General features: G+C 40.0%; 6 protein-coding genes and 1 non-coding gene across 9 annotated transcripts; 2 read left to right on the top strand and 5 right to left on the bottom strand.

The window, feature by feature from the left end:
- The first annotated feature begins 249 nt into the window (after positions 1–249).
- On the top strand, positions 250–2,259 carry LOC135652903 (brassinosteroid-responsive RING protein 1-like). Its single transcript, XM_065174225.1, has one exon. The coding sequence runs from the start codon at positions 1,247–1,249 to the stop codon at positions 1,772–1,774; it is 528 nt and encodes a 175-aa protein (XP_065030297.1). The 5' UTR covers positions 250–1,246; the 3' UTR covers positions 1,775–2,259.
- A 1,903-nt stretch (positions 2,260–4,162) lies between these two features.
- Positions 4,163–11,174, bottom strand: LOC103970661 (uncharacterized). 3 transcript variants are annotated; one of them, XR_001976343.2, is made up of 8 exons: positions 10,744–11,174; positions 10,368–10,657; positions 7,159–7,536; positions 6,174–7,070; positions 5,984–6,095; positions 5,761–5,905; positions 5,499–5,582; positions 4,877–5,016 (listed from the first exon to the last, which is right to left on the bottom strand). XR_001976343.2 is itself a non-coding variant. In XM_065174224.1 (7 exons), the coding sequence occupies exons 1-7, from the start codon at positions 10,904–10,906 to the stop codon at positions 4,506–4,508; spliced, it is 2,475 nt and encodes an 824-aa protein (XP_065030296.1). In that variant the 5' UTR covers positions 10,907–11,173; the 3' UTR covers positions 4,163–4,505. The 3 variants fall into 3 exon arrangements, 2 of the variants coding, with proteins under 2 accessions (XP_065030296.1, XP_065030295.1); XM_065174224.1 differs by lacking the exon at positions 5,499–5,582 and having other exon boundaries at positions 4,163–5,016; positions 5,984–6,074; positions 10,744–11,173; XM_065174223.1 differs by lacking the exon at positions 5,499–5,582 and having other exon boundaries at positions 4,163–5,016; positions 10,744–11,173.
- A 648-nt stretch (positions 11,175–11,822) lies between these two features.
- Positions 11,823–13,995, bottom strand: LOC135652194 (berberine bridge enzyme-like D-2). Its single transcript, XM_065172980.1, has one exon. It carries the CDS (start codon positions 13,759–13,761, stop codon positions 12,061–12,063), a length of 1,701 nt encoding a protein of 566 aa, XP_065029052.1. The 5' UTR covers positions 13,762–13,995; the 3' UTR covers positions 11,823–12,060.
- A 930-nt stretch (positions 13,996–14,925) lies between these two features.
- On the bottom strand, positions 14,926–21,971 carry LOC135653320 (ribose-phosphate pyrophosphokinase 1-like). The gene is made up of 9 exons (XM_065175175.1): positions 21,739–21,971; positions 21,155–21,331; positions 19,681–19,929; positions 19,418–19,561; positions 19,093–19,260; positions 17,700–17,769; positions 17,311–17,392; positions 15,679–15,838; positions 14,926–15,388 (listed from the first exon to the last, which is right to left on the bottom strand). The coding sequence occupies exons 1-9, from the start codon at positions 21,862–21,864 to the stop codon at positions 15,350–15,352; spliced, it is 1,215 nt and encodes a 404-aa protein (XP_065031247.1). The 5' UTR covers positions 21,865–21,971; the 3' UTR covers positions 14,926–15,349.
- A 3,401-nt stretch (positions 21,972–25,372) lies between these two features.
- Positions 25,373–33,545, top strand: LOC135652789 (serine/threonine-protein kinase BSK2-like). The gene is made up of 10 exons (XM_065174027.1): positions 25,373–25,587; positions 25,683–25,906; positions 26,005–26,140; positions 27,617–27,750; positions 28,419–28,524; positions 29,158–29,243; positions 30,252–30,440; positions 30,546–30,704; positions 31,204–31,317; positions 33,107–33,545. The coding sequence occupies exons 1-10, from the start codon at positions 25,509–25,511 to the stop codon at positions 33,356–33,358; spliced, it is 1,479 nt and encodes a 492-aa protein (XP_065030099.1). The 5' UTR covers positions 25,373–25,508; the 3' UTR covers positions 33,359–33,545.
- A 3,800-nt stretch (positions 33,546–37,345) lies between these two features.
- Positions 37,346–38,736, bottom strand: LOC135652705 (uncharacterized). Its single transcript, XM_065173877.1, has 2 exons — positions 38,431–38,736; positions 37,346–37,817 (listed from the first exon to the last, which is right to left on the bottom strand). Exons 1-2 carry the CDS (start codon positions 38,665–38,667, stop codon positions 37,581–37,583), a joined length of 474 nt encoding a protein of 157 aa, XP_065029949.1. The 5' UTR covers positions 38,668–38,736; the 3' UTR covers positions 37,346–37,580.
- A 335-nt stretch (positions 38,737–39,071) lies between these two features.
- On the bottom strand, positions 39,072–39,143 carry TRNAD-GUC (transfer RNA aspartic acid (anticodon GUC)). Its single transcript has one exon. It is a non-coding gene; the product is annotated as a tRNA-Asp (tRNA).
- Between the last annotated feature and the right edge of the window lie 32,169 nt (positions 39,144–71,312).

Here is a 71,312-nt window from a genome sequence, read left to right on the forward strand (position 1 = left end):
AATAATAATCTCAGCATTTGAGAGAGATTTGATGGTGTATTCTCATTCCTTCTTCCTCGTTGGGACCATTCCGCCTCGCTTGTACTCATTCCAAAAGACAAAGCTGCAGTGACCATGCATGGGGCATCAAAAGCGAGCCAATTCGTAAAGGAAACTTGTGGTGGGACAGGCGCTGCGTGTTGAGTTCATCGTCACCTTCACTCGCGGGGGACCGTGCTTTGGACTTTGGCAATGCATGGGACAGGCGGGAGGGGGAGACAGCTCGTCCGATTCCGGGCGCCGTGGCTGCTGCTTTATTGGCCGACGGTGGCAAAAGACAAAGGAGGAGCAAGTGGCGCGATGTCTCCACTCCCCAATCCAGAACAAAGACTAGTAACTCCTGTCTCCCCCATGTCCACCACCACCACCACCACCTGCCGACGCATGCAGCGCCCCTCATCCAGTGGTGGGATGCGTTACGGACTGATGTTGGATTGGTCTGGCCGGCACCCCGTCGTTTTCATGTAATGCATGCATCTCGCTGCACAGCTCTCTCGTTGCTGCTGCCATCAGTACTGCTAGTCTTCCTCCACCTTTGACTCCATCAACTGTACCTAAAGCAGAAGCACTGCTGATGGAGGAACGTGGTAGACAGATCATGGTCATCAGCTTTTGCTCATCACGACCGCGAAGGACAGATCGAGTGTGAGAACTCGTCCTGCTACCGGGGAGAGCACACGATGAACCGTGAGAGATGCAAGAGATGAGAGTCGATCGCATTTGATCCCCCATGGCAAAGATGAGAGTCAGTCAATCTCTGAACAGTTGCAGAAACAAGAAAAGAAGACATACAGAAATTGGGAGAAATGGAAGGACGAGCATAATTTACAGCTCCAAAAAAGCTCATCGCTCGCACCAATGCATTCCGAGAGATAAAAAATCACATGTCCACAAGGGGATGGGGGACAGCCTCAGCTCCCTCTCCTCCCTGTATAAAAAGACCAATCCACCAGCTTTTTCCCAGACACAGCCACAGGGAGGAGGAAAAGAAGGCAAGTGCAGCCCCTCTGCAACGCCCCGCCCCGCCCCCCCACCCCCCCAACCCCACCAAGCCCCTATTAGCTGTAGATTCTTTTGCAGCTTTGCTCCCACCTTTGCTTGAGGGCATTGACATCTCCCCGAGCTCTTCCAAGTTCCATCTCTATATACCTCAGCCTCTGTTCCCGACCTCTTCCACTGCATACACTTTGGCTTCCTCAGCTCTGAAATGGGGTTCCCCGTTGGCTACCCTGAGCTCCCTAAGCTCTTCCTCCCCCTGTTCTTCCTCTTGGCCCACCTCAGAAGGCTCATCAACTTGGTCTTCTACTCCCTCGGCCTCGGCAGCCTGCTAGAGTCTGAAACCCAGTGGCATGACGCAGACATGCACCGCCACCGCCACCACCAAACCAGTCTTCACTTGCTTGCAGCTGAGGTGATCCAGGAGAGCTTGCCGGTGGTCCAGTTCGAGGACCTACTCGCCGAGCAGGACGGCGGACAGTGCTTGCCCGAGGGCTGCGCCGTCTGCCTCTATGAGTTCGAGGGCGCCGACGAGGTCCGGCGGATGGTCAATTGCCGCCACGTCTTCCACCGGCAGTGCGTCGACCGGTGGTTGGCGCACGGGCAGTGCACCTGCCCCTTGTGCCGCGCCCCGCTCGCCAATTCCGACGCCCCTTTCCATCACGATGAAGACGACTGTTACTCCCTCTCGCTGCCGCCGGTGTACGCACTGAGCCCACTTCAGCTGCCTTCCTCGTAGCTGCAGAAGCGATCGGTGAAAGAGCTGCAAGTGTACAGAGGTGATGCTAAATCTGCAAACACGGAGTTGAATGCAATAAGACAGACGTGCCTTCTTCTTTCCCTCGCACGGTCTTGATTGGTAATGAGGCTTGAGAGAGCAGTGATGGATGTGGATTGGCTTTGGATTGATTGGAGTTTGCCGAGCAGATTTCTTGGGGACAACAAGAGTGTATCCAACATGTTTGGAGAAGAAGTGTGGATTTCGGACTGCCGCTTGAAGAATCTGAAACCTGTTCTGAAGTAGTTCTCGGTTGGATTGGAGGATTGAGAGATAAAGAAGGAAGAATCGAACCCTACATACTGTTATGAATTGACTTTTGTATGTGATCTCTGCTGTCTTTCTTCTGACTTGCCAGCAAAATTTTTGCTTGCTGACTACTGCTTGTAAGATTCTAACTTTGGTTTAATGAGACTGAGAGAGAATGATGCCCCTTTCCAATTCAATCAGCTTCTGCACCCAAATTCTCTTTATGTGGTTATCTTCGATTGATCATAAAGTATGCAAGTTTTCATTTGATACGGCTGATCAAAATTACGATGAAATATCAAAATTATTATTAGCTAAATTAGTTAGCATCTTTTTTTTAAGAGGTTATCTCTTCCAATTGAGTTGTAAAGCAAGTAAAGAAGGACAGTTTACAGTAAATATAAATTGTAAAAAGTAAATACAAATCGAGTTATAATGGTTCGATCGTCGTGATATACATCTACTCCACCGATTCCTCTTTCATCAAGGCTATCGACATCCACTAACAATCTTCCTTTAATAGGCGATTATCAGCCTCCTTCTTACAACTCTATTCTCCTTTTACAGGCTTAGGAGAGAATATTTACACCCCCACTTACTCTTCTTTCAAACTATACTAACGCTTAGATCTTTGAGAGGAGTTCACACAAGATTACAATAATGTTTTCTTTCTTTTTCACTCTCAATTCTTGTGTATGTTAACCTAGGATGAGAGGGGTATTTTAAAAATGTCTCATCCCGGGTTTCCTAGGTACGGGTGGTACCATCGTCTGTGCTGGGCGGTACCATTGCCTGACAGTCTCTCGAAGATTGTGTCATGACGGTTTCACCTGTTTGGTCACTATTTGGGCCTTTCTCTTGGCCCAACACATCCCAAACTTGGGTCACTGAATGGGCCTTTCTCTTGGCCCAAAATAGTACTATTTTGGGCCCAGTTAACCCCTAATCAAGTTGGTCTAATTACATGCTAAACTGACTCAATTAGACTCTAAATTAACTTAATCTACACATAATTGATTTCAAGCGAATCCTATGTTGTCTGGCATGTCATTGGTTCTTCCAACGCTTCGTCTGATCCTTCGACACATCGTCCTCTCCTTTGGTGTATTGCTCAATCGGTATATTGTCTTCTCGTAACATCTGATCTTCTTAGCGCAATGTTCGATCTTCTTGGCCCGATTCCCGAATTTATGGCCTGAAGCCTTATGCTGATACGTCGACCGTTCCTCCGGCCCGACGTTCAATCTTCTGACATGTTTGCTCCGGCCCAATGCCTGATTCCCCCTGCTTTAATCAATTTACCTTTTTTTATTGACGTTAGCCCTACGTTACTTAAACGCATATTAGATCACAAACACTATCAATTGGTTTCCTCGTCAAAATCCGAGATTCGACATATGTTTGATATACCTAAAAAGGCTCAAGAACATGTTCTACACCACAACCAATGTCCATGTTGGCACTCAACGTCCTCATCGTCTATCATATTAGCAGATCATCTTATAGCTTTTAAATAGAGGTTTAGCATCGAAGACACTTTGATGAATCAATTGTCAAACCTTCAAGTTAACATCCTTCCTCCATATTAACACATGGTTGTCGAATAAAATAGATGACTAATTCGGATGAATCAACGGTCACATCAAGCAAACTATGGCTTTACTATAATCATGCCACTATGCATGTGTATATCATTTTCAAGCTTTAATTGTAAATCGCGATGAGTGGACGATCTAAAATCATGCTACTATACATGTATATATCATTTTCAAGCTTTAATTGTAAGTCGTGATGAGTGGATGATCCATGACGATCTACGGATCCGATGGAAACATGCATTGGGTACAGTGGATGTGGAAGCATTTGCCTACATCTTTTTCGATAGCAACACAACATCTAAGTCCTCCATTGATGAGATCCACCAACTAATCCAACCTCCTCGAGGTCTTCTTGTGGTAGTAGCTAGACATTAATGGAGATTGTCTATATGATGGACCAGCCTTTTGGCTTGTCGGGTAGGTGATCACATGCAAGTTCTTGCTGTGCTTGTCCACCGCTAGCCGTGGTGAAGGAGGAGATCATTTCCAACAAATCCAGTACTGAAAAGAACAAATAGCCCTTTCCTTCTTTTTATTCACTTCTTCCCCTCCTGAATGAAACTGGAAAGTAATATAGTTTGAGACCCAAACCATGACTACAACATGGTGAAGAAGACGAGAGCTAGAAGAACAGTTTGGAGTGAGGCCAAAGTTAACCACCAACATCTCTTTGTTACTTACTGCCTTTCGCCAATCCGACTATTATCAACCTTTTTTTTTTTCCTTTTTTCTTTCCATGTACAATTAATTACACCATTATTTGAACAGCCAAGTAGAGAGCAAATGATAGCTTCACCGGTGAGTCGAATTACCACGTCCGGAAGGTGCTTCATGATGCTGAGGGATCAGCAGCCAATCCATCGATCCTCCTCGTCCCTTCCCATGGGCAGCAGCTGAGCTCGGCACAGTGGGCAGGTGACCTGCCCGATGTCCACCCACTTATCGATGCACCTCTTGTGGAAGACGTGAGGGCAGTTGCCGAGCTCCCTGACCTCGTGCCTCGCTTCCAGGCGCCCCAGGCACACCGCGCAGATGGCGTCGTCTCCTCCTTGGAGCGAGCTCGTCCCGAGGCTGGAGAACCTCACGACGGGGAGGCTGGCCTTGATGACGGAAGGCGGGGTTAATAGAAGAGGCAGGGAGGAGGGCAGGTCGGCGAGCTGCAGCGGGAAGATGAAGTAGTCCTCGTAGGAGGAGCTGAGGCCGAGGTAGAAGAGGGCCATGGAGACGGCGAGCTGCAGCGGGTAGACGAAGTAGTCCTCGCAAGAGGAGCTGAGGCCAAGGTAGAAGAGCGCCATGGAGACGGCAAGCTTGATGTGGTCGACGAAGTGGCCGACGTAGACGGGCCACGGGAGTGAGCTGCGAAATTGAGGTAGGAGAGGTATTAGTGCTGATACTGCAAGGGAAGGTTTGGATGAGGAAAATGGACTGGTGGGAGACGACTCTCTCTCTCTCTCTCTCTCTATATATATATATATATATATATATATATATATATATATAAATAACACGCCTACAGAGAGTAATGAGGGATACGTACGTAGAGACGAGTCCTTATCATTTATACAGTGCCAAAAACAATCAAACAACATATGCACGATCTAATCTAAATAGTGGCTATTAATCGCCGTTACGATGTTGTCTATGAACTTGTTTTCACAAAATATGCCCCTAAACAGTAAGTCCATAACGAAAGCCGACAAAATAAGAGTAAAACATACTAAAAAGAAAGTCTTGATGTACTAACTAATAGCAGCAGACAAACCAGTCAGTTAGGCACTACTGTTACAGCTTAATCATGAGAATAGTCATGGAAAGAAAAAAAGGAAGAAGAGACTTACATGTACAAGAGAGAGAAGGGAGTGACGGCACAAGTACAAAGCATCTGAAACCCCTACTTCTGAGTACATGCATACCCACTTAACCTATCAAGAAGAAAGAAGCCTTGTGGAAGTGATAATACACAGGACCATAATATATCAAATACTTAGACGGATCATGCTCCATTGTATCCCGAGACATAAAGGTAAAAGGACCACCAAAAGAATTATCCCGAGACACAAAGGCAAAAGGACCACCGAAAGAATCAACCAAGTCACATACCGATCAACGGGGTGGCCTCTTGGTGGCTTTGGCCAAGCAGGGAAGCCTTTAGACGTATTCTCATGGCCAATCGTCGGTTTTGTTCTCTTCCTCAACACAGGTTTAGAAAGTTCATAGGCATCTGAAGAGTCCGGTGGTGTTCTATCTGCATGTGAAAAAGCAAACATGTTCACAGAATCACCAAAATGAGAACAGACGAGATTAGGTGTTCCCTCTTCCTTACCATGAACTAATAACTTGTCAAGTTTGTCCAGAAGAGTGGACCCGAGAATCTTCCTAACTTCAGCCGTGACGTTAATTGCATGCACAACTGCCTGCAGAAAATGGTCTGTGGTCTGTAAGTGATTCCAGAAAAGAAAAACATCAGCATACTTTTATTTGTTTATGAGTAATGATTAAAGATAATTCATCACCTTCATAATTGCCACCATGTGTTTGTGGCTTTCACAACTGCTTGATTTATGTTTCGTACTGAAAAGTAACTTAACTTTGCATCCGCGTCGCAAACGGATTCCTCTTGCTGCTGTACCCATTTTTGCAGATTTGTTTGCAATTGGAGGGTGGTGTACTTGCCGAGTGCCAATATTGGTACCTCTCCCCATGTTGTGCATTTTATATTTCACCAAAGCCGATTCTTTTCTGCTATCAGAACATAATACCTGCAATTCCTTTAATGTTGCCTCCCTGTTTTTGTGATCGCATTTACTGATGTTAAATTCACCATCAAAACTAGGCAAAGGCATGTTTGCGACTGGACTTTGCAAATGAATCCTTCTTGCTGCAGTTCCCTGAGTTGTAGATACATCATCTGGATTTGGAAGTAGCTGGAGCCCACGAGATCTGATCTCGATTCCAATCTCCTCAAAGTTATTACCATCTCCAGCAACAGTCTCCCGGTTGCTTGTGTTCTCCGTGCTATTAAACAAACCTTGCAAGGATTGTGAAGTAGGCACAACTGAATAGACTCCTGCAGGGCCATGATAAGGAGGCAGACTTGCATTTTCGGTGTTCAACTGAGGCGCTGGATTAGTAGACTGATTAGACGTTCCACATAACCAATCCGAAGATTGCATAGTTGCCGCACTCTGTATTAATGAACACCGTTCTCTGTTGAGCTCTGCTTTCAAGTAATCATTCAGAGAATCTTGTTCAGCATTATCAACAGGAAATAATTCATTATTGATATCACCAAAAAAAGGATAGTCTGTGTAAGGCAACATCGGAGAACTGATGTTTGGAAAATTATCATAGTCTATTGGCTGGCACCCTGGGTCGCATAACTGGTCCAGAACATCTTGCAGATTGTCAAACTGCGATTTTATGTAACATGCTTTGTCTCATAACAAGGGTAAAAATCAAACATAACATATGCACGACTAAAGCTTCAATAGAACTCACCTTCTGTCCGTCTTCAGCCTCTTGATCATGTAGAGCCAAATAGCAGCAACGCTCATCAGGATGTGCAGAGTAATTTGTTGAATGATCAGGCATATCAGCAAGACGTTTATTGCTAGCATCTGGTTGCTTTTCAACAGGATCAGCTAACGATTCAGATTCTTCTGGTACATCTGATTTTGGAGATCCATGGTTCCGTGGAGTTCCAATTTCTTCCGTAGCATATGTTTCCCGTTGGGTATCATCTGGAAAGTATTTGGTATCATCCGGGGAGTATTTATTTGTAGTCGGAGAGAAACCACCTGGCTCCATTTCATCAATATTGGAGCTTGAACAGTTTTCTTCCGGTTTCTTAAATAAGCGATAAAGAACATAACCACCCTGAACAATTGACAAATTATAAAATAAATATCCATGAAACACAGCCATGATACATATTGCAGCCTCGATTACCACATGATATAACTATAATCTGAAATAACTAAATCCAACAGGTCCGCAAAGTTCAGACCACAGTAAAAAGAAAGATAGACCAGCATAATGAATACAATTTCCAACATATTAATGTGATGTTTAAATTTAACTATCTCAGGAAACTCTATCTCTAGAGTCCAAAAAAGGGAAAGGTCATAGAATTTTAAACAAAATGAATAAAATGCAATTCACAAGGTCATAATTTTTTTTTGCTCCTGACAAATTTGATATGTGTCAGTTACAGATATACAATCTCAATGAACTACTTAAGATCCTCATAGCTGCACAATAAAATATCAATCCTATCAGACGAAAAAGGCACACTTGTGGCTTCTCTCATGAATTACTGGGAAATGATGGCCTAAGCGTCAGCACTGCAATGACAAATTTTCACATATAGAACCTCCACCGACCTAAACATCAACCAATACATGGACTGTTAAAGATTTCCACATAGCAATGTTTGTTTGGATTGACAATGACCTACAAGAAACGCTTTATTGGCCCATCTGCGCACTTAAAATTCTATCAAGAAAAAACATGTTATAGCGTGTGACTTGCTAAAACAAAAACATGAATTTCCCATTTACCAGTTGAAAACGAGCAGCAGTTTATATAGATTATCATTTGTGTATGCAGGTTCCACCGCTTAACATTGTCAAGATTCACAAGATTCCTTATTATGTGATGAAGTGCTCTAAATCTAGGTAGCTTGGCGATTAAGAGGTAATCATAAAAACTCTTCTTTCTGAGCATATCAAGAAATCCAGTTCCTACATGCTCGAGCAAATTACACAAGTGAAACCAGATGTGTCAAGGTGAAAAATGGGGAGTCACTAGTGATATATTGAACTCAAATAATGAAAAAAAAACAGAACCTGAATATGCATGTCAACAAAATGTAAACTCAATTAAAAACAAAATACTAGATTTCACAAAAGAAAAAGAAAAGAAAAGTAACAGCTTCCATGCCCAACTAGTGTGTATCTTAAATCATCTCCAATTAGCCTACAATCAGCAAATGCTACATGATGGCCTAAGCGTCAGCACCGCAATGACAAATTTTCACATATAGAACCTCCTCCGACCTAAACATCAACCAATACATGGATATTGTTAAAGATTTCCACATAGCAATGTTTGTTTGGATTGACAATGACATACAAGAAAAGCTTTATTGGCCCATCTGCCCACTTCAAATTCTATCAAGAAAAAACATGTTATAGCGTGTGACTCGCTAAAACAAAAACATGAATTTCCCATTTACCAGTTGAAAACGAGCAGCAGTTTATATATATTATCATTTGTTTATGCAGGCTCCACCGCTTAACATTGTCAAGATTCACAAGATTCCTTATTATGTGCTGAAGTGCTCTAAATCTAGGTAGCTTGGCGATTAAGAGGTAATCATAAATACTCTGCTTTCTGAGCATATCAAGAAATCCAGTTCCTACATGCTCGAGCAAATTACACAAGTGAAACCAGATGTGTCAAGGTGAAAAATGGGGAGTCACTAGTGATATATTGAACTCAAATAATGACAAAAAACAGAACCTGAATATGCAAGTCAAACAAAATGTAAACTCAATTAAAAACAAAATACTAGATTTCACAAAAGAAAAAGAAAAGAAAAGTAACAACTTCCATGCCCAACTAGTGTGTATCTTAAATTGTCTCCAATTAGCCTACAATCAGCAAATGCTACATGATGGCCTAAGCGTCAGCACCGCAATGACAAATTTTCACATATAGAACCTCCTCCGACCTAAACATCAACCAATACATGGATATTGTTAAAGATTTCCACATAGCAATGTTTGTTTGGATTGACAATGACATACAAGAAAAGCTTTATTGGCCCATCTGCCCACTTCAAATTCTATCAAGAAAAAACATGTTATAGCGTGTGACTCGCTAAAACAAAAACATGAATTTCCCATTTACCAGTTGAAAACGAGCAGCAGTTTATATAGATTATCATTTGTTTATGCAGGCTCCACCGCTTAACATTGTCAAGATTCACAAGATTCCTTATTATGTGCTGAAGTGCTCTAAATCTAGGTAGCTTGGCGATTAAGAGGTAATCATAAATACTCTGCTTTCTGAGCATATCAAGAAATCCAGTTCCTACATGCTCGAGCAAATTACACAAGTGAAACCAGATGTGTCAAGGTGAAAAATGGGGAGTCACTAGTGATATATTGAACTCAAATAATGACAAAAAACAGAACCTGAATATGCACGTCAACAAAATGTAAACTCAATTAAAAACAAAATACTAGATTTCACAAAAGAAAAAGAAAAGAAAAGTAACAACTTCCATGCCCAACTAGTGTGTATCTTAAATCGTATCCAATTAGCCTACAATCAGCAAATGCTACATGACATTACACCGCTACTAACAAGGAACACCGCCTCCCAAACAACATTTAATGACGAGCAAAAAGAATAACATGTGGTGCATTAAATAATCCACATTCTTCGTGCATGACATTGTCCATAGGCTTCTTCTTGGAATGATTTCTCTATGTCAGAGGACAAGCATCCTCTTGATTCCATGCACAAGTCAGAATCATTTAAATCTGACATCCATTGTCAGGAATCAACGCTTTATTCAAGGGATACTCGAATAAATCAGGAAAAGCAGCACCTTTCCAGCACGTTTCTTTTCCCAGACAAATCATATAAAATAAGCAGCGGCCATATGCCAAGGGAGAACTGAGGGCAGAGCTCCGGACCTGATCACCGGCCTCGAATTCCGGCTCGGTGGTGCGGTACTCGTGCATGATCCAGTTGGTGCGCACGCCGTTGGGAGCGCGGCCGCGATGGAAGACGAGGGTCTTCTTCATGCCGATGGGGGCGGCGGCGGCGGCTGCGGTGGCCTTGGACCGGATGACGCGGTCCTTCCCCGTCGCCTTCCAGTACCCAGCCTCGGTGGCCCGCTTGGACCGGAGCCCATTCGGGTACTTCCTGTCCCTGGGCGCAAAGAAGAACCACTCGGGATCGTCCGACTCGATCAAGGACTTACCTGCACACCACGAAACGCATCAAGTTCGAATCTTCAGAACAAATTCCAGTACCCGCGACCGAGTTGGAGCCAAAATCCGGCAGTACCTGGGAGATCCCAGGGTTCGCACTTGCAGACGTCGATCTCGGGGATGACATCGTCGTGGGGCTTGATCCGGCCAGTGTTCTTACCCCTGAGGTAGTGGCTGACGAGCTCCGCATCCGTGGGGTGGAAACGGAACCCCACCGGCAGCTTCCCCGGGCGAATCATCGGCTACCACCACCACAAGTCGAAGCTACGGAACCCTACCTCGAGCCGTCCAAATCCCCACCTGCTCTCTACCACAACTAAATCCACCCAGAAGTGACGTCAATCGGAAATATCAAGAACCCTATAAGGATTCCGAAGCATTCGATCGCTATAAGAACATCTCCACAACAAGCTTTGTGGCTTTGGGGCTTAATGAAGAAGAAGGATAAGAAAACACAAGAGGGGGAAGCTTCTCGCGGAAGACAAAGAGAAGACCGTACGGAGCGAGGAGAGAGAGGGAGAGAAAGAGGAGCGCGCGCATGACGTGTAAAAAGCCGCGTACCTCCGACGACAAAATTACGATGTGACACCGTATTTTGTCCTGTAACGGGATCGACGTGGGATGGGCCATTACGTAATTCCACCGACCATGTAAAACAGGTCCGCTTATTGAGCCCTATCGACCGTCCGACCCGGATCCAACGGTAGATGGGCCACTATAAGGTTCTTCCGACCACATTGACTTTGTTTGTGATCACGAGTCGGATCCTGTAAACGCCTTGGTGGGCTTTCGGTTCAGCCCAACAGTGGGCAAGACTGACGTATGGGGACTGCGGTCCCATGGCACGCACCGAAGGTTCCACCCTGTCTCCGATCCAATCAGCCTCAAAGAAAATATAAATCAATAAATAAAATAATAACTTGTGAGGTGGCAAAAGTGGTGATTAAAAAAGGGTTTTAATAAAATAATAAAAGGCGACTTTTCTTCTAATTAGACATTCCGCCAACTTTTGATATTATATTCATGTGCGCATGTAGGAGTGACGTGGAGAAGACGGCTCAATCGAGCGCTCGCGGAAAGCCAAGCGTGCGTCAGATTGCAGAGATACGCATGAGAAAGAACAGCACGATTGGCACTGACTTGATGTCATTATTTGACCCAAAATATCGCAGATTTTGACATATTTAATTTTACAGTAACAACATTGTCATAATTGACCATCGAACTGACTACTACTTATCCCCGACGCTTGAATCTTTCTTTCTTTTAGCTATCTCAATCGACTCCTGCCATGTGCCTCCTTGTTTGGGTCCATCATGCCTATCTTGCTGCAGCTCTCACTGTGTCCTGTTGTCCTCTCATTCACGACGTCGTCTCTTTCCATCACGACACGTTATGAGATATGCACCTCAGTTGCGATGTGTCGGGATATCATATCCTTCTGCTCGGACGAGTTGGGCGGAATACTCTGGGCGTTGTTGAACACGTCATACGGATCGACGGCCGTCTTGGCGCGCACCAACCTGTCGTAGTTTGCCAGGAAGTACTTCTCGCCCCACGACCTCGCATCAGCCGTCCGATCGTTGAGATCGCCCATCCCGACCGTCCATCTGTTGGTCCCCAGATCCAGGTCCAAGTAGTTCACGTACGCCGCCCTCGGGCCCTTGGACACGTAATCCCCCATGTGGTTGTAGTACCCGCGGATCCACTCCAGGTGCTGCTCGCTGCTCGCCTCCTCCTCTGATGTCCACTCGATCATGTATTGGATCAAGTAATGATTCCCGCTCCGGTGTGGGAACGGTATATGATCGCTCCGGATCCTGGCCATGGCCCCGCCGTACGGGTCCATGATAAGGTACGCTTTCGGCTCCTGCGACAGCAAGTCGAAGGCTCGGGTGAGATTCGATTTGCTTATCGGGATCCGCACGAAGTCGGATTTGGCCTTGAAGGATTTCTTCCCGCGGAGGATCCGATCCTTGAGATCCGAAACCGTGCTCCCGTTGGGGAGTCCGGAGAAGAACAATACCGACTCGATCCAACTCGTCTCGTGGCAGTCCGCGTCGACGAGTCCTAACTCGGGGAAGGACCGTGCCATGATTGAGACCGCTTCCGATTTCGGGCCGAGGTAGAAGCCCTTGAAGGTGGCCGACATCTCGACGCGGTCCAGCTCGGGGAGCCCTGCGCCGACGAAGGCGGAAAGGTAGAACTCGTCGGGGAGGCTCGGCGCGACGAGCTGCCATTTGTGGACTAGCTCGGCGACCAGGCGGGTCGACCCGGGGCGGTTCACGATGAAGCCGGTGACCCGGGCGGGGATGGGCAGGAGCTGGATCCGCCAGGCGTAGACCGCCCCCCACCCGCCGCCGCCGCCGCCGCGGATCGCCCAGAAGATGTCCTCCCCCATCGACTCGCGGTCCATGACCCGGCCGTCCGCGTCGATCAGGACTGCGTCGACCACGTTGTCGGCCGCCAGTCCGTACTTCCTCGACAGCAACCCGAACCCACCGCCGGCTATGTGGCCACCACTGCCGACGGTGGGGCACGACCCAGCGGAGAAGGCCAGCGAGTCGCTCGACGCCGCGATGGCGTGGTACGTCTCGCCCAGTGTCGCTCCCGACTCGACCCACGCGGTCCGCGATTCTGGGTCGACACGGACCCGGTTCAGCCTCATGAGGTCGACGACCACAAACGGCGCTGCGACTCCGGAATCCTCGGAGTAGGACAACCCCTCGTAGCTGTGCCCGCCGCTGCGGATACGCACGCCGAATCCGGCGGCGCGGCAGCACAGGACGGTGCTCCGCAGGTGCGTGCGATTCCCGGGGAGGACGATAGCGGCCGGGCGCGCGAGACCGGGCCGCGGGGCGAAGCGGAGGTTTTGGATGGAGAAGTTGAGAAAGAGGTAGTACAAGGAGGTATCCGAGATCAACGGGTCGGCAGTCGGGACCGTGTAGTTGTCGACCCCGGCGGAGGCGAGACACAAGACGAGCTTCCGCACTCCGTCGAAGCCACTCGGAGCAACAGGGTACGAAGCGAAGGAGACAAAGAAGCAGCAGCAGGAGAGGAGGAGGAGGATGACATGGCGATAGCTCTCGGCCATGGCCGCTGTGCGTCAAGAGGGAGGAGGAGGTTTGGGATTTATATCGAAGGAGTCGATTAGCACGACGGGATGTTAACCGGCCTGTTTATTCCACTGATCACAGTAGTGCAAGCAGCGACAACATCAAGATCTGCATCGGACGGTTGATATCGGATGTACGGAGAAGATATACGTCGGGGTTCAGGTTAAGTATAACACCTGGCGGATCACCGAGGCTGAGCGAGGCCGGCAAGAAACCGGATAACGGGGGCGGGGGCCACGGAAAGGGCGGGGACTGCGTGGATGAGAGGGAGCATCGCAGCCGTCCGATCGAATAATCCAACGGTCGCATCCTACCTTTGGTGAAACCGACGAAGGCTGTACTGCTGGTGATGGTTGAATGAAAGAAAGGATTTGCGTTAAAGGTGGGGTGTATGGAATTTCTCTTACAATGATCTTTGATACATTAAGGAGGGGAGGGGGGCGTATCTGGAATTTCTCTGACATGATATTGATACATTGACAACGTTGGAAATGTATTAGGTACATTTGTAAGAAAGTATATATATATACATATATATATATATGTATATATATGTACATATATATACATATATATATACATATATATACATATATGTATATATATATACATATATATACATATATGTATATATATATACATATATATACATATATGTATATATATATACATATATATACATACATATATATACATATATATACATATATATATATATATATATATATATATATATATATATATATGTATATATATATACAGAGGACGGGAGCCGGCCAAGCATTGCCAGCTTTTTCCTTGGAGGGAGTGCGGTGTGGTAGAGTTGGACTACATTGTGGGGTTTTATTAGTGTAGATAGAGACACCATCTTACATGCCATCTCTAGTGGATTTTTTTAAGGAGCGGTCAGGTTGTCTTTTTATGAGGAATTTGAAAGGCTTGGGGCCGGATTTTGATTCACATGACAAGACCAAAGATAGTAAGTATATGTAATTTGATATGGTGAAGTAAAGCTATTTATAAGTCAAGTAAACTTCCATTCGTACCCCTCTAATAATTATCTAAAGATACTCTCTCGTTAACCCCTTCTAACCATTCACATATGCGCAGAATATAACTATAGATGGAAGAAGCAGATGAAATATCCGAACACCATCTCTCTGAGGTGACAAAATTTTCTTTCAATCATAAAGCACTTCGATTAGTTCCAATCATATCAAAACCAGGTCAGGTCAATCACTGAACATTTACAACTTGGATGGAGCTCCTGCATGTTCTTGCATTGCATAACATGAAAACAAGTCATAGCAGACAAGTCTCGAACCATTTCCAGAATCATATACCTGGAAAATCTCGCAAGAAAACTTATTTCCAGCTATTCAGCTAGAGGTTAGCAGCAGCCCTGGCCATCACATAGATAAAGGAAGCCTGATCATATGCATAGATTGTGTTTTGACTCCAACAGATACCAAGCAATGATAACGGGAACAGATTATGATTGAGCAGAAGTATCAGAATCAAGAAAACCATGACTACTGCTCAAAATCCTCTTACCTTCCAATGAAATCAGTCAATGTCCAGACTAGAATAGGGTTCATAGCCAACCTGCCAGTAAAGTGCAACATGAAGCTACTATCAGAATTAAAACAGTGGATTTGAACATGTTATAGTCTCTAGACAAGAATTGTTATGAAGCTAGAGAAAACAAGTGGACGTAATGGGATAAATTGGAAGCAGTAAATGACATACAACCTTGTCTAATAATTAATTGAAGCCAAATGCAAGGGGAAGATTAGAGTAGCAGAAGGCAAGGGAAACAAAATTTAAACGCCATCAAATTGCCTGCTAAGTTGATTAGTAGACAATCTATCAGATCATGTAAAGTTGCTACTTACAGAGCAGTCATCATGAACACGCCAAATTGTCTCGCCTAAAAGGTTTGCCACTGAAAGAACAGTCAACTGAGGAAAATTTCTTTGTTCCAACACAGGGATAGTGTTGGTGACAATAACTTCCTGAAATAGACCACTAGATAGCCTTTCAATTGCAGGAGGGCTGCATGAATATTAAAATAATATAAAAATTCAACCAGAATAAACAAACTAAATGCTGAATAATAATGAAAGGATGAAGACTAAAAAATACTGATTAAAAGAGAGCCTACCACAAGAAATTACAAGAGAAGAGAAAAACAACTTTGTCACAGACAATGTGACAGTAAATGCCAACAAACTGTGAAGTTCCATGACTCCACATCATATACTACCAATCTGTAGAATATAGACCACCGTAGGACCAATCAACTGGCTTCGGTTCCAATATATATCCAACATCTTATGAGGACTTTTTAATAACATAGCAAGGACCATATTCAAGGCCTGCCAATGCAGAATCAGGATAGGATCATTTCATGCAGTTTTACCCCAGTTTGCATCACTCAAAACATTAACACCCAGGTTGTAAAGAAGCAACCTCAGGATGGCACTGAGGCTCATGTACTTTACGTAGAAGGATTATTTCTGGCCCTGATCAGCAGGAGCATAAGAGTCGAACCAAAATTGCCACTAGCAAATACTTAAAATTTAATCTGCTCTTACCATGATTGTAAATACTATGTTTTCCTATAAAGAAATGACATTATTAGTTTTTATAATTAATCTGAAAATGATGGAACCTCTGTGACAAGCACAACAACACACAACAAGAGCTTCACATCAGCAATTTGAGATAAGTTTCATGGCCCATGTTGCTTAGCTCTATAGGTTGTAGCATATTTGTTTTAAGTCATAGCATCTTGTCTCTGCCCTCATCATTTCTGACCAAGTTTTTATTGGCCTTAGAAACAAACATTACACCATATACCTCTCAAATGTCTGGAACTTTTGTATACCAGAAATAACCTTCCATGGGTTTGTTATACTGTGGGAACACTACCAGTGGACTAGGCGTGCTTATCAACTGTTTTCTTCTTTTACAGGAAGTCAACCACTTCTCCTTTTCCCTTTTCTAGTATTTTCACCAGATATACCCTTCCTTGGATTTGTTATATTGTGGGAACACTATCAGTGGACTAGGTGTGCTTATCAACCTTTCATTTCTAATTAAACCTCTTCTCCTTTTCCCTTCTCTATTTCAATTTGTTTGAATGGACCACGTGATATTTATCATCCAGATGTCATTCTCAAATGAATAGGCATAAAATTCTGACAAAATTTCCATGGTCTACAATGTGCTTCCATTCAAACCAAATGTTAATACAGAAGTTGGATGACATGTGATACTTCTCCAAATTCTTTGGAATGTTCCTTCAACTCTGCAACTCTTATCTCTTGTATTTACAAACCTGGCTGAACTACCATTATTGTCAAGGTAAGTGGTGCATAACTAATTTAAGAGGGAGACATCTAAGAATAATTGTCTTACAAATATCAACATTATTCTTCAAGTACTGCTCTCGGCAGTATTCTTCAAGAACAATTTCTGAATCTAAAAAATAGTGTTGCTCAAAGATAAGGATAGGAAGATACCTAAAAACAGCATGTGTGCTGCAAGCATAGACTTCTCTTGCTCCTTCTTGATGCAATAAAGCTGCACCCTTTGCTATGGTACCTAAATTCATTGAAGTACTAATTTGAACATCAACATATATTATAACAATCTGAATAAAATTAAAACTCAAAGAGCATCAAAGTGCAAGTACTGATAGTCATTAATGAGAGTGGCACAAACAAAAAATTAGCAGATAAAACTTGCAACAAACAACTGAAGTGGATATGTGAGACCCGCCATGTCAACTTGTTCCAAAAAGTCCATGATGCAATTTGCAGACCCAACAATAGACTTTCCAAGAACTAGATATCATATCAATGACAGCAGCAGCAGCAATGATGTTTCAAAACAATAAGAAATGGCTTACCGGCAGTATCTATCATATCATCCATCATCACAGCTACCTTTCCTTTAACATCACCAATCAAATTCATTACCTTCACAATAGCAACAACATATTTAATTAGCCAAATAAATACAATCATGAGGACAAGGTTCTGGAGTATCGATGCATGTGACAATTTAGGCATACAGCATATAAAGCCTCACCCTGAACCTCACAAACATATTCTTAACCGTATGATCCATCAAAATGTTTTGAGATAAAGTACAGCTGGGTCCGAACCTGATGCTAAACCATATGAATTGATCAGGCCCTAACTTGACTCCACTCCTATAAGCCCAAACATATACACTTGGGCAACTTCAAATCAAATATGATCTACTGTGTGGTTTGGGCTGAGTTGGCCAGGTCTGGTTTGAGGTCTGCAGGTTAGGTACTAGTTTGCAGCCTGATCTGTGGTATGGATTGGGCTAATCACCTCGCAATTCATTCTAATATCTGGACTGGGCTCTGGCCCGGATCAGACTTCCTGCAGTCTGGCTGCAAGCAGGTGCAGGCCAACCCCTGGTGAGCTGGCTTACAAGAGTCTGAACCTGATGCTAAAAACCATATGAATTGGTCAGGCTCCTAACTTGAGTCCACACCTACAAGCCCAGACATATACACTTGGGCAGCTTAAAATCAAATATGATCTACTGTATGGTTTGGACTGGGCCGGCCAGTTCTGGTTTGAGGTCTGCAGGATAGGTTCTAGTTTGTGTCCCAATCTCTGCTATGGATTGGGCTAATCGACCTCCTGATTTAATATAATATCTGGACTGGGGTCTGACCGGGTCAGACTTCCTGCAGTCCAGCTGCAAGCAGGTGCACACAAGGGCTGGAAGACTACTGCAGTTTATCCACAGCTACCGCTCCCTTTCTCCTTGGGGCCTTAGACCACTCCTCCGATCATATACCTCACACATCTCCAACAAATAACAATCATTAATTAAAAGAAAATCAATTTTAATCCCAAATTTCCCCTTACATGTTTACTCTTTGCGGAGATTACCCGAAGTTACTGCTAACAGAATATTTACACATGAAACTCAGCCACACCAGATGTGATATGGTGTCAGCTACTAAAGAATACCAAAAGTCTGATAGAAATGTGAATCAATACGTCAAGAACTTTCTGAATAATTTAGTACTTGCAATTCTCAAAAAGAAAAAGTTGTCAAGAATACTTGTCTTGAAGCGAGTAATAATCTGCTATCTGATATTCGTATGTAGAACTATTCAACACAGACTACAAAGTTTCACACAATAGAGAGAAGCCCGAACAACAAATATTAATATGAAAGCTGCTCTAAAATTGATGCGAAACAATATTGAATTTGTTGATAGTAAATCAATTGAAAAAACCATGTTAATTTACCTCAGCAACATTATGCCCATGACGCCTTTTATCAACAATGGCTAAAGGTGCATCAGATAACTTTTTTGCAAAGGCACGTGCTCTGGCAACACCTCCAACGTCTGGTGAGACCACTACCAGGTCATTTGAACAAATGGTCTTGCTGGCCAGGTAATCAAGTATCACAGGCTAGACATGTTAAAACAAACAAAACATACACAATCAGCTAGGAGAAACATGCTAACCAAGCCAATGCATAAGGAAAAAAAATAGCATATGAACTAAGTTTAAATAAAAAACCAAGATAAATATTATTTTGAAATTGAACATGGTAAAGATGAACTACCTGACCATATACATGATCAACTGGAATATCGAAGTATCCCATGGACTGTCCTGAATGCAGATCACATGCGATCACACGGTTCGCACCTGCTTCTGTGATTAAGTTAGCAACAAGCTTGGCGGCAATAGATTCACGTCCTTGAGTCTGAGAAAACAATTAAATCAAAAGGATAAAAGGATTTCTACAGAAATCAACTAAGCATATGCTGAAATAAAATAATTACATGGGACAATGATATTTCTCTTATTGAAAACTGGTCTTACCTTTCTGTCTGCCCTAGCATAACCAAAATAAGGTATAACTGCAGTAATGTTTTTGGCAGAAGCTCTGCGACAGGCATCAATCATTACCAAAAGTTCCATAAGATTTTCATTTGCTGGAGGACAGGTTGGTTGCACTAGATAAACATCACACCCTCTAACACTCTCTTGTAACTGAACATAAATTTCACCATCTGCAAATCGCTTTATCTTTATCTTCCCAAGTTCCAGGCCCAAGTAGCTAGCAATTTCCTAAAAAGAAAAGAAAGCATTATCATCAACTTCTAGAAATAAAACAGAAATGGATAGAAATGAGTCAAGAAACAAGTTCCAAAATAACCAAATCCATACATAAGAAACCCATGGAATATCTTCGACACAAATTGCAGCAATATTTTAAGAGAACAAGAATAGAAATTTAAAAGATCATCTTTACCACCTAATGTTCTGATTAAGCTAAACTTTCTGTTAACTAAGCAAAAAGAAGAAAAAAAAATTAAGGAGGCCACAACAGCAGCTGCTGTAATGTTAAGATATATCACATGCAATTCATGATATCTGATAACGAACAACTTAATACTTCCATTGACTCTCATTTAGAATAGCAGTCAGCCAACTAATTATCACCCAAGATTAATCAATTCCGGTTTAAAGGGCTATGAGAAGACTAATCTTGTTCCTAGTCAGACCTTAATCATACTCTGGCCAACAACCATAGAGGTCATGACTTGACATAACACATATAGACTCAAGTGATTAGGTGAGGTCTAAACACATTCAAATGCTAAGAGTAACATTGAGAAAACTCAAAGCTATGAACACCTTTGACACCAAGAGTAGCCTAACCATCAACAAACCTCAAATTTTGAGTTTTAGCAGAATCACAAGCATCATTTTCACTTACATCTGAACATGGTAAAGTATCAAAAGCAAAGCAAAGTCTTCAAAATAAAAGTAATCTCTCTCTAGATTTTTCAGTGGGCATTGTAGCAACATGATTTCTTATATAACTTCAGAGAGTGTCTAATAATGCAATAAGGTTTGGATAACCAAATCCAATATTGTGGGAACTGCATCACCAAATGCAACTTCAGTTTATATCAATGGACGACTAAAAGTTTATTCCATATTTCATGGCATTGTTAAATTCCGGTATGATCTAACCTACAAATAACAGTACATATAACACCAGTCCAATTTTTGCAGACAGTTTGAATTAACTAAACTCGATCAGAAAGCAGAATTGACTGATTTTTGGTCAATTGTATGTGATCCGGGATGCAATAGAAAATGTTAGAATAATGATACATGACAGCATACCAGCATTAAAACCATAATAAAGAGTCGAAATAATCTGAAACTTTCAGAAGGGCCTGGAAAAGACCTTTTTTTAGTGGCTCCAGTCCTGTCAGACAATTTAGAGCTCCTCCAAACTTGATTAACTCAATTAAATCAAACAAATTAGTACTCAATTCACCTGAGCAAGTGAGGGATTGGCCGTGCCTGAAAAAATACGCAGTCTTGTATCATACTTTGAGCTAATGCCTTGCATGATCGGCATCGTTACAGCACTTGGCATCGTCCGATCATAGAGGAATTGCAAGCCTGGAGGATTGCCATTGTTGGACCTCAATGGCTCAACCAATTTGCACTTCTGCTTACAAAACCCAAGTTCAATGATATAGACTCAAGTTTAATATTATAGACAGAATCTTCTATACATCATCAAACCTATTCAATATCCATGAAGAAAAACTAAAATCAAATAAATATAAACAAATCCTCATTGAAGCAGGTAAAGAGGATTACATTATTTGATTTTACACTAGTAATCAAAGTGGCATCGACCTAATAGAAGTGCATCTGATGTCATATTTGCCGGCACGACGAAAACATTAAACAATTCTATACTTGTTAGATGTGATTTAGTGTCGGATCGCAGGTATCCCAACATCAAAACTACTTTTGACTATAAAACTAAGCGATAAGTCGTAAGATCCCAGCTATTCAGGGTGGCCAGACAAAGAAAAAAACCCCCGAGTGAGATCTTGAAGCACTAACCACAGACGGAACAGAGAGAGAAAGGCCATTCTGGGAGCGGCGGGGGTGCGTCCAAGTCGCAACCCCATAGGAACGGCCAGATGATAGATCGGCGGCGGCGGCGGCAGATAACGCCATGGAAGCCATCACCAACACGGGGCTCGGGGATCGGAGCGAGCTTTTTCTAGGGTTTTACCTTCGCGAGGGAGCCGATGAAAACCTCGCACTTGACGGCAGGCGGCGCGGCCTCGAGCAGTCCGTGCGGTTGGTGGGGATATTTTGTGACGCCATCCAAGCGAATCGGGCGAAACAGATAACGGGTTTGAGAACCGGACCAGATCACGGATCCGAAAAGATGGACCCATTAGATCGCTGATCGGTCATTGTATCGAATATGCCGTGAGCCCATCACCCGAAGCCACGCATGTGAGTCGTTACCTGCTTCAGAACCGTGGCGGACCCCACTTTAACCCCGCATCTGGCGTTGTCTATATTTTTTTTTTGGCAAAATTATTTATACCTTAAACAATAAATTATTTATTTATTTTTATAAAATTCAACCACTTAAATATAAATAATTATGATGGTGTCTAATCATCATGTGACCTGTTGGTGAAATGATGCATCGTGGTCGAGGAGTTAGCATGGCTTGGTTGACTAGTCAATGTCCAGAGTTCTCGATCGGTCGGAAGAAGTGTTGGAGCTGGCTGGGTCGATGGTCGGGCTGTCGACTTCGTCGTTTGCAAAAGCGTCTCTAGTTGGTCGGCAGAAGTGTTGAGGCCGACTGTATTAGGAGGTCGAGACAATGACATCATCTTCTGGCGAGGTGTCTCTCAGTCGGAATGATCGTGCCTCCGAGTGTGTCTCTCATCGGGGGGTTCCTAACTGTGGCCCCTCGTATATTAAGTTAGTAGCCGTATTTTCTCTTCTCCCCCCCCCCCTCTAGTCAGATGTTGATTAGGGGCTTTTATACTGTTGTACGAGGGTCGGTTGTACGCGAATTTGATGTGACGCCCAATCCCCCGAGTGGCGAGATGGTATCGTTGTGCGATCGCCGCCCAGTATGCATAGAATGATGTCGTAAGGTGCCATCCCAAGCTTTACTATACGAGACTCGCTGACGGGGTGCCTCCCTATACGGGTCTCGGCTCGACGCGGGGTAGTACCCCTTGTGCTAACTTTGCAGGGGTATAATGCGGAACAAGTCGTGACGTGGTTGGAATCCAAAATATGTCTTAGACCGTCCGTTGACACCATAAATGATATCGACATCTTTAAAACTCATTATGATTTCGAGAATATAACGGATGCTTTAAATAATCAAATATCTAATGGTTTAATTTTTTTTTTATTTTGATATTTGAAGCAATGTATATATTGTATCAACATGTATAAGCGGAAATATGATTATTTATAAACTTTGAGACAATGCACACATTATTTATTTATCAGAAGCGAGTATGAGCGAGAATATAGTACCAAATGGATTATTTCTAAACATGCAGCCTCAAGAGACGTCAAACAAACTGTATTTTGCTCAGCTCATCTCAAATATTTTTTCCATATAAATTAAGAAATATATTAGATAAAAATAATTAAAAATAATTTATTATTATAAATATTGATCATTAGATATGTCAATGATGATAGTAAAATTATATCGAGGGATTTATCATAAATAAAAATATTTTTTTATTATATTATAGAATGAAGATAAGTGGATTCATCATCATCCGATCAGTATATAAACCTAATATTAAATGGATCGATTCAAATCATATTAAATTGAGTCGACTTATCAAATAAAATAATATCAGTAATTTGAATATTCTTATGATGCATAATTTTTATAAATGCTATTATTTTTATTTTATTTAATATTTTTAATTAACTTTTGATAAGTTTATTTTTAAATAATAATCAAAAGAATATAAATAATTCATGAGCTCCTACTAGAGGTTTCTCATCTAAATAGAAAATAGACACGTATATTGACCATTATTGTCGAAGAGAGCAACTATTATAAATTTGGATGATTTTATACTGTTAAGAGTATTTATCATAAATTAAATCCATCATAATGATGACTCAATGATTCATACGATGAATATGCTCAATCATTCATATGCATTAAATTTAGCAAAATCTTTAGTGTATGCGTTATTTTTTTTTATAGTTTTACAATGCGTCGTACATGCTGATTGATCAACTCGATTAAGTTCAATTCAATAGGCTCTGACCACATTGGAATAAATACTATTCACTTAACCACTCTAAATCAGAGTTCTAATTTGGTCGAACCAAATAATTGGTCGAGTCAGATAAATCAAAAGTAGATGATAGTTTAGATCTAATTTTAAGACTCGAGTCGCCGCCGAGCGCAACTCGATCAAATCGAACCAGATTCCTGTATTCGGAATTGGCTTCAGATTTCGACGAATAATTGCTTCGTAAACTTCCCCGTTACTTAACTCGTGTTTTCGGTCTGCGTCAGGGCTGGCTCTCTAGTTCGACCCATTCATTCTCGAGACGACCGAAGGGTCGATGTGGTCTCTGGCAGGCCTATTGCGTGAGGCACTGCGGCGGGCCACGTCAACCTCGCGCGGTTTCGCGGGTGGTTCAGTCTTAACCGCGTAGGACTTCCCCGTTGCTGGCGAAACAAGCCACCGCAGTCCCCGAGCCGACTCCCTGACACGTCACGTTCGGCCTCGTCAAGTCGAGACACAAACGACACTTCCAACTCGACCTCTTCCATTCGGACAAGACGCGAGTGGGACGAGACATCGATCACATCGGCATTAAATGCTTGCATAATAGAAAATGCAATTTGTAGTCAAATCCTCAAATTATTAGGACAAAATGTTGGCATCAAATCATTTCCTCACTGAATTTGTCTTGCAGACAGATGCATCTGCGAGCAAAATTATTATGCCTTCTTACAGCTAATATTAAGTCATTAGAAATACTAACAATATTATTATTATTTAGTTCGGTCTCTGACTTACTGGAACCCGAGTGACGCGACCCACTTATTCCTCCATCTCTTGTTAGCTGTCAGACTAACGTGGAATGCTGGACCCCAGATTGCTTCCAATGAGCTCGCTGGTATGGCACGTTAGGCTGCGTAGTTCAGTTATTTACAAAGATGAAGCTACCAGAGCATGCTTTGGAGACGAACGAGTACTTTTATTGTTCCTCCACTTCCAGGCGTGGCCCGAAAAGTATGCGTCCAATCGAATGACTGGTAGAAAAGAGGGGACGATCGAAGTGTTGCTTCTGTAGTTTTTGGCCTGCGCCACCTGGACTCCAGGCACGTCGCAAGTTTGAATCGGAGTTCGGACGCGTCTTGCACAAGCAATTCTTATGGACAAACAAATCTACTAGTGATTCGCACGCGCTGTCTAGACGGAGCGCTTCATCCCTGGCGAAGCCTTTTCTACTTATTTTTCGACCTACTCGGGTTTCTTACTGCCCGCTGAATGGCATCTTACCTCACTTGGGACCCAAATTCGGTCGTGGTGTGTGTGGTCGGGTAGACAAAGGTGGTAGGAAAAACTTTTCTACTTTAAAATTTTTTCCTCCACTTCGTGCCACATCATCACGTAGAAAGAACAGGTATTATATTGATACGGAAAAACCCATACACGCACACCCAAACGGCATCAGCTTCATCCCACTCCCCACTGCTCTGTTCTTCCCTCCCTCTTCTTCCACGACTCTCTCTTTCTCTGCTCTTCGCCTTCCGCCGGACCCAAGTCGAATGGGATTCTAGGGTTTCGCCCTTCCGCGAGATGGGCTGCTTCCACTCCAAGACAACTAACCTCCACTCCCCCGAAGACGATCCCGACCACGCCGACAAGCCAGATCACGGTACCATCGATGGCCATTCGTTTCCATCTCTCCCCCTTTCTTCCGTTTTCGCTCCATATTTGGTGGATATGTTTTGTTCTTATTTCGGGTGATAGAAACGAATGGGGAGGCGGGGGACCAGGATCAGGTGCCGGCCTTCAAGGAATACGGGCTGGCGGAGCTGAGGGCGGCGACGAAGGGCTTCAGCCCGGACCTGATTGTTTCCGAGAGCGGCGAGAAGGCGCCCAATGTCGTGTACCGGGGAAAGCTTGATGGAGGACGGCTGGTGGCTGTCAAGAGGTTCTCTAAGCAGTCGTGGCCCGACGCCCAGCAGTTTGTGGTCGGATCTTGGTCCCTTTGTTTTAGCTGTAATGTTAGATTTATGGCTATTGCAGAAAGATTGTTTTGAATGAGTATTTCTTTGAGATCTTCTTGCAGGCGGAAGCTGCGGGGGTGGGAAAGGTGCGGCATAAGAGGCTGGTGAACCTCATCGGATGCTGTGCGGAGGATGACGAGAGACTTCTCGTCGCAGAGTTCATGCCCAATGACACATTGTCTAAGCATCTTTTCCATTGTACGCTTCTGTACAAGACTTGATGAGTTGCATGGCCTTTCCGTTTACAAATTATACTTTGGAATCCTTAAATTTTCCTTCGCTTTTCCTTCCCTTATTCAATCTTCATTTATTTAAAGTCAGTAGATGTTGATATAGCTCTAGCCAATTAAAGAAGAGGTAGGACGACAAGATGTCAACAATCCTGTGAAATTGGAAAAGTGTTTTTTAAGTTATTTTTGTTTTATTTGGGAAAGATCTATTGACAATCAATGGAAAAGTTTAGTATGAACAAGAGAGGGGGATCTAGCCATAAATTCTACAAAAGAAAAGAAAGTTAACATTTATTGAAAGGACCTAGCAGAATATATAAAGCTTTAATGAATGTAGTATGCACCAAAGTGGTGACAGACTCCTGCCAAACTTACACAACTTGGATAATATCAGCTAAGGTGCTTTCGACTTTGAATAATTGGACAAAAGAGAAGTGGATTCTCTTGTTTGGATGCAGCAAATAGGAGACAACCGGAGAGAAGTAGAGAGAAATAGGGAGAATCTGATTCTCTTTGAGGTTCCTTTTACTTCTCTTCTGAATTGGAGAGGATGGGAGAGTAAGGGCCCTAAATATAGTTAGCTCTTTACCCTAATGTGATAGGAAAGAAAGAAATATGAAAGACTAAAATAATCGAGACCAAAATTGGCTAGTACTTATTGCAACTTCTCTTGGTTTTCAGAAATAAGAAAAAAAAAAAAGTGTTTCCCTTCTTTTCTCTCCTTGCATCCAGACATAGGAAGAGAGGCTTACTTTCTCTACTCTTTTTTGGTCCGTTTTTCATGCCTTCCTCTTCTCTTCTCTCCAGAAGCTATTATCCAAACAGATCTGAGTCTTTACATTTTAGCACTTTCTTCTGGTGCATTAGCACTACCCAAACTTAGGCTCTCTGGTCCCCATAACTTATTCTGAAGCATGGAGTACCAAAGTATTTTTTTCATGCTTGTCATATAAAAAAATGGATAGACACGTTAGCACTTACCTAATTTGACTAACATGATATCTGAAATGGAGATCAGCAGTCGAAGTTCAAGATAATCCGCCAATATAATTTTGCTAATTGAAAATTTTCAACCAATTGCAGCATTCATTTATGCTTTTAGCCTGCAGAAGCTTCATGATACACTTTGATGAGAAACTTTTTATCTGATATGTGGATCCATGTTTTATTATGTTTGAAATTTCATTGCATTCTATGCTTGAGACTTCTATTATAGTGGCTGTGCCAGCTGTTTCCTTGATAGCTATAGTGATATGTGCAATTTAGTATGTTAATTTCTTGTAAGAGCAACCTTTTGAATTGTAACAGGAACCACATTCCCTAACTGGTTCTCATTGTGGTTGTACTATTTGAGATCTCAACTGGAAACATATGTGAATGCTGAAGTGACTCATTTGCTAAAGTATGAATGTTTGGTTTACTATGTGATTTTCCATTTTGTTAGGGGATAAGCAGCCTCTACCATGGGCAATGCGAGTTAGGGTGGCATACTACATTGCACAAGCACTTGATCATTGTAATACTGAAAACCGGAGAATATATCATGATCTGAATTCTTATAGAGTTCTTTTTGATGAGGTATGAAATTTAAATGTGATTTGGGACAATTTTCTTTGCTTTTTAAATGTGTAATTTGGTGCCGTGAGCTGCATTATAATGAAATTATTACCTTTGAAAATTTAATCCTGCTATAGTTAAGGTGTTGTCATTATAAAGGTCCTTTGACATACCCAAAACTTTGTGAGCATATCATATATTATATTTTGCATTATGCTGGTCACTAACAAAGAGTAAAAAGATGATTTTACATTTTTATACTTTTCCACTTGTCAAATAAAGGCTTTTCCTATTGAGTAATTCTTCAATGAGTTATAAGGTACTCTTCCATGTATCATGCGGGTTGTTGTGATAATATCTAAAGATTTTATAGATTGCTATCCACTGGACTATAATTCATAAAATTTCATGCATTGTGGACTGAAAAATACTGATATTGAATTTGATATATTCTGGATATATATGTATAATGGATTTCTAACTTAAATGCTCTATGAGATATTTAATGTATAACATCTTGTGGAATTTAATTTTTAAAGTTTTTCTAAAGCCATATTGCCTAGGATTTCGGAAAATGATTTTCACAATGTAAAACTATGTCTCGGGTGTTTCTGGAAAACATTATTTAGTTATTCTTTACACTTATTAACTTCTTCAAATTTTGTATATTTTGTCTTTGTTTTTGCCAGGATGGAGATCCTCGTTTGTCTAGTTTTGGTCTCATGAAAAATAGCCGAGATGGAAAAAGTTATAGCACTAACCTAGCTTACACTCCACCAGAATTCTTGCGAACTGGTAACTCAATTATCTTCAATACTCTTGATTCTTGCAATTTGCTAAATTATCATTACTGATGCACTTGTTAAATTTCTCCACAACTGGGTCCCACTTATACAGGTAGAAAATTTAGGTATATTATTATGCTGTACTAGTGAAATCACTGAATTAGTATTGAATCAAATGTATTCCCCTTAGTCCTATTTGACCCTTTTTGGCAAATGATTTGTTTTGTAACAATGTCTTTGTCACTGGCGCATAGGCAAAAGGAAGCAGATCCTGTCTCTGCCTTATAATGGTGCTTGATCCTTCCATTCACATCCTTCTCTGCCCTTTTGTTTCAATTCAACGTTGCTGCAAGTAAACTGTAGTGTGGCCTATATTGAAAGAAACTTGATTTAAAGGCTTATCTAACTAATTTTTCCTAGACATTCATTAATGTTGCTGTTATTATTACTGAATTTGGCATTTCTGGAACAAGATAAAGTATCCGGATAATATAAGTCCTTCAGGATTCTTACTTTGGTGATGTTCATCAGCTAATGTTTGGCTTCTAAGTGTACTTCATATCCATACTTCCAAGTTTATGATATTGTTACTCTTATTAATTTGTTGTAGCATAACTTAACCTGGATTTATGTAATTGTGCAGGAAGGGTAATTCCAGAGAGTGTAATCTACAGTTATGGAACTGTACTTTTAGATCTTTTGAGTGGGAAGCATATCCCCCCAAGTCATGTATGTCCAGGTTATCAAAGTAGGCAATTCTCGTCATGTTAGGAATGTTTATCATATTATGTTCATAATCTCAACCCTTTTATTTTGTCATTTAAATAATTAAGAAATGAACTTAGGACAAACTAAAGTGCTTCATTTTTCTAGCTGGAGCATGGAATATATGTATGTATATTTGAGATAGCCTTATGTTCATGTTGAGCTTGCCTTTGCTCGTTTTTCTCTCTCTTTCATTTTAACTCAACCTTTTTAAATATGGATTGAATCACCATCTTGAAATCATTACTTATCTGGAGATTGAAAATAACTGCTACTATATTTTGATTGCCTTATCTTAGTAGTCGTCAATTGTTGGCTCCAACGTCATTTGATCCTTTCTTGTATACATTTATGGTTGACATGTGGTGTAGTGTGGCAGGTGGTTTAGAAGCTGATATGATTTTACCACTCTGTGACTTTTCACATTTTGGCTGAGGAAGAGTTCTCATTAAGTTTGAACTTTGTTTATTTTTTAGAAATTTGTGTACTTCTTTATATTCAACAGCTGAAGAACAATCAGAACATCACTAAATGTTCAGGTCCAGCTATATGGCTCTTTTCTTGCCATTGAGCTCCATGTAAGGCGATATCCCTAATTAAATGAGCAATAAAATCTTTTATAGTTTTTAATAAAGTTCTCTAAGGTCTCCGGCTACCTTTCATTGCACCAAATGATTCACTTTATTTAACCATGGTATCTACATCTCCGTCAAACATATCCATGCCATCTTAAATAAATTTTCATTATTTATTCTCTCTATCATGGTTGCACCTTATCATTAGCTAATGAAAACATTTTTCATTCTACCTTTTCTAAATTACTGCATGCACATGAACATTCTTACCTCAGTGCTACAGTTAACATTTTGAACATGTTGTCTCATGAATTTTATATATATAGTTGCTTTGTCTGATCTGCTCACTTGTCTATAAGTTCACTATTTATTGAGTGTTTTTATTCTCTCTTGTCAGGCACTAGACCTAATAAGAGGAAAGAACATGTTAATGATTATGGATTCTTCCCTGGAGGGGCAATATGCTAATGATGATGCTACTAATTTCGTTGAACTAGCTTCAAAATGTCTACAGTTTGAGGCTAGAGATCGACCCAACTCTAAATTTCTTCTTTCTGCCCTAGCACCACTTCAAACTCAGAAAGAGGTGAACTTACAATAACTTTTATCTACTAGTTATGCCTCAGCATTCTAATTTTATGTTTTTTCGAATTCTTGCGCAGCTTTAACTTCATAATCATTGATGATGCAGATTCCATCACATGCTCTCATGGGTATAACAAAGACAGAACAGGTGCTGCCGGTGATGCTCTCACCACTTGGAAAGGCTTGTGCAAGGATGGATCTAACAGCTGTGCATGATATATTGCTTAAGACAGGTTATAAAGATGAAGAAGGTGCAGAAAATGAGGTAAGGTTTCAGAAACAATTTAAAAAGATTCTATATCTTGACATTTGACATTGATGGAAGTTGGAACAAGGATTGTGGTGGATCTGGTGATCATATCATGTGCTGGTTGTGCAAAACCAAGATATTTTTTGGGAAAAATCTTTACGTTTAATGAGAATTAAGATCTTAACTTATCCTGAAAGAATTATCAATTGGTTGGAATTCTCTTTCTATGTGCACACTTCACATGATTAAACAATATGAGTATATTATGTTATGTTTTTTAGAATCCCTCGGTAAAACACTTGTCACTCTCATTTGTTCAGTAAGTTGCATGCTTCATGTTTGTTGCCATAGTGAAGCCTTCTTCAACTATGAGTTTTTTGTGCATAAAGCTGCAAATTTCTCTTCTGCATTTTTTTTTCCTGTGTTACTTCAAGAAATTCGGTTTGAAAATGGCAATTGTGATAGCCTTGTCAATCTTTAATTATGCATGTTTGTTTTCTTTGTTTGGATGAAGCTTTCCTTTCAAGAATGGACACAACAAGTGCAAGAGATGTTGAATACAAAGAAATTTGGTGACATTGCATTCAGAGATAAAGATTTCAAGAGTGCTATTGACTATTATTCCAAGGTGTGTTTGTTTATTATCGTATTTCTTAGTTTCTTCTTGAACCATTCCTTTTGTTGAAAAAAAGATGGTTTAGACTTCTAGCCTGTCCTTATAACTCTTTGTTTTACCTTCACATTTAAACTTGGTAGCCTTACACCAAGTAACTGAAGCCTGAAAAATTAATCCTTCATTTTGCTCCATTGCTTATACATTTGACACTGCTGGTATGTACTGATGCTTACTACGATCTTCTATATTTTTTAATTTTCAACTTATCCTCTGGACCACAAGCACTTGTTATGCATGATAACTGTGTTTTTGCTTCTGTATGATTTGGTCAAATTATTGCAGCTTCTTTGCTTACATACAATCTAAATTTTCTGTGAATATTTATGTTTGATTTTCGTATGCTCTGTTTTGCCAAGTTGCACTGTTCATATTTTCTTTACGTGGACTTCTAGTTTAACAAATGTTTGAAGGATTGGATTAATTTCAGAGAGCCATTTCAGCAAAAAGTTAATATAATAATCGTAAACAAGATTAGAAATATAAAGTAGAAAAAAGAAGTAAATATTTGAGAAAATCAAGGAGCCATGAGCTATATATAACATGGTCGCATGATTTTCCTTCACTAATAGCTATTTGATGTGAAAAACAAAAACAGATCTAAATGAACAATATGAATAAATTAATTGAGAGACTGTGATAAAGTTACTGGTAGATTATAAAAAATAGACAACTGTAATTCATTGTAATAAACCAGGATCAAAATACTGAACACATATTCCTTTTGAACATAGATTATAATGGGTTCTATAGAAGAAAGTTTCAATATCAAGCTTGATGAGGTATGTGACATTACTATCACCTCAGGCACAAATTGGCCTTTCGTATGTGGAGTTTACTGCCTTTGATGGATCCCAAGGCCAATTCACTGAGTCTCTCCTGATCTCAACACCACTTGTATCTTGATGGTAGATTATCTCTCCATTGTCCTCCAATGGGGCTGATGCAACCAACTTCTGTCCCAAGAATGATAGACTGAGAAAGAGGAAAAAAATGAAAAGAAAAAACAGATATGAGCTTTCTATTTAGAAATGCATGGGTTGTTCCTTTATTTTTTAATATAAACCTGGTTAACGCAAATCATGGACTAACAACTGGAGATGTTCTGTGACCGACTCTCAAAATAATGGAACTTACAGTGCTAGCTGGACCGAAGTTCAAGCTCAGTTCGATGGAGCATACACCACCGGCATCTTTATGCTGTCCGTATGACCTGGTGGTCTATGTGGTCCACAAATGATACTTCCATCCCTGCTCCTCTGTGGTAGTAAAAACAAGTAATTTCACATTTTCTCCTAACTTCTGGACCTTCTAAAGGTCAGAAAATAGCTGGAAAAGAATTGGCTAATATGAGAATAACAAAGGCATTGCCACCAGAAGCTTGGAGAAGAGGCTGTGATTGATAAAAATGCTTGGCCTTGCCACCTGGGTTTTTATTTGGAATTCCATTTCTTCAAGTGGAAAGTACCCTTGGGTTTGTTAATTGTGAAGATAGCGACGGATACAAAACTAAGGATTTTGATGATACGAGAGCTCGACTTAACCTTGTGCTTATCGTTTTGGCATTATATATTCCTACAATGTTTTTATTATACTGTTTACAGATAACTTATAGTGCCCATCAAAATTTGTGTCTGGTTCTCTAGTCTAGGATAACTACTTAGATCACGCCATTACAAATTGTTGTATGATTCTTGCTTGTGCAAACGGAGCGAGAGCTTTAATTCATTTCGTTTTGATCCAGTTGGTGATGATGATGTCAGTTCCTTCAGCCACGGTCTTTGCCAGGCGGAGCCTTTCCTACTTGATGAATGGACAACCGGAGCTGGCCCTACGCGACGCCATGCAAGCTCAGGTGTGCATGCCGGAGTGGCCGACGGCCTTCTACTTGCAAGCCCTTGCCCTCTCAAAGCTCGGGATGGAAAAAGATGCCCAGGATATGCTCAACGATGGAGCTGCCTTCGAGGTGAAGAAGCAGAGCAGCTGGCGTGGCTAGTACGCAGTCGCTATGGATTTCACGTCTGCAACTCCGATATCTGTCATTCCTGTACGCAAGTTTCGTCTTGGGTTCTAAATGCAGCAGGAACGTTGTGACAGCACACATGCTGAGAAGGTAAGCAGACACAATAATGTATAGAAATTTCACGAGATTAATTAGGCCATGACGAGTATTAGCATCTTTACACTTGAGGGTTTCGTAATTGCACAATATTTGATTTATATGAGTAAGCCTAATTGCACCCACAATCTGTGTTATTAATTTTGAGTTGGATAATAATTAATATGACTGTTCTTGGAAACTTACAACAACGAGATCATCAAGCCGTCCTGTTTCCTAGAAGAATTTTGCCCGAGACATGACATGATTAGGTAGTCAGTTAATTCACGAATGAATTTTTGAAAGGTTTCTTACAGCATTTAAAATATTTTTTATTCCATTGAATTGTATACAAGACACTGACTGACTGCAGAATCATGAGGGACCCACAACTTACTGACCGTCAACGGAGGAGTAACGGCCGCTCGCTCGATGGCAGGAAAAAGGATGTCAACTTACTCTGAAGCACGCGGCCCACGTGCCGTTAACGGGAGAGTATCGACTTGATGGGAAAGAAGGAAGCGACGCCCAAAACGGAAAAGACATTGACCTACCTACCTCACCTACTCGGAGGCACGCGGCCCACGTTTTCTTACCAACAGATTCACCGGTCGGCAAGAGACAGCACAGCACGCGAAGTATTTCTAACAAAGCATATATAAAAAAAAAGCGGAAGTTTGTGCTAATTTCCTAAAAAGATCTTTAAAATTTAGGATTTCTTAAGGCGTCTCAAGTTTAAAAAATTTTCATAAAACAACTTTAATTGCATGCAAAAGATAATTTTATCCTCATCATTGTGAAAAAATCATACTCCAACCTTTTAGTCTCCTCTCCGCCTTTTGTTATTTTGAAAAAAAAAAAGCGAAAATTTTTGAAACTTGGAATCATATTTGGATAATTCTGAAAATTAGGGTTTTTTCCTAAAATTCTCACCGTAAGTTTAGAGTAATACTTTAGATAAGGACGTATCCTCCAAGAAACAGCATCGTTTGTCCCTTTCATCCTCTCCCAACCTTCTCCTCCTATTCGCGTTCGCGATAGTCCGGAGGCAAAGAGAAACCCACCTCGAATCCGCTTAAGTCTCTCGAGAGGTACGGCGAATCCCTCTCTCTCTCTCTCTCTCTGGCGAATCCCTCTCTCTTTCTCTCTCTCTCTCTCTCTGGACCGAAATCTGCGACTTGGCGGAAGATCGGAGCCTCCGTTTCAAATGGATTGGTGTTGGCTTCGACTTACTTCCACTAGTAGATTCACTATAGTTGGCGCCTTGGCCTGTTTCCTCTCTTTATTGTTGCTAACATCGCTTCGTTTGAACACAATCGATTATTTGATGTGTATGTATATGTTTGAAAATTTCGGTGGAACTCTAGATTTGGATGATTTTGTGCTGAAAGAGATTGGATGTTGACAAGGATGTAGGAGGCAGTGGGTGTTGCTGTGGAATTGCTGATAGATTTAGGATCTTAGCTCTGTTAATTAGATATTGTTTGCCGAGCTGTGAATTGTTTATGGACTAGTATTATCCTGGTGGTTAAGGCACTATGTGCACTACGGAAATAAATACATACGGAGTGAATTTATAGACATGAAAGAAAGCAACGATTAGTGCAACGGAAACGATGACATTGGGACTAGTGTTTAGCATGTTGATTTGGAAATCTGAAGCTAGAATTGCATAACATGGTTTTTCAATTAATAATGCTTGGCCTTCATTTCTAATCTTAGAAAGAGGTTTACAAATTCCTGGATTTGTTATATGGCCTTTGTGAACTTCTTGAACTTTTAGTTGGATGACCAAAAATTTGTGCCGCATAGCTAATTTTATCTCAACTAGTAAGGAGAAATTCTTGAATCCTTTCTTTGAATGTGTTGAGATATTCCTTGTGAAGTCTTTATGTAAAAATGCTTGGAGATTTTTGAGGAACACATCTTTTACGGATGGCTTTCATTGAAATTTTGTCACTTCCTGTCTCTTAACCAAGCAGACTAATTTGTAGTAGCTTAATTAACTCTCCTTTGCTTTTTCTCTAGTTAAGAGCTAAAAAAGTTCTTAAATTGTATGATTTGCTTCCATGGAAAATCTTGACATTAGCAAAAAAAAAGCTTATCAAGGTTAACATTTGAAGACTCTATAAAAAGATTACTTTAAATGAATGAACAATAATAGTTTCTATCGTTTCGAAATAGTGAAGGATGCATGACCACTTATTGCCACTTACACAAGTTGGAGCTGTAAAAGTTATTGTATCCTCTTGGAATTAAATAACTAGACTAGAATCATTCATTGCTTACCTGCTATATTCTCTCCCTTTGTTTCTGTCTTTGCTCTTCATAAAGATTTCAATGCTCTTATCTTAACCAAAGTATTGTTTTGTACATAGCTCAATGAAGGTAAAAGTTTCAAGTAGCTGGCCCCAAATAGTTGGGATATCATGGCTTGCTGTTGTTATTTGTTGGCATAATATCTTTTCTTGCAGTGTCGACCCCAAATCTTGATTACTGAAGTTTCCTGCTGTTGGTTGTTGCATTCATCATAAGTTGTTATACGTGACACAAAATTAAGAAGATACCACTGTAAAGACTAGTTTCGAATCCATTTCAACTTCAGAGCAAACGCAGAAGGTCCTATCTATGCTCTTTTGCTGGTCATATGGGGACATATGTCCTCTATAGAACTCTTTGCATATTTTGGGATCATGCTGATGCGTTGCTCGAACATGAGTATTTAAATCTTTGACAGGAATAGTGTTCATAATCACTTTGGTATTCTCGGAGTAATCTTGTAGACATCCTTTAATGATTCGTGTTTTATGGTGATGGTACTTTCTGCATGTATAAGTTGATATATGTTACTACGCAGTTCTCTCATATCATAAGGCTTTGGCATGTTCCCAGTGGTAGTTTGTTTTTTCCCTTTTTGGAAAGGAAAGAAAATTCACTCTGGTTTTAGCATTTCTATGGACATGACAAAACTAGGGAACATTGACCACCCCTCTGGCCAGTAGCAAGATTTCCTTGTGCAAGGACTTAAGGTGACAAGGAATGAGACACATTGATCTACACCCTCACCGGGCTAGAATATGTTCCTTGTGTTAATTTAGCACCGCACCCTTACAACTTCAGCTTCTTAAAGTTTCAGAATCAATAGTAGACATGAAAGGTTCGTTCTCTGCAGGCTGAAGATACTTGTTGCACATGGATGCTATATTATCCGAGAAAGAGGTTTCTCCAGAGCTCATACGGGAGTCACTGATGGCAATCTCTCAATGTGTTCCAGATGTGATCACTACAGAAGGGTCGTCTGTTAACACAGCTGACACTCCTGTTGCTGATCAAGATAGCGGTGGTACTGCAGAAGAGTATCGATCCAAGCTCATCTCAATCTCCAACTTACAATCACCAAATGCCCAACCGTCGCCGACCTCAGTGGACAATCTTGGTGCATAGAAAGGTTGGATTCCTGCTTGCAGCTTTCGACGATTTAATATGTGGAATAGTTTAATTGCTGAACGATGTTGCCGCTGCTAACTAAATCGGCAAAATACTCTTTAACTGTGCAGTTATCATTTGATAAGGATCTAAAAACAACTTGTGTAACTCAAAACTTGGCTTCTTGTTTGGTTTCTCTCTACTGCATCGCTCTCCTTAAACAAGTCAAGAATATTTTATCGAACTTTATATAAAAGCATGACATGTTTGCCACTGATTTATGGTTTGCACTTCAACAATCTCCTAAAGGAATATGCAGTTTTCATCTTTGGTTGTCTTTACATTTTCGTTGATAAGAATGTACTATAATAGTTCCTGAATTGTTGTAATTATCATGAGGAATAAAATCATGCTTGGAGGAAGACCTATTCATGTTTGTGTCCGTGCAATCGACTAGACTTGTCCAAATTACATGAAATGTTTAGTTAGAGCTGCTGCTGGAATAAATTAGTTCATTTTGAGTTTTCACAACCAAATCGGAAGCATACATTTTTGTACAGGTGAAGAGGATTCATAGTGGATCACTTTGGAGTCAAAACAAAACCATCAGATAGGCTAGTTTTGTACGGGCAGCAGTCCCATTTGGAGGACTCAAACGCTCGGTTGGGGATCGATCGATGGACGACGAGTATGCTTACACCCATTGCAGCCTCCCTTGGTATTCTAAGCTCTGATGTACGTTGCCGTCGGCCACGATGACCTGTTTTCTCATGGCCATGGCGGTCGGTCGGGTGTTGTACTTCACCTGGAACTTAGGTGGTGCGATCTGGTTGTGGGTGGGGGGAATCTGCGCTATGACTTCGCTCAAGAACTCATCAGCTACATCTCCATCTTCGTCCATGCGTAGTCTCCGAGTGTACCACCTAAAACCCTGATTGATATAGAAAAGGAGGAAACAAATAAAAGCATAGAATAACCCAACTAGTAAAATGAATCGGAAATACAATGCCAGAAGAGGAGGAGGAGGAGTCCCTAAAATATGAAAGGAAAAGAAATGGAACATTAGCACTAATTTGTAGAAACATTAGTTTGTCCAACATTAGTACTAACCAGCAAGAGGATTCATGGAATCGAATCAAACTAACAAGCCGAAATCAAAGAAAAAGACATCTTTTAAAGGTTACTCTTTTCCCCTTTCAGAGATCGACGCTGTAATTTCTAATTAACATTCATCATTTTTGCTGTTCCGGAACGAAAAAGCCAGCCCAGATCGACTTTTCTGATCCGTCAATCTATTCCGATATTTGATGAACTACTCAATTGGCCAGTTCTGATGCACAAATAGAGCGAGCGATCTTACCTAAGAGGCTTAAATCGACACTGTTATCGGTGCATTATAGTTCATAATCCAAGAAAAAAAAAACCCTAGAAGAAGAGACGATATGCGTCAAACTCAGAATACGAAGAAAGGAAGAGAAGCGAGAAGAGAGGCAAACAAAGGTCCAAGTTTTAGTCGAGCCGCGAACGAGATTTGAAGAGAGCACCTGAACACCGCCTTCACCGGGATCGCAAGGGACGAGGACGGGCCCAACGCTAGGCCGCTCGACGGCGACGGGGACATGCACGCTGAACCCTCTGGTTGCGGCGCGGGGAGGGCCGGCGCCCGTCCGGCCGCCTTCCTCTCCGCCGCCGTTCTGGTGGCGGGCGTCCGCATCCTCCTCCGCCTCGTCCTCCTCCCGCGTCAACCCGAGAAAGCCCGCGATCCTTCGGAAGAATCCCATGAGATCCAACCACCCACGCCGCCTCCGACAAACAAGGAAGAAACGTTGTGCGTAGGGTGTTCAAAAGAGTTTCCAACCCAACCATAAGGATTACTAATCTACCTAATCAAATCAAACTGGTTCACAATCAATTAATCTGATTTGATTAATTAATTTTTAAATTTCTTATATATATATATATATATGTTTTCTTTTAGAGTACATATAGATATATGTAAGCTAAAAGAATTATGAGATTTAAGATTCTCATAATTCTCATATATATATATATATATATATATATATATATATATATATATATATATATATATATATATATATATAAAGATGAGTCAAAATTGGGGTAAAATAAGGTGTCAATTAAAATAAGATGGAAGTAATTATTTTCCGCGCATAAAAAATATCGCCGTTGCCGGGGATCGAACCCGGGTCACCCGCGTGACAGGCGGGAATACTCACCACTATACTACAACGACTTCGTGTCTTAATTTATATCTAATTTTACTTAATAATATATTATATTACTACTAAAATTCCCTATTCCAATTAAGATTATGACTATAGTGACAGAGTAACAAATTATCCTATGAAATAAACATTAGTATCCAACCCATATCTATTCCAGCAAACCATACCCAAAGTTTAATTTTCAAAGTATCCGACTTCATCGGTAGCATCCTCACATATCTGCGTGTCTTCGGTGCCTCACCCCTCGACGATGTCCTCTCAACCTCTGGGTGTCTCGTCTCGCCAAACGTTATTCTCTCATACTTTGTTACATTACAATCGTTACATTCTCGTAGCGTTCCTTACCGGCAGAACACCTCCATGATGTGTTGTGGATCGAGTGCCCTTGACAGATCCTCCCATCGTGTATTCATGCGTGCCCGTCAATTGAAGACCCTTGCAGTCGTAGCCGTACATGGTTGTGCCTGTGTGTTTGCTGTGTACTCGCTAGGAACTATAGCCCTCAGCATCTAGTTGATGCCGATCACTGCCAGCAAATGTCGTGACAATATTGTTGCAACCATCGCATTAATGGATAAACACTTGCATGCTTATATATATTTTTTGGGTAGAAACAAGACACGTCCTTGAAAATGTTCATGCACACACACAAATACTTTAATATGTTTATACATGTAAGAAAAGGATTCATACGGATCAAGGGATTATTAACGAAAAAGGATTAAAGAAAAAGAAGTTCTTACATGAGATGGGAGAGCAAGGCTAACCTCACCGGTTGCCATACTGTGCCGCTGCATTCCTCGCCCATGGAATACTTCCATAGCGCGTCATTGATTGAGTGCCCTCGACGGATTGTCCCACTACACGATCGTGCACATGCGCTCATTGGTGACCCCCGCGGTTGGTTATGCCCACATGTCTACTATGTAGCCATTAGAAACTATGGCATTCAGCGTCTAATTGATGTCGGTTGTGGCCAGTAAATACTGCAGCGGCGTTGTTGCAACTATCGTAGCCACAAATAGTGGCACTACAGTAGTCATCGCAGTCATTACAGGCATCAATACTACTGTAGCTGCCTATGGCCGAGAAAGGTTGGTCGCTACGAGGCCGTTGCACATAGGTAGCCGTGCATACGATCATTATCAGTTGTTACAATCTATAGCTTATCGTTGCGTACGCAGTCGTTTCCCATGATTGGATTGACAACCATCGGAGGCTGTCACCATCAGTAATATTATTGTCGATAGTAAGTTATTGATAATGATCCATCGTTCAAACATGAGAAACCTCACATTGCTTACAAGAAAATGACATAACAGATTAGATAAAAAAGTAAATCGATAATCCAAACGGATTATTTAAGTATCGTAAATCAAAATCGAATAACGACTTTTTATAAGTGAATGATGCTAATAAACATATATAAATATAAAATAGATCTGAAATACTTTTATAATCTAAAGTATTTGACTTTAAAATATCACTCTGTTACCAATTGTAACCATAAAAATTATGATTATTCTATTATTATAAAAATATTAATATTAAAAATAAAAATTAAATAATAATATATCAAATTTACATTGTGTACATTTCGATGTCATTTAAGCAACCTTTATTTGATTTGCAAGGACACCATCATTGAACCCAACGATGTTGATCTGTAAAGAGAACTAGACTTGTTTTATCCTTTTTCTTCTTATTTATAAAATTACTATGAGCAATGAATTAGAAATAAAGAAAAGATGAGATGAGGTTTTTTATTATCTCAATGACTAGTTATTTATCGGTAAGAGGTCTTATTCTTTTATAGACAAGACTAGAGTAACTATGATATGCAATGAGAAGAATCCTCCCATCAAAATCATCTCATAAATAATATTATCACAATTAAATTTTTATTAATTAATAATTATAATTAAAATTTAGTTATATTTATAATATATTTTATCTAATTAAATAAAACTATCAAGATAATAGCCATCCATTACTTTGTGTCCGAGCACGGAGTGCACGTGGATGACGAGCTTCTCTTCCTCCTCCATGAAGTTGCCCCTCCTGATGTCAGGACGTAGGTAGTTGGCGTACCACTGTTGGGTAGACAACCCATTAGTTTAGCCTATATTGGGCTTTAATAATCCTAGCCCACTTTAGCCTTAACTTTCCTCTCTTTTAACCTAAACCCTAACTCTTTTAACAAAAGGGGTGTGGTGGCTAGGGAAGAAAAGGGGACAACGGTGGCGGTGAAAAAGAGAGAAGTAGTAGTGACAGTTGAGGGCAGAAAAATAAGAGAAAAAGAAAAATGAAAAAGACAAGGACAACACAGAGGTTTTTCTCAATCATCCAAGAAGTGTTGTCATCTAAGGTTAGATAAAATTTGTAATAAATTCTTATTGTGATTACTTGGGGTGATTTTAGATATTGTGCATAATGATATAATCCTTGTTTCATAATTATTCTCTTGTGATTGTTGTTTATGTTTTATGCAAGAGACTCTGAGAATTGTATATGCATTATTCTTATAGTAGATTTTCTCTGGCTTTCCCCGTGGTTTTTTACCCTTTACGTTGGAGCGATTTTCCACATAAATCTTAGCACTCTATTTGATTGTGATTTTTATTTAATTATGCTATATGTTATGACCTACTTATATTTGTTCGTATACAAAGTTCTTTTTTTATCTTATCAACTAGTATTAGAGCAAGATTTTAGTGATTTAATTTTTGTGTTTGAACATGAAGACCGATGGTATTTCTCACATGATTTGCTTGAATAGAAACAATTGAACGATATAAAAATCAAGAATAGAAGATCTCTTGTATTGCAACGATTTATATGAATCTTTGCAAGGGAATAGTACAAAGCCCGTAACTATGACAAATGATGAGTGAAGAGGTTAGACTGAAAAATGATTAGGTTTATTCGACAATAGCTTGATAACAGTATATTTCATTATGTTTCTACTGAAGTTCTACATACTCTCTTTGAAAAAGTTTAGAAAGTCTCTATTAAAGAAAAATAACTAGCAACAAAGCTTTCTTGATCAGAAAACTTATAAATCTGAAATATAAAAATGACGCTACTATTTGAATGAAATGTAGAGTATCACTAACCATTATCCTTTATAAAAATATCTCTTGATAATAAGTTATGCATTGTTATTTCTCAATTCATTACTAAAAAGTTGGGAAACACTAGTGGTTTCCCTTAGTAATTCTATGCTAGATAGTGTTGTCACCATGAGTCAAGTAACAAGCAGTTTATTGAATGAAGAGTTGAGAAGAAAGAATTTAGCAACATCTCAGATTGATTCACAAGCACTTATCTCAGTGAAAAGAGGAACGTCAAAGTTCAAGGATAGAAGCGATTCACGTATGAGTAGAAGCAAATCAATATCAAGAAAAGATATTATTTGCTATAATTATGGTGAGAAAGGATAATACGAGAATCAATACAAGCAACCTAAGAAGAACAAGAAATAAGAAAAAGAAGTAGAGCATATAGAATCAAAAGATAATACCACAACTACAGTAGTGCAGGGTGATGATTATTTGATTGTCTCATTTTGATGATTTTTTTATATATATGTTAGGATCTTGAGTGGATGATTGACATAGGTGCTTCTTATCATGCTACACCACGGAGAGAGTTTTTTACAACCTATAGGTTTAGAAATTTTGATGTTGTCAAGATATGCAACTATGACATGACAAACATCATTGGCATGAGTGATATCCACATAAAGACCAATCTTGACTGCAAGTTAGATGCTTAAGGATATGAGACATGTGGTTTACTTGAGGCTAAATTTAATTCCAATTGAAATGCTAGATGATGAAGATTTTGATAGCGGATTTCATAAAAGACAATGGAAACTTAGTAAAGGTTCTCTTATTGTAGCTAATGAGAATAAATATCACATTTTGTATAGATTGCAGGCTAAAGCTTATGACGAGCAATTGAATGCTACAGAGAAAGACTTCAACATAGAGTTGTGGCATAGGTGATTGGGACACATAAGCGAGAAGGGATAGTAAGTTCTTGTTAGGATCGGAGCGGCACTAAGAGAGGGGGAGGGGGGGGGGGGGGGGTGAATTAGTGTAGCGGTAAAATAACGTCGGTTTAAAAACTTTCGTACGATAAAATCGTTTCCGACATAAAATCATTTTCGGAAACTTAACTTGAAAGCGAGTTCATAAAAGTATTGAAGGCAGTAAGCTATTGAAGAGGTTTGCAGTAAGGTAATAGCAAGAATAAATGCAAATCAGAGAAGACGACTGTTTATAGTGGTTCGATCAATCATGACCTATATCCACTCCTCCGATTCCTCTTCCGTCGAGGCCACAGGCATCCACTAGAGGTCTTCCTTCAATAGGCGAAGACCAACTCCTTCTTACACCCCTCTTCTCATTTTCACGGGTTTAGGAGACAACCCTTACAAGTAACTCACACTTCTCTTATAGAATTCTAAACTTAGAGTGGAGGAGGGAATTTCTAAAGTGATTTCTATAGTATTTCTTTCCTTTTGCTCTTTATGCTTGTGTGCTTTAACCAGGGATGAGAGGAGTATTTATAGGCTTCAAGTTGATTCAAACTTGGAGACTAAAAATATCTCATCCTGGGTTCCCCATGCTAGTCATAGGTGCCCAACAAGCCAATCGCGTGAGTGATGACACGTGTGACTTGATATAGAATCTTTTTGCTTATTATATTTTATCGTATATCACTTTATAACTATTACATATATGCATATATATATTGTGATGTCCTTGGATTTGTGCAATGGGAATCGGATTATGATGAAATCACGATAATGAGATCGATTCACCTTTAAACACATATCCTAAATAATCCCGGTCATAGGTTACACGAGAGGGACATCGTGATAACCAGACAGACTGGTGTGCTGTATACCCGTCCATATGATGGATGCAGCTGGTTTCATAGCTGCTCGTGTAGGGACACTAGGGATATAGTACATGTGCTCATTGGAGAATGAGTTCACTGATTGATCCGCTTACGGAATGCTGGATGGTTGATGATGCCTTATTGTCAAACAGCGATTCCGTAGTCCTAGTGGTATATCTGATCCTTAGACTTGAGACACCAAGGATGTCTTGTATGAGTGCTCCACTCTTTGATACCAGACTTATAGGTTTGGTTGTCCCAAATCTAGTACAACTGGTCATTGAGAGTGGTAGTTGACCTTACGAGGGCTATTGAGTGTCGATAGAGGATCATCCACTCTCGGCATCATGAGAGGAATATCCCATGTGTTCTTGCTCAGAAAAATCTCTAGCCAGGGTCATTCGGGTTAAGAGAGAAAGAGTTCTCCGGGAGAATCCGATTAGAGCGAGACTCGAGTAGAAACCGTATGGGTCTGACAGCACCATGCTCGATATACGGTCTCTGGGATATTAGATGGATGAGGGACTATAGGTGTTAGGATTGAGAGCACTAAGAGGGGGGGGTGAATTAGTGCAGCGGATATCTTTTAGCGATTAAAAACAAAAGCTGCGTTCGTTCGATAAAAATCAGTTTTGAAGCAAAAGCCGACTCAAAGATAACTTATGACTAAGTGCAGTTTACGTCTAAACGTAGTTTACGTCTAAACACAATTTACGTTTAAATACAGTTTGCGTCTAAACGCAGTTTTACGTCTAAACGCAGATTTACGTCTAAACGTAGATTTACGTCTAAACGCAGATTTACGTCCAAACTCAGTTTACGTCTAAAACGTAGTTTTACGTTTAAACGTAGTTTACGTCTAAACGCAGTTTTACGTCTAAAACGTAGATTTACGTCTAAACATAGATTTACGTCTAAACGCAGATTTACGTCAAAACGCAGTTTGCGTCTAAGCGCAGTTTGCATCTAAACATAGTTTGCGTCTAAGCACAGTTTACGTCTAAACGCAGTTTACGTCTAAACGCAGTTTGCGTCTAAACGCAGTTTGCGTCTAAGCGCAGTTTACGTCTAAACGCAGTTTGCGTCTAAACACAGTTTGCGTCTAAACGCAGATGACAGTTTGCAGTTCTAAATGAAATCAAGACGTAAACGTAAACTGCACAGAACCTTGTTCGTAAAAGCGCAGAAGACAGTTTGCAGTTGTAAATGAAATCAAGACGTGAACGTAAACTGCACAGAACCTTGTCCGTAAAAAAAGCGCAGAAGATAGTTTGCAGTTGTAAGTGAAATCAAGACGTAAACGTAAACTGCACAGAACTCATTCGTAAAAGCGCAGAGAGACAGTTTGCAGTTTGTAGATGGAATCAAGACGTAAACGTAAACTGCACAGAATTCGTTCGTAAAAGCGCAGAGAGCAGTTTGCAGTTTGTAAATGGAATTAAGACGTGAACGTAAACTACACAGAACTCGTTCTTAAAAGCGCAGAGAGCAGTAGCTATGTAGGAGGTTTGCAGTAATGATAAAGTGCTCAAAATAAACGCAAACCAGAGATTTAGAGTGGTTCGGTCAGTCTTGACCTACTCCACTTTTGGCTTCCTCCACCGATGAGGTTACCGACGTCAACTAGAGGCCTTCCTTCAATAGGCGAAGGCCAACTACCCTCTTACAGATTCACTCCTTTTGACGGGCTTAGGAGACAACCCTTACAGATGTTTTTCTCTCCTCTCTTTACAACTCAAACTTGAAGAACAGAAGGAGGAAAAACTAGCAGTTTTGAGCTCTAAGAACCACTGAAAAGATCAAGATTTCGGGTAAGTTCTTACTCTTTTCAGTGCTGAATGGGTGGGGTATTTATAGGCCCCAACCCAATTCAAATTTGGAGCTCAAAACGATCAAATCCCGGAATTCCGGGATCAGGCGGTTGCACCTCTTGACTGGAGAGGTTGCACCGCCTAGCAGAGCTCGAAGACTGAGCCCAGGCGGTGCCACCTCTTGACAGAGGCGGTTGCACCTCTCTGCCAGAGCTCGAAGACTGAGCTCAGGCGGTGCCACCTCCTGGCTGGGGCGGTTGCACCTCCCAGTCTCGCTGGGAGACATGGCCTGGGCGGTGCTACCTCTTGGCTGGGGCGGTGCCACCTCTTTCACTATTTCAGCTCACTTGGTTTGGCTCCAAACTTGGCCCAAACCAGTCCGAACTTGGGCCAAATTGGCCCCTACTTGGGTTATAGGATTAACACCTAATCCTAACCCTAATTAATGTGCTAACTATGATTTTAAAGACATTTTCTAAGCTATTACAAAGTCCGCAAGTCAAGACTTCTTCTGGCGAGCTTCCGGCAAACTTCCGGCGGTCTTCCGATGAACTCTCGGAAACCACCATTCTGCGGACTCCCGGCAAGCTCCTAGACTTCACGATTTGTTCTTAGCGAGTTCCAACGAGCTTCTTCGGCAAGCTCCGATCTTTCTCGGCGAGCTCCGCGAACTCCCAACGAACCTTCCGACGAGCTTCCGAAAAACCCTTCGGCAAGCTCCCAACTCATTCTCGGCTAGTTCCGGTAGCATTCCCGACGAACCTTCGGACTTCCGTCGAACTCTCGAACTGGCAACAAATCCTTCGCGCTTGACTCCGACACTTTGTTTCGCTTTATGTCTTCATCGTTATCATAGTTAATCCTGCACAATTAAAACAAAACTTTGATCGAGACAATTAATCCTAAGCAATTAACCAAGTTGTCCGGCATGTCATTGGTCCCTCGACGCTTCGTCTGATTCTTCGGCGCATCGTCCTCTCCTGCGGCCTATTGCCCAATCGGCCAGTTGACTCCGCAACTCCGATATCCTTGGCACAATAACCGCTCTTCTTGCCCCGATGCCCGAGTCCACGGCCCGAAGCCTTCTGTCGATACGTCGACCGATCCACCGGCCCGACGTCCAATCTTCTGACATGTTCCTCCGGTACAACATGATGTTCCTGCTTTAATTGTCTCATCCTGATCAAAGCATCCTGCGTCACTCAAAACGCATATTAAATCATAAACATATATCAAGTAGTTTCATCATCAAAATACGAGATTCAACAATCTCCCCCTTTTTGATGATGACAACTACTTGATGACGGAGTTAAACTTAACTCCCGGAGTTTAAACAAACTCCCCCTATCAATATGCCATATTGATAGAACCTTGAATTCAAACTGAATTCAAGTCATTGCAATATTCATCATGAATACTTGCAACACGTCAACATGAACATATGCATAAACTTATGCATCACATGTCATGTCATCAACATACTTCTCCCCCTTTGTCATCAACAAAAAGGAGAAGTACCACAATCAAGTGTTTGTAATATAAGTTTCAACTTATTGCATGAAAAACATATTATCAAGTTTTATCATCATGCAGTTTTGAAGCCAAAAAAAAAATTTAGCAAATGTTACATCATGCTTAGAATATTCAGGCTATCAAGTTTTAGATATGCAAGTTTTACAGCATACAAGATTGCACTTTTAGAACATGCAAGCTAGTAGTTTTGAGATGTTCAAGAAAGCAACTCTTGCTTCTTGAGATATGCAAATTTGTCAAGTTTTGCTAGATGTGCAAGTTAGCATTTTTGCCTCTTGAGATAGGCAAGATAGCACATATGCTTCTTTTGAGATAGCAACTTTTCGCTTCTCTTTAGACTACAAGCTAGCAATTTTTACGATATACAAGTTTCGCACTATACAGGCTAGCAAAAATTTCGAAAGCAAATGCAAGATAACTTTCTTGTGTAGGCTCATGATTATTGCTTCCTATTGTAATGTGCAGGTTGCAAGTCTTGCTTCTTGAGATATTCAAGATAGTGATTTTCAAGAAGACAATTTTTGCTTCTTGAAATAAGCAAGTTAGCAATCAAGTTTTTGCATCTTCTTGACTTGTGCAAGCTAGCTATCTCCCCCTTTGTCATTGTCAAAAAGAAAGGAAGAATATAGTTTTGTAGTTCTTTTTCCTTTTACAACGATTTCAAAATCATGACAAAGGATGAATAATCAAGTTATGAATGTCAAGACAATTTTTCATCATGCATATTTTATCATTGCATGCATCGTTATCATAGGTTGAAGTATTACATGCATAATTTCATATCACCATTCATAATTATATTAATGTTTCAATATAGCAATTTCTTCTCAAAGTGTGTAACTTAGCACTCATCATGATTTACATCATTTGCAATACATCACATCATAATTAGAAAGCACAAGTATTGCATGCATAATTGCAAATCATAAATGTTTCATATCATGATGGTATCAATTTTGTCAAATTATATCCTACCATGCATGATCAATAACTCCTCATTTGTATTGCATGCATTATTTCATTTCATCTCTTAAGGAAAATATCAAGAAAAGTTATTGGATGAGGAGATAAATATTTTATGAATACACGGAATTGTATGAAAATCATATCATAAGTGTTTCGTGTATTCATATTATCACATGAAGCATATTATCATTTTTGAGATTCATAACATGAATAACGTTATTACTATTTCATCAAAATCAATTTCGAGATTCACACAATATCATGAAATCATTAATCTCGATAAGATGGGAAAAGCATTTTGTTTTTAAGTGATTCTTTTAACACATCATAAGAAACTCATTCATAATTCAAGTGATTTACAAGATATCATAAATGAATTTATCACTTGTATTTCATCAAAATCGAGAACTCTAGAGATAGAAAATGATTGAAGCATTTAACATGATTGAAGCATGTTTCATATTTAAAGTGTATCTTATGTCGTAAATACGAATCAAGCATTTGACAAATCTGAAATCATCCTCAAAATTACATTCAATAAATTCATATATGACAAGCATAGATTTATTGAAAGATCAATAAGATAGAGGATTACATTTCAAGTGTTCATCAATTGTAGCATTTCATCATATGGTAAGATATCAATGCGTAAAATTACGATACAAGTTCTTGATATCTTAACGCATGATGCAAACATGGCATAATGCAAATTTAGCAATCATAGCATCAATTCATATATCTCTTGATGATGCAAGCATGGGATAATCATAGCATAGTGTTTATAGCATCAATTCATATATTTCTCCCCTTTTTTAAGTGTTTCATCTTAAGTGATCGATTTCATGTTAGCATGCCTTTTCATTTATGTCAAATGAAAACATGCATCAACGTTTAGGATCGTAAAATGAATTTCATCATAAAACCATCAATCACAAAAATCATCATGTATATCTCATGCATGAAATTGTCAATCGAAATATTTAATTTCATCATTATGCATTTCTTCAAATCAAACATGATCTTTAATCAAAATCGAGAAATAACAATGGAAATCAACGTAATGCACATTATTACTTCTTAACCATGATTTCATATTTTCAATCAAGATCATTTTATTTGTTTATCATAAAATATGCAATATTATCATTTTCGAAATTACTTAGTATGATCATAATAATTTTTTTAACATGTAATTTTTAAGAAAATTAATTCTAAACTAAAAGAGAAAAATACATCATGAAAGCATCAAGTAATTTCAAAATAAATTAGGGGGATTTCGATTACCTCATCATTGTGGGCTGTTAAGGCGTAGTTTGCCGCCTTGCTTTTGTTGACTTTCTCTTCTTCGGAGGAGCTCGATTCATCCCAGTTTTTGTTCTTCTTCTTGCGTTTAAAGCAAGTAGTTCGATTCTTTTTGCTTTTTAATTTTCGTTTCATTTGTAGTTTAAGTTCACCATCACTTGAGCTTATGCTCGAGTGGTCTTCAAATGTTCTATGTCCCAAATCCTTCCTGTTCTTTGGAAGGTTGTTTTGTTCATTATCGTCCTCATCACTTGAGTCATCGCTCAAGTGGCATTCATTTGTCCAGAGTTCCAAATCCTTCCTGTTCTTTGGAAGGTAATTCTCAAGTTCTTCACGTGCATTGCACGTCATTTCATATGTGATCAATGAACCAATTAATTCTTCAAGTGGAAATTGGTTCAAGTTTTTCGATTCTTGAATAGTAGTTACTTTTGAATCCCAAGTTTTAGAAAGTGAGAGCAAAACTTTGTTAACGAGTTCAAAATCCGAAAAGCTTTTACCAAGTGATTTTAAACCATTGACGACATCCGTAAAACGGGTGTACATGTCAACAACGGTTTCGCTTAGTTTCATATGAAAAAGCTCGAAATCATGCAGTAAAATATTAACTTTCGAGTCTTTGACTCTACTAGTTCCCTCGTGCGTGATTTCAAGTGTTCGCCAAATGTCAAAAGCTGTTTCGCACGTAGAAATCCGATTGAACTCATTTTTGTCCAAAGCGCAAAATAAGGCATTCATAGCCTTTGCGTTTAAAGAGAAATACTTCTTCTCCAAATCCGACCATTCGTTCGTCGGTTTAGAGGGAAGTTGAAAACCGTTTTTAACGATATTCCATAAATCCAGATTTAGAGAAATCAAGAAAACTCTCATTCGAGTTTTCCAGTAAGTGTAGTCCAATCCGTTAAAGAACGGTGGACGAAAGACCGAAAAGCCCTCTTGAAGAGCCATTTCTCTCGGGTGTAAATCCGAAATGAGAAATACCCCGCTCTGATACCAAATGTTAGGATCGAGAGCACTAAGAGGGGGGGGGGGGGGTGGGGGGTGAATTAGTGCAGCAGATATCTTTTAGCGATTAAAAACAAAAGCTGCGTTCGTTCGATAAAAATCAGTTTTGAAGCAAAAGCCGACTCAAAGATAACTTATGACTAAGTGCAGTTTACGTCTAAACGTAGTTTACGTCTAAACACAATTTACGTTTAAATGCAGTTTGCGTCTAAACGTAGTTTTACGTCTAAACGCATATTTACGTCTAAACGTAGATTTACGTCTAAACGCAGATTTACGTCCAAACTCAGTTTACGTCTAAAACGTAGTTTTACGTTTAAACGTAGTTTACGTCTAAACGCAGTTTTACGTCTAAAACGTAGATTTACGTCTAAACATAGATTTACGTCTAAACGCAGATTTACGTCAAAACGCAGTTTGCGTCTAAGCGCAGTTTGCATCTAAACATAGTTTGCGTCTAAGCACAGTTTACGTCTAAACGCAGTTTACGTCTAAACGCAGTTTGCGTCTAAACGCAGTTTGCGTCTAAGCGCAGTTTACGTCTAAACGCAGTTTGCGTCTAAACGCAGTTTGCGTCTAAACGCAGATGACAGTTTGCAGTTCTAAATGAAATCAAGACGTAAACGTAAACTGCACAGAACCTTGTTCGTAAAAGCGCAGAAGACAGTTTGCAGTTGTAAATGAAATCAAGACGTGAACGTAAACTGCACAGAACCTTCTCCGTAAAAAAAGCGCAGAAGATAGTTTGCAGTTGTAAGTGAAATCAAGACGTAAACGTAAACTGCACAGAACTCATTCGTAAAAGCGCAGAGAGACAGTTTGCAGTTTGTAGATGGAATCAAGACGTAAACGTAAACTGCACAGAATTCGTTCGTAAAAGCGCAGAGAGCAGTTTGCAGTTTGTAAATGGAATTAAGACGTGAACATAAACTGCACAGAACTCGTTCTTAAAAGCGCAGAGAGCAGTAGCTATGTAGGAGGTTTGCAGTAATGATAAAGTGCTCAAAATAAACGCAAACCAGAGATTTAGAGTGGTTCGGTCAGTCTTGACCTACTCCACTTTTGGCTTCCTCCACCGATGAGGTTACCGACGTCAACTAGAGGCCTTCCTTCAATAGGCGAAGGCCAACTACCCTCTTACAGATTCACTCCTTTTGACGGGCTTAGGAGACAACCCTTACAGATGTTTTTCTCTCCTCTCTTTACAACTCAAACTTGAAGAACAGAAGGAGGAAAAACTAGCAGTTTTGAGCTCTAAGAACCACTGAAAAGATCAAGATTTCGGGTAAGTTCTTACTCTTTTCAGTGCTGAATGGGTGGGGTATTTATAGGCCCCAACCCAATTCAAATTTGGAGCTCAAAACGATCAAATCCCGGAATTCCGGGATCAGGCGGTTGCACCTCCTGACTGGAGAGGTTGCACCGCCTAGCAGAGCTCGAAGACTGAGCCCAGGCGGTGCCACCTCTTGACAGAGGCGGTTGCACCTCTCTGCCAGAGCTCGAAGACTGAGCTCAGGCGGTGCCACCTCCTGGCTGGGGCGGTTGCACCTCCCAGTCTCGCTGGGAGACATGGCCTGGGCGGTGCTACCTCTTGGCTGGGGCGGTGCCACCTCTTTCACTATTTCAGCTCACTTGGTTTGGCTCCAAACTTGGCCCAAACCAGTCCGAACTTGGGCCAAATTGGCCCCTACTTGGGTTATAGGATTAACACCTAATCCTAACCCTAATTAATGTGCTAACTATGATTTTAAAGACATTTTCTAAGCTATTACAAAGTCCGCAAGTCAAGACTTCTTCTGGCGAGCTTCCGGCAAACTTCCGGCGGTCTTCCGATGAACTCTCGGAAACCACCATTCTGCGGACTCCCGGCAAGCTCCTAGACTTCACGATTTGTTCTTAGCGAGTTCCAACGAGCTTCTTCGGCAAGCTCCGATCTTTCTCGGCGAGCTCCGCGAACTCCCAACGAACCTTCCGACGAGCTTCCGAAAAACCCTTCGGCAAGCTCCCAACTCATTCTCGGCTAGTTCCGGTAGCATTCCCGACGAACCTTCGGACTTCCGTCGAACTCTCGAACTGGCAACAAATCCTTCGCGCTTGACTCCGACACTTTGTTTCGCTTTATGTCTTCATCGTTATCATAGTTAATCCTGCACAATTAAAACAAAACTTTGATCGAGACAATTAATCCTAAGCAATTAACCAAGTTGTCCGGCATGTCATTGGTCCCTCGACGCTTCGTCTGATTCTTCGGCGCATCGTCCTCTCCTGCGGCCTATTGCCCAATCGGCCAGTTGACTCCGCAACTCCGATATCCTTGGCACAATAACCGCTCTTCTTGCCCCGATGCCCGAGTCCACGGCCCGAAGCCTTCTGTCGATACGTCGACCGATCCACCGGCCCGACGTCCAATCTTCTGACATGTTCCTCCGGTACAACATGATGTTCCTGCTTTAATTGTCTCATCCTGATCAAAGCATCCTGCGTCACTCAAAACGCATATTAAATCATAAACATATATCAAGTAGTTTCATCATCAAAATACGAGATTCAACAATCTCCCCCTTTTTGATGATGACAACTACTTGATGACGGAGTTAAACTTAACTCCCGGAGTTTAAACAAACTCCCCCTATCAATATGCCATATTGATAGAACCTTGAATTCAAACTGAATTCAAGTCATTGCAATATTCATCATGAATACTTGCAACACGTCAACATGAACATATGCATAAACTTATGCATCACATGTCATGTCATCAACATACTTCTCCCCCTTTGTCATCAACAAAAAGGAGAAGTACCACAATCAAGTGTTTGTAATATAAGTTTCAACTTATTGCATGAAAAACATATTATCAAGTTTTATCATCATGCAGTTTTGAAGCCAAAAAAAAAATTTAGCAAATGTTACATCATGCTTAGAATATTCAGGCTATCAAGTTTTAGATATGCAAGTTTTACAGCATACAAGATTGCACTTTTAGAACATGCAAGCTAGTAGTTTTGAGATGTTCAAGAAAGCAACTCTTGCTTCTTGAGATATGCAAATTTGTCAAGTTTTGCTAGATGTGCAAGTTAGCATTTTTGCCTCTTGAGATAGGCAAGATAGCACATATGCTTCTTTTGAGATAGCAACTTTTCGCTTCTCTTTAGACTACAAGCTAGCAATTTTTACGATATACAAGTTTCGCACTATACAGGCTAGCAAAAATTTCGAAAGCAAATGCAAGATAACTTTCTTGTGTAGGCTCATGATTATTGCTTCCTATTGTAATGTGCAGGTTGCAAGTCTTGCTTCTTGAGATATTCAAGATAGTGATTTTCAAGAAGACAATTTTTGCTTCTTGAAATAAGCAAGTTAGCAATCAAGTTTTTGCATCTTCTTGACTTGTGCAAGCTAGCTATCTCCCCCTTTGTCATTGTCAAAAAGAAAGGAAGAATATAGTTTTGTAGTTCTTTTTCCTTTTACAACGATTTCAAAATCATGACAAAGGATGAATAATCAAGTTATGAATGTCAAGACAATTTTTCATCATGCATATTTTATCATTGCATGCATCGTTATCATAGGTTGAAGTATTACATGCATAATTTCATATCACCATTCATAATTATATTAATGTTTCAATATAGCAATTTCTTCTCAAAGTGTGTAACTTAGCACTCATCATGATTTACATCATTTGCAATACATCACATCATAATTAGAAAGCACAAGTATTGCATGCATAATTGCAAATCATAAATGTTTCATATCATGATGGTATCAATTTTGTCAAATTATATCCTACCATGCATGATCAATAACTCCTCATTTGTATTGCATGCATTATTTCATTTCATCTCTTAAGGAAAATATCAAGAAAAGTTATTGGATGAGGAGATAAATATTTTATGAATACACGGAATTGTATGAAAATCATATCATAAGTGTTTCGTGTATTCATATTATCACATGAAGCATATTATCATTTTTGAGATTCATAACATGAATAACGTTATTACTATTTCATCAAAATCAATTTCGAGATTCACACAATATCATGAAATCATTAATCTCGATAAGATGGGAAAAGCATTTTGTTTTTAAGTGATTCTTTTAACACATCATAAGAAACTCATTCATAATTCAAGTGATTTACAAGATATCATAAATGAATTTATCACTTGTATTTCATCAAAATCGAGAACTCTAGAGATAGAAAATGATTGAAGCATTTAACATGATTGAAGCATGTTTCATATTTAAAGTGTATCTTATGTCGTAAATACGAATCAAGCATTTGACAAATCTGAAATCATCCTCAAAATTACATTCAATAAATTCATATATGACAAGCATAGATTTATTGAAAGATCAATAAGATAGAGGATTACATTTCAAGTGTTCATCAATTGTAGCATTTCATCATATGGTAAGATATCAATGCGTAAAATTACGATACAAGTTCTTGATATCTTAACGCATGATGCAAACATGGCATAATGCAAATTTAGCAATCATAGCATCAATTCATATATCTCTTGATGATGCAAGCATGGGATAATCATAGCATAGTGTTTATAGCATCAATTCATATATTTCTCCCCTTTTTTAAGTGTTTCATCTTAAGTGATCGATTTCATGTTAGCATGCCTTTTCATTTATGTCAAATGAAAACATGCATCAACGTTTAGGATCGTAAAATGAATTTCATCATAAAACCATCAATCACAAAAATCATCATGTATATCTCATGCAAGAAATTGTCAATCGAAATATTTAATTTCATCATTATGCATTTCTTCAAATCAAACATGATCTTTAATCAAAATCGAGAAATAACAATGGAAATCAACGTAATGCACATTATTACTTCTTAACCATGATTTCATATTTTCAATCAAGATCATTTTATTTGTTTATCATAAAATATGCAATATTATCATTTTCGAAATTACTTAGTATGATCATAATAATTTTTTTAACATGTAATTTTTAAGAAAATTAATTCTAAACTAAAAGAGAAAAATACATCATGAAAGCATCAAGTAATTTCAAAATAAATTAGGGGGATTTCGATTACCTCATCATTGTGGGCTGTTAAGGCGTAGTTTGCCGCCTTGCTTTTGTTGACTTTCTCTTCTTCGGAGGAGCTCGATTCATCCCAGTTTTTGTTCTTCTTCTTGCGTTTAAAGCAAGTAGTTCGATTCTTTTTGCTTTTTAATTTTCGTTTCATTTGTAGTTTAAGTTCACCATCACTTGAGCTTATGCTCGAGTGGTCTTCAAATGTTCTATGTCCCAAATCCTTCCTGTTCTTTGGAAGGTTGTTTTGTTCATTATCGTCCTCATCACTTGAGTCATCGCTCAAGTGGCATTCATTTGTCCAGAGTTCCAAATCCTTCCTGTTCTTTGGAAGGTAATTCTCAAGTTCTTCACGTGCATTGCACGTCATTTCATATGTGATCAATGAACCAATTAATTCTTCAAGTGGAAATTGGTTCAAGTTTTTCGATTCTTGAATAGTAGTTACTTTTGAATCCCAAGTTTTAGAAAGTGAGAGCAAAACTTTGTTAACGAGTTCAAAATCCGAAAAGCTTTTACCAAGTGATTTTAAACCATTGACGACATCCATAAAACGGGTGTACATGTCAACAACGGTTTCGCTTAGTTTCATATGAAAAAGCTCGAAATCATGCAGTAAAATATTAACTTTCGAGTCTTTGACTCTACTAGTTCCCTCGTGCGTGATTTCAAGTGTTCGCCAAATGTCAAAAGCTGTTTCGCACGTAGAAATCCGATTGAACTCATTTTTGTCCAAAGCGCAAAATAAGGCATTCATAGCCTTTGCGTTTAAAGAGAAATACTTCTTCTCCAAATCCGACCATTCGTTCGTCGGTTTAGAGGGAAGTTGAAAACCGTTTTTAACGATATTCCATAAATCTAGATTTAGAGAAATCAAGAAAACTCTCATTCGAGTTTTCCAGTAAGTGTAGTCCAATCCGTTAAAGAACGGTGGACGAAAGACCGAAAAGCCCTCTTGAAGAGCCATTTCTCTCGGGTGTAAATCCGAAATGAGAAATACCCCGCTCTGATACCAAATGTTAGGATCGAGAGCACTAAGAGGGGGGGGGGGGGGGGTGGGGGGTGAATTAGTGCAGCAGATATCTTTTAGCGATTAAAAACAAAAGCTGCGTTCGTTCGATAAAAATCAGTTTTGAAGCAAAAGCCGACTCAAAGATAACTTATGACTAAGTGCAGTTTACGTCTAAACGTAGTTTACGTCTAAACACAATTTACGTTTAAATGCAGTTTGCGTCTAAACGCAGTTTTACGTCTAAACGCATATTTACGTCTAAACGTAGATTTACGTCTAAACGCAGATTTACGTCCAAACTCAGTTTACGTCTAAAACGTAGTTTTACGTTTAAACGTAGTTTACGTCTAAACGCAGTTTTACGTCTAAAACGTAGATTTACGTCTAAACATAGATTTACGTCTAAACGCAGATTTACGTCAAAACGCAGTTTGCGTCTAAGCGCAGTTTGCATCTAAACATAGTTTGCGTCTAAGCACAGTTTACGTCTAAACGCAGTTTACGTCTAAACGCAGTTTGCGTCTAAACGCAGTTTGCGTCTAAGCGCAGTTTACGTCTAAACGCAGTTTGCGTCTAAACGCAGTTTGCGTCTAAACGCAGATGACAGTTTGCAGTTCTAAATGAAATCAAGACGTAAACGTAAACTGCACAGAACCTTGTTCGTAAAAGCGCAGAAGACAGTTTGCAGTTGTAAATGAAATCAAGACGTGAACGTAAACTGCACAGAACCTTGTCCGTAAAAAAAGCGCAGAAGATAGTTTGCAGTTGTAAGTGAAATCAAGACGTAAACGTAAACTGCACAGAACTCATTCGTAAAAGCGCAGAGAGACAGTTTGCAGTTTGTAGATGGAATCAAGACGTAAACGTAAACTGCACAGAATTCGTTCGTAAAAGCGCAGAGAGCAGTTTGCAGTTTGTAAATGGAATTAAGACGTGAACGTAAACTGCACAGAACTCGTTCTTAAAAGCGCAGAGAGCAGTAGCTATGTAGGAGGTTTGCAGTAATGATAAAGTGCTCAAAATAAACGCAAACCAGAGATTTAGAGTGGTTCGGTCAGTCTTGACCTACTCCACTTTTGGCTTCCTCCACCGATGAGGTTACCGACGTCAACTAGAGGCCTTCCTTCAATAGGCGAAGGCCAACTACCCTCTTACAGATTCACTCCTTTTGACGGGCTTAGGAGACAACCCTTACAGATGTTTTTCTCTCCTCTCTTTACAACTCAAACTTGAAGAACAGAAGGAGGAAAAACTAGCAGTTTTGAGCTCTAAGAACCACTGAAAAGATCAAGATTTCGGGTAAGTTCTTACTCTTTTCAGTGCTGAATGGGTGGGGTATTTATAGGCCCCAACCCAATTCAAATTTGGAGCTCAAAACGATCAAATCCCGGAATTCCGGGATCAGGCGGTTGCACCTCCTGACTGGAGAGGTTGCACCGCCTAGCAGAGCTCGAAGACTGAGCCCAGGCGGTGCCACCTCTTGACAGAGGCGGTTGCACCTCTCTGCCAGAGCTCGAAGACTGAGCTCAGGCGGTGCCACCTCCTGGCTGGGGCGGTTGCACCTCCCAGTCTCGCTGGGAGACATGGCCTGGGCGGTGCTACCTCTTGGCTGGGGCGGTGCCACCTCTTTCACTATTTCAGCTCACTTGGTTTGGCTCCAAACTTGGCCCAAACCAGTCCGAACTTGGGCCAAATTGGCCCCTACTTGGGTTATAGGATTAACACCTAATCCTAACCCTAATTAATGTGCTAACTATGATTTTAAAGACATTTTCTAAGCTATTACAAAGTCCGCAAGTCAAGACTTCTTCTGGCGAGCTTCCGGCAAACTTCCGGCGGTCTTCCGATGAACTCTCGGAAACCACCATTCTGCGGACTCCCGGCAAGCTCCTAGACTTCACGATTTGTTCTTAGCGAGTTCCAACGAGCTTCTTCGGCAAGCTCCGATCTTTCTCGGCGAGCTCCGCGAACTCCCAACGAACCTTCCGGCGAGCTTCCGAAAAACCCTTCGGCAAGCTCCCAACTCATTCTCGGCTAGTTCCGGTAGCATTCCCGACGAACCTTCGGACTTCCGTCGAACTCTCGAACTGGCAACAAATCCTTCGCGCTTGACTCCGACACTTTGTTTCGCTTTATGTCTTCATCGTTAATATAGTTAATCCTGCACAATTAAAACAAAACTTTGATCGAGACAATTAATCCTAAGCAATTAACCAAGTTGTCCGGCATGTCATTGGTCCCTCGACGCTTCGTCTGATTCTTCGGCGCATCGTCCTCTCCTACGGCCTATTGCCCAATCGGCCAGTTGACTCCGCAACTCCGATATCCTTGGCACAATAACCGCTCTTCTTGCCCCGATGCCCGAGTCCACGGCCCGAAGCCTTCTGTCGATACGTCGACCGATCCACCGGCCCGACGTCCAATCTTCTGACATGTTCCTCCGGTACAACATGATGTTCCTGCTTTAATTGTCTCATCCTGATCAAAGCATCCTGCGTCACTCAAAACGCATATTAAATCATAAACATATATCAAGTAGTTTCATCATCAAAATACGAGATTCAACAATCTCCCCCTTTTTGATGATGACAACTACTTGATGACGGAGTTAAACTTAACTCCCGGAGTTTAAACAAACTCCCCCTATCAATATGCCATATTGATAGAACCTTGAATTCAAACTGAATTCAAGTCATTGCAATATTCATCATGAATACTTGCAACACGTCAACATGAACATATGCATAAACTTATGCATCACATGTCATGTCATCAACATACTTCTCCCCCTTTGTCATCAACAAAAAGGAGAAGTACCACAATCAAGTGTTTGTAATATAAGTTTCAACTTATTGCATGAAAAACATATTATCAAGTTTTATCATCATGCAGTTTTGAAGCCAAAAAAAAAATTTAGCAAATGTTACATCATGCTTAGAATATTCAGGCTATCAAGTTTTAGATATGCAAGTTTTACAGCATACAAGATTGCACTTTTAGAACATGCAAGCTAGTAGTTTTGAGATGTTCAAGAAAGCAACTCTTGCTTCTTGAGATATGCAAATTTGTCAAGTTTTGCTAGATGTGCAAGTTAGCATTTTTGCCTCTTGAGATAGGCAAGATAGCACATATGCTTCTTTTGAGATAGCAACTTTTCGCTTCTCTTTAGACTACAAGCTAGCAATTTTTACGATATACAAGTTTCGCACTATACAGGCTAGCAAAAATTTCGAAAGCAAATGCAAGATAACTTTCTTGTGTAGGCTCATGATTATTGCTTCCTATTGTAATGTGCAGGTTGCAAGTCTTGCTTCTTGAGATATTCAAGATAGTGATTTTCAAGAAGACAATTTTTGCTTCTTGAAATAAGCAAGTTAGCAATCAAGTTTTTGCATCTTCTTGACTTGTGCAAGCTAGCTATCTCCCCCTTTGTCATTGTCAAAAAGAAAGGAAGAATATAGTTTTGTAGTTCTTTTTCCTTTTACAACGATTTCAAAATCATGACAAAGGATGAATAATCAAGTTATGAATGTCAAGACAATTTTTCATCATGCATATTTTATCATTGCATGCATCGTTATCATAGGTTGAAGTATTACATGCATAATTTCATATCACCATTCATAATTATATTAATGTTTCAATATAGCAATTTCTTCTCAAAGTGTGTAACTTAGCACTCATCATGATTTACATCATTTGCAATACATCACATCATAATTAGAAAGCACAAGTATTGCATGCATAATTGCAAATCATAAATGTTTCATATCATGATGGTATCAATTTTGTCAAATTATATCCTACCATGCATGATCAATAACTCCTCATTTGTATTGCATGCATTATTTCATTTCATCTCTTAAGGAAAATATCAAGAAAAGTTATTGGATGAGGAGATAAATATTTTATGAATACACGGAATTGTATGAAAATCATATCATAAGTGTTTCGTGTATTCATATTATCACATGAAGCATATTATCATTTTTGAGATTCATAACATGAATAACGTTATTACTATTTCATCAAAATCAATTTCGAGATTCACACAATATCATGAAATCATTAATCTCGATAAGATGGGAAAAGCATTTTGTTTTTAAGTGATTCTTTTAACACATCATAAGAAACTCATTCATAATTCAAGTGATTTACAAGATATCATAAATGAATTTATCACTTGTATTTCATCAAAATCGAGAACTCTAGAGATAGAAAATGATTGAAGCATTTAACATGATTGAAGCATGTTTCATATTTAAAGTGTATCTTATGTCGTAAATACGAATCAAGCATTTGACAAATCTGAAATCATCCTCAAAATTACATTCAATAAATTCATATATGACAAGCATAGATTTATTGAAAGATCAATAAGATAGAGGATTACATTTCAAGTGTTCATCAATTGTAGCATTTCATCATATGGTAAGATATCAATGCGTAAAATTACGATACAAGTTCTTGATATCTTAACGCATGATGCAAACATGGCATAATGCAAATTTAGCAATCATAGCATCAATTCATATATCTCTTGATGATGCAAGCATGGGATAATCATAGCATAGTGTTTATAGCATCAATTCATATATTTCTCCCCTTTTTTAAGTGTTTCATCTTAAGTGATCGATTTCATGTTAGCATGCCTTTTCATTTATGTCAAATGAAAACATGCATCAACGTTTAGGATCGTAAAATGAATTTCATCATAAAACCATCAATCACAAAAATCATCATGTATATCTCATGCAAGAAATTGTCAATCGAAATATTTAATTTCATCATTATGCATTTCTTCAAATCAAACATGATCTTTAATCAAAATCGAGAAATAACAATGGAAATCAACGTAATGCACATTATTACTTCTTAACCATGATTTCATATTTTCAATCAAGATCATTTTATTTGTTTATCATAAAATATGCAATATTATCATTTTCGAAATTACTTAGTATGATCATAATAATTTTTTTAACATGTAATTTTTAAGAAAATTAATTCTAAACTAAAAGAGAAAAATACATCATGAAAGCATCAAGTAATTTCAAAATAAATTAGGGGGATTTCGATTACCTCATCATTGTGGGCTGTTAAGGCGTAGTTTGCCGCCTTGCTTTTGTTGACTTTCTCTTCTTCGGAGGAGCTCGATTCATCCCAGTTTTTGTTCTTCTTCTTGCGTTTAAAGCAAGTAGTTCGATTCTTTTTGCTTTTTAATTTTCGTTTCATTTGTAGTTTAAGTTCACCATCACTTGAGCTTATGCTCGAGTGGTCTTCAAATGTTCTATGTCCCAAATCCTTCCTGTTCTTTGGAAGGTTGTTTTGTTCATTATCGTCCTCATCACTTGAGTCATCGCTCAAGTGGCATTCATTTGTCCAGAGTTCCAAATCCTTCCTGTTCTTTGGAAGGTAATTCTCAAGTTCTTCACGTGCATTGCACGTCATTTCATATGTGATCAATGAACCAATTAATTCTTCAAGTGGAAATTGGTTCAAGTTTTTCGATTCTTGAATAGTAGTTACTTTTGAATCCCAAGTTTTAGAAAGTGAGAGCAAAACTTTGTTAACGAGTTCAAAATCCGAAAAGCTTTTACCAAGTGATTTTAAACCATTGACGACATCCGTAAAACGGGTGTACATGTCAACAACGGTTTCGCTTAGTTTCATATGAAAAAGCTCGAAATCATGCAGTAAAATATTAACTTTCGAGTCTTTGACTCTACTAGTTCCCTCGTGCGTGATTTCAAGTGTTCGCCAAATGTCAAAAGCTGTTTCGCACGTAGAAATCCGATTGAACTCATTTTTGTCCAAAGCGCAAAATAAGGCATTCATAGCCTTTGCGTTTAAAGAGAAATACTTCTTCTCCAAATCCGACCATTCGTTCGTCGGTTTAGAGGGAAGTTGAAAACCGTTTTTAACGATATTCCATAAATCTAGATTTAGAGAAATCAAGAAAACTCTCATTCGAGTTTTCCAGTAAGTGTAGTCCAATCCGTTAAAGAACGGTGGACGAAAGACCGAAAAGCCCTCTTGAAGAGCCATTTCTCTCGGGTGTAAATCCGAAATGAGAAATACCCCGCTCTGATACCAAATGTTAGGATCGAGAGCACTAAGAGGGGGGGGGGGGGGTGGGGGGTGAATTAGTGCAGCAGATATCTTTTAGCGATTAAAAACAAAAGCTGCGTTCGTTCGATAAAAATCAGTTTTGAAGCAAAAGCCGACTCAAAGATAACTTATGACTAAGTGCAGTTTACGTCTAAACGTAGTTTACGTCTAAACACAATTTACGTTTAAATGCAGTTTGCGTCTAAACGCAGTTTTACATCTAAACGCATATTTACGTCTAAACGTAGATTTACGTCTAAACGCAGATTTACGTCCAAACTCAGTTTACGTCTAAAACGTAGTTTTACGTTTAAACGTAGTTTACGTCTAAACGCAGTTTTACGTCTAAAACGTAGATTTACGTCTAAACATAGATTTACGTCTAAACGCAGATTTACGTCAAAACGCAGTTTGCGTCTAAGCGCAGTTTGCATCTAAACATAGTTTGCGTCTAAGCACAGTTTACGTCTAAACGCAGTTTACGTCTAAACGCAGTTTGCGTCTAAACGCAGTTTGCGTCTAAGCGCAGTTTACGTCTAAACGCAGTTTGCGTCTAAACGCAGTTTGCGTCTAAACGCAGATGACAGTTTGCAGTTCTAAATGAAATCAAGACGTAAACGTAAACTGCACAGAACCTTGTTCGTAAAAGCGCAGAAGACAGTTTGCAGTTGTAAATGAAATCAAGACGTGAACGTAAACTGCACAGAACCTTGTCCGTAAAAAAAGCGCAGAAGATAGTTTGCAGTTGTAAGTGAAATCAAGACGTAAACGTAAACTGCACAGAACTCATTCGTAAAAGCGCAGAGAGACAGTTTGCAGTTTGTAGATGGAATCAAGACGTAAACGTAAACTGCACAGAATTCGTTCGTAAAAGCGCAGAGAGCAGTTTGCAGTTTGTAAATGGAATTAAGACGTGAACGTAAACTGCACAGAACTCGTTCTTAAAAGCGCAGAGAGCAGTAGCTATGTAGGAGGTTTGCAGTAATGATAAAGTGCTCAAAATAAACGCAAACCAGAGATTTAGAGTGGTTCGGTCAGTCTTGACCTACTCCACTTTTGGCTTCCTCCACCGATGAGGTTACCGACGTCAACTAGAGGCCTTCCTTCAATAGGCGAAGGCCAACTACCCTCTTACAGATTCACTCCTTTTGACGGGCTTAGGAGACAACCCTTACAGATGTTTTTCTCTCCTCTCTTTACAACTCAAACTTGAAGAACAGAAGGAGGAAAAACTAGCAGTTTTGAGCTCTAAGAACCACTGAAAAGATCAAGATTTCGGGTAAGTTCTTACTCTTTTCAGTGCTGAATGGGTGGGGTATTTATAGGCCCCAACCCAATTCAAATTTGGAGCTCAAAACGATCAAATCCCGGAATTCCGGGATCAGGCGGTTGCACCTCCTGACTGGAGAGGTTGCACCGCCTAGCAGAGCTCGAAGACTGAGCCCAGGCGGTGCCACCTCTTGACAGAGGCGGTTGCACCTCTCTGCCAGAGCTCGAAGACTGAGCTCAGGCGGTGCCACCTCCTGGCTGGGGCGGTTGCACCTCCCAGTCTCGCTGGGAGACATGGCCTGGGCGGTGCTACCTCTTGGCTGGGGCGGTGCCACCTCTTTCACTATTTCAGCTCACTTGGTTTGGCTCCAAACTTGGCCCAAACCAGTCCGAACTTGGGCCAAATTGGCCCCTACTTGGGTTATAGGATTAACACCTAATCCTAACCCTAATTAATGTGCTAACTATGATTTTAAAGACATTTTCTAAGCTATTACAAAGTCCGCAAGTCAAGACTTCTTCTGGCGAGCTTCCGGCAAACTTCCGGCGGTCTTCCGATGAACTCTCGGAAACCACCATTCTGCGGACTCCCGGCAAGCTCCTAGACTTCACGATTTGTTCTTAGCGAGTTCCAACGAGCTTCTTCGGCAAGCTCCGATCTTTCTCGGCGAGCTCCGCGAACTCCCAACGAACCTTCCGGCGAGCTTCCGAAAAACCCTTCGGCAAGCTCCCAACTCATTCTCGGCTAGTTCCGGTAGCATTCCCGACGAACCTTCGGACTTCCGTCGAACTCTCGAACTGGCAACAAATCCTTCGCGCTTGACTCCGACACTTTGTTTCGCTTTATGTCTTCATCGTTATCATAGTTAATCCTGCACAATTAAAACAAAACTTTGATCGAGACAATTAATCCTAAGCAATTAACCAAGTTGTCCGGCATGTCATTGGTCCCTCGACGCTTCGTCTGATTCTTCGGCGCATCGTCCTCTCCTGCGGCCTATTGCCCAATCGGCCAGTTGACTCCGCAACTCCGATATCCTTGGCACAATAACCGCTCTTCTTGCCCCGATGCCCGAGTCCACGGCCCGAAGCCTTCTGTCGATACGTCGACCGATCCACCGGCCCGACGTCCAATCTTCTGACATGTTCCTCCGGTACAACATGATGTTCCTGCTTTAATTGTCTCATCCTGATCAAAGCATCCTGCGTCACTCAAAACGCATATTAAATCATAAACATATATCAAGTAGTTTCATCATCAAAATACGAGATTCAACAATCTCCCCCTTTTTGATGATGACAACTACTTGATGACGGAGTTAAACTTAACTCCCGGAGTTTAAACAAACTCCCCCTATCAATATGCCATATTGATAGAACCTTGAATTCAAACTGAATTCAAGTCATTGCAATATTCATCATGAATACTTGCAACACGTCAACATGAACATATGCATAAACTTATGCATCACATGTCATGTCATCAACATACTTCTCCCCCTTTGTCATCAACAAAAAGGAGAAGTACCACAATCAAGTGTTTGTAATATAAGTTTCAACTTATTGCATGAAAAACATATTATCAAGTTTTATCATCATGCAGTTTTGAAGCCAAAAAAAAAATTTAGCAAATGTTACATCATGCTTAGAATATTCAGGCTATCAAGTTTTAGATATGCAAGTTTTACAGCATACAAGATTGCACTTTTAGAACATGCAAGCTAGTAGTTTTGAGATGTTCAAGAAAGCAACTCTTGCTTCTTGAGATATGCAAATTTGTCAAGTTTTGCTAGATGTGCAAGTTAGCATTTTTGCCTCTTGAGATAGGCAAGATAGCACATATGCTTCTTTTGAGATAGCAACTTTTCGCTTCTCTTTAGACTACAAGCTAGCAATTTTTACGATATACAAGTTTCGCACTATACAGGCTAGCAAAAATTTCGAAAGCAAATGCAAGATAACTTTCTTGTGTAGGCTCATGATTATTGCTTCCTATTGTAATGTGCAGGTTGCAAGTCTTGCTTCTTGAGATATTCAAGATAGTGATTTTCAAGAAGACAATTTTTGCTTCTTGAAATAAGCAAGTTAGCAATCAAGTTTTTGCATCTTCTTGACTTGTGCAAGCTAGCTATCTCCCCCTTTGTCATTGTCAAAAAGAAAGGAAGAATATAGTTTTGTAGTTCTTTTTCCTTTTACAACGATTTCAAAATCATGACAAAGGATGAATAATCAAGTTATGAATGTCAAGACAATTTTTCATCATGCATATTTTATCATTGCATGCATCGTTATCATAGGTTGAAGTATTACATGCATAATTTCATATCACCATTCATAATTATATTAATGTTTCAATATAGCAATTTCTTCTCAAAGTGTGTAACTTAGCACTCATCATGATTTACATCATTTGCAATACATCACATCATAATTAGAAAGCACAAGTATTGCATGCATAATTGCAAATCATAAATGTTTCATATCATGATGGTATCAATTTTGTCAAATTATATCCTACCATGCATGATCAATAACTCCTCATTTGTATTGCATGCATTATTTCATTTCATCTCTTAAGGAAAATATCAAGAAAAGTTATTGGATGAGGAGATAAATATTTTATGAATACACGGAATTGTATGAAAATCATATCATAAGTGTTTCGTGTATTCATATTATCACATGAAGCATATTATCATTTTTGAGATTCATAACATGAATAACGTTATTACTATTTCATCAAAATCAATTTCGAGATTCACACAATATCATGAAATCATTAATCTCGATAAGATGGGAAAAGCATTTTGTTTTTAAGTGATTCTTTTAACACATCATAAGAAACTCATTCATAATTCAAGTGATTTACAAGATATCATAAATGAATTTATCACTTGTATTTCATCAAAATCGAGAACTCTAGAGATAGAAAATGATTGAAGCATTTAACATGATTGAAGCATGTTTCATATTTAAAGTGTATCTTATGTCGTAAATACGAATCAAGCATTTGACAAATCTGAAATCATCCTCAAAATTACATTCAATAAATTCATATATGAAAAGCATAGATTTATTGAAAGATCAATAAGATAGAGGATTACATTTCAAGTGTTCATCAATTGTAGCATTTCATCATATGGTAAGATATCAATGCGTAAAATTACGATACAAGTTCTTGATATCTTAACGCATGATGCAAACATGGCATAATGCAAATTTAGCAATCATAGCATCAATTCATATATCTCTTGATGATGCAAGCATGGGATAATCATAGCATAGTGTTTATAGCATCAATTCATATATTTCTCCCCTTTTTTAAGTGTTTCATCTTAAGTGATCGATTTCATGTTAGCATGCCTTTTCATTTATGTCAAATGAAAACATGCATCAACGTTTAGGATCGTAAAATGAATTTCATCATAAAACCATCAATCACAAAAATCATCATGTATATCTCATGCATGAAATTGTCAATCGAAATATTTAATTTCATCATTATGCATTTCTTCAAATCAAACATGATCTTTAATCAAAATCGAGAAATAACAATGGAAATCAACGTAATGCACATTATTACTTCTTAACCATGATTTCATATTTTCAATCAAGATCATTTTATTTGTTTATCATAAAATATGCAATATTATCATTTTCGAAATTACTTAGTATGATCATAATAATTTTTTTAACATGTAATTTTTAAGAAAATTAATTCTAAACTAAAAGAGAAAAATACATCATGAAAGCATCAAGTAATTTCAAAATAAATTAGGGGGATTTCGATTACCTCATCATTGTGGGCTGTTAAGGCGTAGTTTGCCGCCTTGCTTTTGTTGACTTTCTCTTCTTCGGAGGAGCTCGATTCATCCCAGTTTTTGTTCTTCTTCTTGCGTTTAAAGCAAGTAGTTCGATTCTTTTTGCTTTTTAATTTTCGTTTCATTTGTAGTTTAAGTTCACCATCACTTGAGCTTATGCTCGAGTGGTCTTCAAATGTTCTATGTCCCAAATCCTTCCTGTTCTTTGGAAGGTTGTTTTGTTCATTATCGTCCTCATCACTTGAGTCATCGCTCAAGTGGCATTCATTTGTCCAGAGTTCCAAATCCTTCCTGTTCTTTGGAAGGTAATTCTCAAGTTCTTCACGTGCATTGCACGTCATTTCATATGTGATCAATGAACCAATTAATTCTTCAAGTGGAAATTGGTTCAAGTTTTTCGATTCTTGAATAGCAGTTACTTTTGAATCCCAAGTTTTAGAAAGTGAGAGCAAAACTTTGTTAACGGGTTCAAAATCCGAAAAGCTTTTACCAAGTGATTTTAAACCATTGACGACATCCGTAAAACGGGTGTACATGTCAACAACGGTTTCGCTTGGTTTCATATGAAAAAGCTCGAAATCATGCAGTAAAATATTAACTTTCGAGTCTTTGACTCTACTAGTTCCCTCGTGCGTGATTTCAAGTGTTCGCCAAATGTCAAAAGCTGTTTCGCACGTAGAAATCCGATTGAACTCATTTTTGTCCAAAGCGCAAAATAAGGCATTCATAGCCTTTGCGTTTAAAGAGAAATACTTCTTCTCCAAATCCGACCATTCGTTCGTCGGTTTAGAGGGAAGTTGAAAACCGTTTTTAACGATATTCCATAAATCCAGATTTAGAGAAATCAAGAAAACTCTCATTCGAGTTTTCCAGTAAGTGTAGTCCAATCCGTTAAAGAACGGTGGACGAAAGACCGAAAAGCCCTCTTGAAGAGCCATTTCTCTCGGGTGTAAATCCGAAATGAGAAATACCCCGCTCTGATACCAAATGTTAGGATCGAGAGCACTAAGAGGGGGGGGGGGGGGGGGGGGGGGGGTGAATTAGTGCAGAAGATATCTTTTAGCGATTAAAAACAAAAGCTACGTTCGTTCGATAAAAATCAGTTTTGAAGCAAAAGCCGACTCAAAGATAACTTATGACTAAGTGCAGTTTACGTCTAAACGTAGTTTACGTCTAAACACAATTTACGTTTAAATGCAGTTTGCGTCTAAACGCAGTTTTACGTCTAAACGTTGATTTACGTCTAAACGCAGATTTACGTCCAAACTCAGTTTACGTCTAAAACGTAGTTTTACGTTTAAACGTAGTTTACGTCTAAACGCAGTTTTACGTCTAAAACGTAGATTTACGTCTAAACGTAGATTTACGTCTAAACGCAGATTTACGTCAAAACGCAGTTTGCGTCTAAGCGCAGTTTGCATCTAAACATAGTTTGCGTCTAAGCACAGTTTACGTCTAAACGCAGTTTACGTCTAAACGCAGTTTGCGTCTAAACGCAGTTTGCGTCTAAGCGCAGTTTACGTCTAAACGCAGTTTGCGTCTAAACGCAGTTTGCGTCTAAACGCAGATGACAGTTTGCAGTTCTAAATGAAATCAAGACGTAAACGTAAACTGCACAGAACCTTGTTCGTAAAAGCGCAGAAGACAGTTTGCAGTTGTAAATGAAATCAAGACGTGAACGTAAACTGCACAGAACCTTGTCCGTAAAAAAAGCGCAGAAGATAGTTTGCAGTTGTAAGTGAAATCAAGACGTAAACGTAAACTGCACAGAACTCATTCGTAAAAGCGCAGAGAGACAGTTTGCAGTTTGTAGATGGAATCAAGACGTAAACGTAAACTGCACAGAATTCGTTCGTAAAAGCGCAGAGAGCAGTTTGCAGTTTGTAAATGGAATTAAGACGTGAACGTAAACTGCACAGAACTCGTTCTTAAAAGCGCAGAGAGCAGTAGCTATGTATGAGGTTTGCAGTAATGATAAAGTGCTCAAAATAAACGCAAACCAGAGATTTAGAGTGGTTCGGTCAGTCTTGACCTACTCCACTTTTGGCTTCCTCCACCGATGAGGTTACCGACGTCAACTAGAGGCCTTCCTTCAATAGGCGAAGGCCAACTACCCTCTTACAGATTCACTCCTTTTGACGGGCTTAGGAGACAACCCTTACAGATGTTTTTCTCTCCTCTCTTTACAACTCAAACTTGAAGAACAGAAGGAGGAAAAACTAGCAGTTTTGAGCTCTAAGAACCACTGAAAAGATCAAGATTTCGGGTAAGTTCTTACTCTTTTCAGTGCTGAATGGGTGGGGTATTTATAGGCCCCAACCCAATTCAAATTTGGAGCTCAAAACGATCAAATCCCGGAATTCCGGGATCAGGCGGTTGCACCTCCTGACTGGAGAGGTTGCACCGCCTAGCAGAGCTCGAAGACTGAGCCCAGGCGGTGCCACCTCTTGACAGAGGCGGTTGCACCTCTCTGCCAGAGCTCGAAGACTGAGCTCAGGCGGTGCCACCTCCTGGCTGGGGCGGTTGCACCTCCCAGTCTCGCTGGGAGACATGGCCTGGGCGGTGCTACCTCTTGGCTGGGGCGGTGCCACCTCTTTCACTATTTCAGCTCACTTGGTTTGGCTCCAAACTTGGCCCAAACCAGTCCGAACTTGGGCCAAATTGGCCCCTACTTGGGTTATAGGATTAACACCTAATCCTAACCCTAATTAATGTGCTAACTATGATTTTAAAGACATTTTCTAAGCTATTACAAAGTCCGCAAGTCAAGACTTCTTCTGGCGAGCTTCCGGCAAACTTCCGGCGGTCTTCCGATGAACTCTCGGAAACCACCATTCTGCGGACTCCCGGCAAGCTCCTAGACTTCACGATTTGTTCTTAGCGAGTTCCAACGAGCTTCTTCGGCAAGCTCCGATCTTTCTCGGCGAGCTCCGCGAACTCCCAACGAACCTTCCGGCGAGCTTCCGAAAAACCCTTCGGCAAGCTCCCAACTCATTCTCGGCTAGTTCCGGTAGCATTCCCGACGAACCTTCGGACTTCCGTCGAACTCTCGAACTGGCAACAAATCCTTCGCGCTTGACTCCGACACTTTGTTTCGCTTTATGTCTTCATCGTTATCATAGTTAATCCTGCACAATTAAAACAAAACTTTGATCGAGACAATTAATCCTAAGCAATTAACCAAGTTGTCCGGCATGTCATTGGTCCCTCGACGCTTCGTCTGATTCTTCGGCGCATCGTCCTCTCCTGCGGCCTATTGCCCAATCGGCCAGTTGACTCCGCAACTCCGATATCCTTGGCACAATAACCGCTCTTCTTGCCCCGATGCCCGAGTCCACGGCCCGAAGCCTTCTGTCGATACGTCGACCG

This window comes from Musa acuminata, chromosome BXJ3-11 (genome assembly GCF_036884655.1).
Source record: "Musa acuminata AAA Group cultivar baxijiao chromosome BXJ3-11, Cavendish_Baxijiao_AAA, whole genome shotgun sequence".
In the NCBI taxonomy this organism is placed as follows: domain Eukaryota; kingdom Viridiplantae; phylum Streptophyta; class Magnoliopsida; order Zingiberales; family Musaceae; genus Musa; species Musa acuminata.

Coding starts and splice junctions, on each gene's coding strand:
- LOC135652903 (XM_065174225.1), top strand. CDS start 1,247: ATGGGGTTCCCCGTTGGCTACCCTGAGCTCCCTAAGCTCTTCCTCCCC.
- LOC103970661 (XM_065174223.1), bottom strand. CDS start 10,906: ATGATTCGCCCGGGGAAGCTGCCGGTGGGGTTCCGTTTCCACCCCACG. Junction 7,537..10,367: donor AATTCGAGGCCGGTGATCAG/GTCCGGAGCTCT, acceptor TCAATTGTTCAG/GGTGGTTATGTTCTTTATCG. Junction 7,071..7,158: donor AGGCTGAAGACGGACAGAAG/GTGAGTTCTATT, acceptor ATAAAATCGCAG/TTTGACAATCTGCAAGATGT.
- LOC135652194 (XM_065172980.1), bottom strand. CDS start 13,761: ATGGCCGAGAGCTATCGCCATGTCATCCTCCTCCTCCTCTCCTGCTGC.
- LOC135653320 (XM_065175175.1), bottom strand. CDS start 21,864: ATGGCTTCCATGGCGTTATCTGCCGCCGCCGCCGCCGATCTATCATCT. Junction 21,332..21,738: donor CTCTCTCTGTTCCGTCTGTG/GTTAGTGCTTCA, acceptor TTTTGTAAGCAG/AAGTGCAAATTGGTTGAGCC. Junction 15,839..17,310: donor AGCACACATGCTGTTTTTAG/GTATCTTCCTAT, acceptor ATATTCATGCAG/CCCTCCTGCAATTGAAAGGC.
- LOC135652789 (XM_065174027.1), top strand. CDS start 25,509: ATGGGCTGCTTCCACTCCAAGACAACTAACCTCCACTCCCCCGAAGAC. Junction 26,141..27,616: donor GTCTAAGCATCTTTTCCATT/GTACGCTTCTGT, acceptor CCATTTTGTTAG/GGGATAAGCAGCCTCTACCA. Junction 28,525..29,157: donor ACCAGAATTCTTGCGAACTG/GTAACTCAATTA, acceptor GTAATTGTGCAG/GAAGGGTAATTCCAGAGAGT.
- LOC135652705 (XM_065173877.1), bottom strand. CDS start 38,667: ATGGGATTCTTCCGAAGGATCGCGGGCTTTCTCGGGTTGACGCGGGAG. Junction 37,818..38,430: donor CCGGTGAAGGCGGTGTTCAG/GTGCTCTCTTCA, acceptor TATATCAATCAG/GGTTTTAGGTGGTACACTCG.